The following is a 60,974-nucleotide window of genomic DNA, read 5'->3' as shown; positions in this document are numbered from 1 at the left end:
GGTCTCCCCCCGGCTGGGCAGGGGCTCCGCGCTGCCGGGGGGCGCGGCCGGGGGGTCGCCGCCGCCTGCCGTGGGTCCTTCTCCGCCTTCCCGAGACGGTGGAGGGGAGAGCGCTTCCCGTCCCATCCTCCCGCGGGACTCCGGGGTCCGGCACCCCCCGCCGCTTCTTTCACCTCTTCGGCCGCCCCTCCCCGTCAAGGGGCGGGAGCCGCCGCCGCTCCCCTCGCATGGTGGGCGTGTGCTGCGGAACGGGGGGCTGCCGCGGGGACCCCGGTTCTCTCCCCCGCGACCACCTCCTGCAGGGGAGGGGGTCGGGCAGCTCCCGGCGGGGAGCGGCGGGCGCGAGGGCGCCCCCTGCGGGCAGGGCGGGGCTCGGCCCGGCCCGGCCCGGCCGCTGGGGCGGGGCGCGAGGGAGCGGCGGGTGCAAGGCGCCTCAGGGTGCTCGGCATCCGGCGGGAGGCTGAGGTGAGAGAGGGTCGCGGTGGTACCCCGCGTCCGGCCGAGCCGGCAGGGCGGCATCACCCCCACGCAGCTTCCCCCCGAAGAGCCCTCGGCGCTCCCCCGTGGCCTGCGGCGTCGGTCGAAGGGAGTTACGACGAAAGGATCTCTCTCAGGGCCCCTCGGGTGGTCCCGACAGCAGGTTCCCCGCAGCGGGCGCGTAGGCACGCTGCCCGCCTTTCGCGGACACCTGGGCTAAAACACCCGCTCCGGACGGAAAATAAGACGGTAAGGCTGAGGGCTGTTCCCCTGTCGTCCCCTTCCCTGCAGCGGCATGAGCACAGCAGCTGGGAGCCCAAACAAAAACCAGCTGGAATCGAGCTCCCCCTGACAAAACGCGTAATGTCCCTGCCTGGCACGGGGGCCCTCTGTCCGCTGCCCGTCAGCCTTGTGTGGTGAACCAGTGTGGGGTTCCCTTCCCATCCTGGCTGGCTGGCTGGCTGGAAGGTTGTGCCGTGTGAGGGATTTCGTCGGATGCGTTAAGCGGTTAAGCGCTAAGTTGCTGCGATAGCGCGAGCTGCATCGTCTTTGTAACCCACATGTTTTGGCAAGATCAGCAGCTAGTTATATGAGGCAGCGTTCGCAGTTTCTTTATCTGCAGTTAGCAACTGGTTGCTCCGTTTACCTTTTTGTGTGGCTGTTGTTGAGACCCAGACATCCAAATACTGTGGTTGGGCTTTGGTGTCAAAATCGGCGTTGTTCTCATGAGAATTTGGACGATGCCTGACACAAACGTGGGCAGCAGAGAACATAAGGTGTGAGTTAAAGGGAGTAATATCTTGCAGTATGAATTATGAAATGCCCTTCAGCACATCGTGCATTTCACCTGTTAATTTGTGTATGCAAATATAATGTATGTCCTGTCTCAGTGGCAACTGCCTTTTTTGTGAGAAACAAATTACTTCAGAGCGTTTGTCTTCTTACTTGGGGAGAAAGTTGTCCCCACCCTCTAAATTTGAAATACATTTCCAATTTAGATTAGGTTGCCTAAAACAATGAACGAGACAAAGAAATAAAATATTTCTTTTATGCCAAATATGGACACAATTAAAATGTGCAGTAAAGCTCTTGCACTTCTTGGGATGTTTTGGATAACAAACATGCAATAATGAAGTGTAATTGAGACATCTTAAATGTTTGTTCTTGGGTCCCTTTCTTTTTTATCTCTTTAATCCTTTGAATAGTGCGGAGAGGCTCCTTAGGAGTTAAAATTTTGCTTGGGTTTTATTACACATCCCAGTCCCGGCATAATCTGTAGTTCGCAGTCAGAACGGCTGCCTTGTTCCCCACCTCCCCTTGCTGTACTTCCTGCTTGGAGGCACCTGGTGATACCAACAAGCGGCCCAGAGCCTGTCCCGGCTGCCAGCTTCTCTTCTCTCCCACGCACAGTAATGGCGGGGGCGCTGGGAACATCTTCAAGCTGCTCCTCTGAGAGGCAGCAGGAGAAGGGAATTTTGACTAGTCTCCTGGTATCTGGTAACTCGAGACCGCTGTCCTCTTACAAGCAGGTGACCTCTGTCACTTGCATTGTGCTTATCTGTCAGAAGACAAAGCTGAATGCCAGCCTTTATGCTGTACCTTTCCTTTCATGCCTGCCTTCTAAATGCTGATTCTTCCCCTTTTCTGGTTCTGAGTGACGGTTACCTCATCTAAAGCAGTACAGGGCTCATTGGCTTGAAAACAGTTTTTCCTGTTCTATCTATCTATCTTTACATCTAGGTTGGGATGTTTTCTTCCCCTTGTGTTTTCCACTCCTTTCTCTAGGAGTGTCCCTTGTCTAACTCAGAAATGCTTAGGTCTGAGATCAGTCGTTTTCCACTCTTCTGTGTTAGTGCCGGGACTCTGATGATTCATCGCCTACAACTTTGTTTCATTAGGATTTAATCCTGTTTTTCTTAAAGCATCTCGATTTATTGGAAGTTTCAAAATGAGGTTCTTGCACGTTGCCCAGGGGCACGGTCGGTTGGTCTGTCTGTCCCTTCTTTCCTTCTTTCCTTCTTTCCTTCTTTCCTTCTTTCCTTCTTTCCTTCTTTCCTTCTTTCCTTCTTTCCTTCTTTCCTTCTTTCCTTCTTTCCTTTTTTTTTTTTTTTAACTCTGTGGGAACCGGCGTTAGAAAGTAATAACTGTTGAATACTGCTTTGTGATGATGGAGGACCACCTAATACATCTTTCATTTTTAAATAAGTGGTAGGGAAGAAAAGATTTTTTCCTAGTTGAGTATTTCTTTAAATTAATGCAACACTTAATTGCTTTGAGTGGTTAATCTATTTCCACCACCTTGCACCTGCTTTTTTATGCCTCTCTGCTTCTATGATCATGAACTTAGGAGGAGAGGCATGAACATACAGAGCTGTGTAATAGCAACTGTGTATTAGTGCTGACTTAAATTTGAAACCCTCTATCCTGATCCACTTTCTTTGTTGCTCTTCCCCTTTTTACCCTGCCATTAAAATATTTTCCATCATTCCTATGACTGACATAAACTTCATACAGGTTTTTATATATGTTTTCTATTCTTGCTAATACCTTGGTAATGTAAGGTATAAGGTCAGAAAATCTGAAGCAGGAAAGAGGAGTTTGTTGCTACCTATGCAAGCTTTTGAGAAGAAAAGGTATAGTGGATCATTCGGTTTACATTGACTTCAGTGAAGCTGTGAGTGGCTGAGTCCTTGCAGACCAAGAAAGAATTTGCCCTAAGGCTTGTTTCTGTGACTTGGATCTGTTTGTTCCTGCACTAGAGTGATGGATCTCTGGCAAAAATAGCGAAGGTGTTTTCATCACTATTTTAAAATGTCAAATTGATCTGGGTTGCTATTAGCTCTGTGTGAACCCTGCTGAAGAGGCATACAGCTAAATCAGTGCCAATTTTGTGATTTGATATTGTTCTTGTGCCAGTGCGTTACTTCAGCTCTGTCTATTGAGCTTTCTTGTGACTGATTTTTGCTCAGGGACTGGCTGTCTTATGCATTTGTATTGTGTGGTATCTTTGGTAGTTTTTTTTGTAAATTCCTAAATTTTTTTTGAGATAAGTTACAAATTTCCATAAAATCATGGGATTCTTCATTGGTCTGTATTTGTAACGCCTTAATCTGTTTTCTCTGAGACTTACAATCTGTTTTAATAGATTTGGCTTGTCAAAATCGTGCTTTTTTGCAGAATTCATTCTCTTACTTGAAGATTTACTGTTGATATCAGTATCTTCGTTTAGTAGGTGACAGTATAAGAAAAATTGCTCAAAACTATTGTGGTTCTTGTTAAGCTGCTTCATGAGGTAATCTAGATGTAAAAGCTTTCCTAAATATTTAAAGCTTTGCATACGTGCAGTGCTTAGGATGCGTAGGTTACTGTTCCTATCAGCTCCTCTGTCCTTTCACTCTGTCTCTGCTTATTGAACTGGCTCCTTTAACCTATAAGTAAATTATAAGGGGCAGCTTAATCAAACTGCGGTCTTTCTTCTCTTAGTGTATTTTGGGGGGTAGTCGAACCAGACCAATAATGGTAAAATGCAAATACTGTATGATTATGCTCAGTGAACATAGAGAGTTTAGGGGCTGCACACTGTTTTTCCCTTATTGACAATTGTGTGAAAAATATGAAGACAAAAAACCAGTACATTATGCTAGACTTAAATCATTGACATACTGTTCATTATTTTAATGCAGCTTGGATTTAAGTCATGAATTAAAAGGATTCAAACAAGGTCTGTTTGATCCAGTTAATCCAGTACCATAATTAGTACTTATATTTTCTAACTCTGTGTAATCACCTTTAAAAATAATCTGAAATTAGGAGTGGAATAATACTTGTTTGTTTTAATAATTTGAGATAAATATATTCTCTTACAAAATTGCACTGAACTGAGATTAGTAGGTGAGTTCAGTATCAACTGTGGGCAATTTAAGAGGTATTCTTATTTTTATGTATGTTCTTGAAATCTAGGTACCCAAAGCTATTTGAAATCTTGGTGTGGATAAGTTTTATAGAATTGCCCTGGGAAAGACTTTTGATTCACTAGATTTCGCTTCTGGATTAAAAACTTGATAGCTGTTATACCTTAATTTTAGTGTCGCCTCAGTGCGAGGGACAATATCCGGTCTCTCTGATCTGTGTCTCCCTATTGTCCTTTGTTGTAGGTTGTGAAGATGGTACAGTCCCCTGTTGTGTTGCTACTGCTGTCAGACTAGAGTTTGAGAGAGCGTGATACTTGCTGCTGCTGCGCTCACTGTTCAATGTTTCAAACCGGTCCAAGGAAGTAACACTCTCCTCTTTGGAGAGGACATAAAATGCATGTTATGAATTGTCTCTCCTTGGTCAATGATAAAGAAAATGGGGCTATTCCAGTTGCAACGGGATTAATGAATGAGGATACAACAACAGCATCTCAACTTTCTCAGCCTGCAGCACCACCGCCCCCTCTGCCATGTCCCCTCACAGGGGCACCCCCAGCCCCTCCGCTCCCCCCAGGGATGCCGCCACCTCCCCCACCCCCTCCTCCACTGCCTGGGCCAAACATACCTCTGCCTCCACAGCTGATAAATGGGCATGACAACCATGGCAAAAAAAAACGAATGCGGAGCTTTTTCTGGAAAACTATTCCTGAAGAACAAGTCCGTGGTAAAAACAATATCTGGACAATTGCTGCAAGACCGCAGTATCAGATCGATACAAAGACAATCGAGGAACTTTTTGGGCAGCAGGAAGAAACCAAGCCCCAGGACCCCCGAAGTCGATCTTTAAAGTCTTCATTTAAAGAGACTAAAGAGGAGGTAAGAATTGAAGGAAAACCTCTCTTTTACATAATGCTGTAGGAATTGGTGTGAATTCTGACTCGCCTTTGTCTCTTTCTCTGTCATGTTTCATCCTTAAGTCAAATTTGTCTTGATTTGATGGAGAGGGGAACCATGGGGAGGATAAGCAATTTGTTCTTAGTGGTACACGTTTGTTTTTCAAAGAGCTAATAGTGTTTTATTATTTTTACCTGGTAAGTGCTGTGATTTGGTCACCTGTTAAAATAAATATAAATAAATGGAGGGAGCTGAAGGCATCTGTATTTACTCATGTTGGAGAGCCCTTGAGTTTTCAGTGTGAAACATAGGTGTATTGTACCTTTTTTCTTCAGCTCTTCCACTATGGCTGTTGTACAAACAAAATGTTCTACCTGCAAGCATGCACCAGGTGGGAGGGAAGAGAATCCTATTGTAAGGGTTAATGCTGTATACATCCTTGATGTCCTAGAGACTTCAGGAAGGGAAGTACCAGTATGACAGCGAGGAAATAAAACATAATATAGTGATTAAGGGAATTTGTTATCTAATTGAGATAATTTTAAAGTTTCAACTTTCATAAATGTTGCTTTCCTGCTAATGAAAACTTTATTTCATCTACCCTGCTTTTTCTGGACACTAAAATAACCTTCTAAGAAAGTCTGAAGATTGTTACTGATTTCAGTTCTGGTGGTGAGTATCTGCCAGTATATACCAAGCACTTTCAGGTTGAAATACTCTCCGGTGAACTGATAAGTAGCTTTTCTAGTTCTTAAATCCTGATGTATAGACAGCCTCTTTGTGAAGCCTGAATTGAGTTGTCTCAAGTGATCTTTCTGTGAAGTGATTGCAGGGTTGAAACGCAGATTTAATCAGCAGTGTGCGTCTACATACATGTTAGCTTGTAAACAAAATACAGAGGGCATGGGGTTAAGAGATGTAACAATGTATCAGTTTTTAGTGAGAAAATAGGGACTTGATGGTATCTTGCAGGATCCAGAGAATGTCAAAATAAGATCAGCAGGGACAAGGAGAGAAACCAATGTACTGATAGTGTGCATGTTGTACATAGACTAAAATAAAGGATTTAAAACAGACATGGTATTGCAGACTCTGAAACCCTGACATCGGGAAGGAGTAATTGGGGCCATCGTCAGAGGTAGTCATTAACCTCTGTGCTGTTTTCAGGCTATGTTCATCTTCGAATCCGGCTTGCAGTGAGTGGACTTCCTGTACTGCATGCAGACGTACACAACTCTGGCCCCGTGTGTGTTTTTTAGAAGCTCCCCCTTTCAGGACTGCCATATGGAGAAGATCTAGTTATAGCAAAAATGATGATAAGTAACTGAATGTGGTCCCTAGCGTACAGCAGCTGGGGCAGAGAAAACCCCGGCATGCTCCAAAACTCACGCGTTTTCATGTACAGCTTGAAACTCAGGGTATCCTGAGGAGGTTAAAGGCAGTGTTAGAGATTAAAATCACAGGCCTGCAAAACAAGGGTTTCTCCAAGATACAGTGCCTTGGAAACAAAAACATGCCTTGCTACAAGTTAATGATTTTGTGCATCCGTCTGGAGCTGATAAGGTAGTTCAATGCATCTCCCTCCACTGCCTGATGCTTGTCCAGCCTGGTTCAGGACTCCCATGGTGCCTTTGCACATGGCAGGTGGTTGAGGCAACAGTACTTGCCTCTGAGTTATGCTACTTAAGTGACAAAATGTTCAACTCGGTTGCTAAGCTTTGTCAAGCATGCCGCAGTAGTGTGTCAGACAGCAATGAGCAATTTCTTGTATGTTAATGGACTTTGCAGTACTAGCTGCTTAGCAAGGAGGGAAGGAGATAATCCTGAAGAGCTACGTGTTATTGGAAGTGCGGAAGCACAGATACGCAACAGCTCACATGCTTAACGTTACCACAGGCATCATTCAGCAAAAGTATGGAGGTTCAAGGCAAAGGCAATGTGCGTAATTTCCGTCATCAGTGCTGTCAGCTGCTGCTCACTTCCTTTAATGTATGACGGTTATCCTCAGTTCACTGTAGTAAAATCTATGGGGGTTGAAAGGAGTTGGGGGCAGGCCGAGGTACACAGCATCCATGTGACCTTGCAGAGAGCACGTTAGCGTGGGGCTGAGGAAGCTGTAGTTCTGTTCCTGGCTGCATCGCTGGCCTGGCAGCGGAAGATAGGCAAGACATTTTGTGTTTCAGTACCTCTATTCCTTTTGTATAAAACACAGTTGATTTTAGAAAGTGCTTTATGATCTAGCAGTGAAACATGTTCTTTGCAGTTTAAATAGTGGAATTAGTCTAGTTGGCATAGTATGTCAGCAACAAATTTTCAAGATAACTTCAAGTGCATAAATTCAAGTATCACTTAGATCCAAATCCGAAAAAAACAGCATGTGCCAAAAGTGCTGTACAAGAGTGCATGGCCGGAGAGTCTATTCTTTTGGCTCAGTGGGGTTCCTCTCAGTGCAGTGGCATAGCTTCAGTGGAAGTGGTGAAGAGTGACTCTTCAGCCAGTGTTGAGGGCACTCCCCCAGAGGCTGTGGTGGGGATAGGGGTTTCATACCTTTTCCAGAGATCGCTGTTGATTGTGGAATCATAAGCAGTTTTGGAAATACTGCATGTCCTTTTAATTCCTCACTCATCAGTGATTTATACAGGGAATTCAGATGCCCAACTCAGGTTATTGAATCCCAATTATGGAGGCTTGGCACTAAACATCATCATTATAACAGAATTCCCTTTTGAGATTAGAGTCAAACTCCTACAGCAAATGCTATCCTTTTTGTAAACAATCCCTCACCAAACCCTTAGGCGATTAATTAACATGTTGCCTTGACTAAAGGCTTAATTTGCCCTATGATTTCATGTAATTTGAGCCTCTGAAAAATAGGGGGTGTAGAGTTAAGTTTACACACCAATTTACTTTCCCCATCCTTTAGTGGTTTCGCAGTACAGCACAACATACACTCAGCTAGGCTATAGCTAGCCTGGCAGCGGAGTGGGCAAACCAGCTTGTTGCCAGCCAAGGTTGCTGCTCTTACTTTCTCCTTCGAACTGTCCCTCTGCTCCAGTCCCTCACCTCCCCCCATCTGTGCGCTGGCTCTGGCAGACATTGGACCCTCTGTAAACAGATTTAAGTAGCTCAGCAGAATGCTGTTGGCGTTTTTTGTTTTGTTTTCAACTGGAGTAGTTTTCTGCTATTTTAGTGAGTTTTGGTGGCTTGCGAAAGGGTGCAGTGAATTTCAGAGCCCGTGCAAGGGGCTAGTGAGAGAAGAAAGATGGAAGGGGCGAACAGGATGTCTCCTCCCTTGTCCTAGTCATGCCCTCTTTCTGTTTTCCCTATGCTGGCTCTGATGCTCATTCCACCTTCTTGAGAGCTGATTCAACCTGTTAATCCAGCAGAGGACTAACACAGCAAAAAACCAATGAGATGAGTACCAGTGCCTGCCTAAGGGAAAGAGCAGGCTAGGAATGTGACAAGGGAGGATGACATGGAGTGGGGCAGTGCTGTAGTAAGCTTCTAGGTTCACTCTGCCGCGCTGTGGAAGTGCACCTTTCCACAACCACTCCATGCACTGCGTGTGGCTCAGAGAATAGAGGCCAAAATATTAAACTCAACAGTGATGGTTAGTGTGTTGTAAGGTGAAGTGGAAGCTGAAGCAGGAAGTTGTTTATATCCTTCCTAACCTCCAGCACCAAGCCTGTGCCAGCAGGCTGTTCCACACTTGCTCTAATTTGTAAACTGTATCCCACCATGTGAAACCCCATTGTTCTTATCCAAAGAACACATGTGATGTTTTGCTTTCACTGATCTGTCATAAATCCACTTCGTCATGTTCCTGTTCCTTATTGACAGTCTCATGGCAAGAAACTCCTGTTGCATTTCTGCAGTCACTACGAAGTCAGTATTGATGTGGGGCTTTTTGTGTCTCCCGGAACAGTCTGAATCTCTTGTGTTGATTGCGAATTTGTGTCAGAGTTCAGAAGTAGCTTTCCTGTTACCATCATCACAACTTCACCATGGTACTCAAGCTAATGTTCCCCTTAATACATCTAAACCAGCAAATATTTCAGTGGTAGATTAACATTTGTCAAACTCATGCTGTTACTACCCCACATGATCTATGCCTGCTGCAGATTGCAGAAATACGCTGAGTTGAATACTATGGTGATGAGAAGCAGATTCATGAGTGAATCAACTGTCCTTGCTTCGAAGATTGCATTGTTTATGAAGGAGAGGTGGCAAGTGTGTGAGGCAGTGACACTTGCATTGGCTGGCAAAGTGCAGGTGTTAAGATGGTGCAAAGTATCTGAGAGAATTGTAGTATTTCTAGAGTAGGACAAAAAAAAAAATAGTTTTCTCTGGCAGGAGAGTTGAGGAAGATGACAATGGAGAAAACTCTCCTGAATTTATCTGAAGTAAACCATAAGAAACCATATGAGAGTTTTCTGTGGTAAGGAGAATCCCAGTGAGACTAGGAAAGTCTGTTTTCAATTCTTACTTACAGTCCAGTGCAACTTTTTGAGTCAAGAAGTCCAAGGGTATTACTGGTAGACAGCACTTTAAAATCTCTTTAGGTGGTGAACAGAGAATTGGAACATGCTGTGCTGGCACCAGTGCTGAAGGTGTGTATGAACAGAAGATAGGACCAGACTGAGCAGAATTTATAAAAAGCTGAGGTAATGTTTAAAGGGTAAAAAGCAACAGCTTGGTGGGAAGTCATATGCAGACAGCTTTTTGCAAGGACAAAGTAGAGTGAAAGCTTGGTAGGGAAGGAGAGTAGACATTACAAATATGTTAAGGCTAAGATTATGAATCTAATATTGCAACAATGTGAGATGGAAAATACCATACTTGTGTGCAAGGAGTAGGAACTTGTATTATGGAGTATCTGCCAGGTTCCCCTTTTCTCCTCCTCACGCTCCCAGCTGGAAACTCCTTGAAGGTAGTTAAGTAATGACAGCTTTTTCAAACACTTTTGATAATCTTGAAGTGGACACCAAGCAAAGAGTGACCAAAACCTGAGCCAAATGTTTTGATTGTGTTCTTGAACAAGAAATCAGAGAAAAAATAGACTATGGTCATATATAGAGCAAGAAGTGTGTCTAAGATCCTTGTACTTAAGAACAGCTATGACATTTTTATGTTGTGCTGATAAGGCAAATGCAGCTGTATACGTTGCCATCTGTTGTTTTTCTTCAAGGGAAGATGTTTAAAAAAATCTCTAGTTTTGTTTGAGGCTGTACGGTAAATCTGGGTTGTGCCATGGAAACCAGAGGTTTATGCAGTTGATAGTCAGTCTTACTGTAAGAGTTATCAACTGTGACTGAAAATAATATGTACAGAAGGTTAACTGTGAATATGCTTTAAAAAACCCCAACAAACCAAAAGCCAAATCATGATGGCAAAGCTTATAAGCTTAAACTAGTACAGAGAAATCAGAGAATTAGGAGTGACCAGAGTAATTGGAGACTGGAGCTGGAGTTTGAGAGGTCAGTGAGAGGTCCCTGCAGTAAAACATTTGAAAAAGATTAGATACTGCAGGGGGAGAGATAGTTGAACCTGTCCTATGTTAAAGGGCTTTCCTGTAATGATCTGCTGGGGGCCTCTCAACTCCTAACAGGAGAATAAAACACAATCTGTCCTCTTATCTTTGCATATGCTAAAACTGAAGGGCTTCAGGCTAGCAATCATCTAATTAAAACTAATAAGCTGATATTTCCTGTGTTTTCTAGTCTTTGCTGGTTTCAGAAGAGAGGAAATTCCAGAATTTCAGAAAACTTTTAAATCTGATTCACTCTTTTCAGCAGATGAGGAGGCTGTCTCCTGGGTGTATGTTGAGGATAGCACATTAATCATACCTATATTTTCACTGTCACCAGCTGACTGCAGGCTAATTCAATTTCGTGATGATGCCAACATTGCGTTTATATATGTATCTCTAATTCATGCACTGTCACAGAGGTCAAGACACCTTTACAGTTGTCAAAACCTCAAACATCATGTGAGTCCAACAGCAGTCTTGAACATCTGTGTGTACTGAGTTGTTTTATTGTAGCAATTAGGTGGCACTGTTAATGTGAAAGAATTCTCTTGTCCTTGTAAATCTCATGACTTTTGTAGCTGTTATCACCAAAATAGCTGTGGTAAAATTTTAACCGTAAGGACACGATTTGCTAAAATGGGGCAGACATCTCAGGTTTGAACTTGTATGCTGTTACAGGAAGAAAAACTAGCATAAAAAGAATTAACACTTTTATTTTAAAAAAAATTTTAAATTAATTAGGGAAAAAAAGTTGGTTTTTTTCTCTGCTTAATCTCTGGAATTGTACACATAACATGATACAGCAAATCAACTTTAAAATATAAAGCAGGGGGAGACTTATTGTATTATGGGTTTCTGTTTGCTTCTAGATAAAGCAAACAGATTTGAGCATTATCTGTCTCAGATTTTGATTCAAGATCAACTTATCTTTCTGTGGATCAGCATGGCTGTTAGTTTGCATGAATGAAATCAGTAGTGCATACTGACCTCTGCTTAGAAAGACCATCCTCACATTTGTTACAAAGTCTCTGATATATGTAGGTTTTGAAGTGTTGTGCTCATTAACCACGGGACCTTCAAATGCAATACAACGTATTACTTGATAAGCAACATTTTGCAGATGCAGCATTATGAAATGAGCAAGAAGAATGTTTTTACTTTGTAATGAAATAGAACTTACCTTGATTCCTTTCTTCTATAAATGTTGCTGTGGTTTTTTTGCTTCACTTGGAAAAAGGTGTTGTGGGTATGCTGTGTATTTCCCTGGTAAAAACTAGTTCTGTAATATCTGATCTTTGTTGATAAGACGTGACACTGTGTATTAATTTGGCCTGTGATTTGGTGGCAACTGCAAACAATTATGTGTAGCAATTTAAGAAATGATACCTGCATTATATACTATTTTCTTAGGTATTGGTAGATTAATCTCTCTTGCTCTCTCTCTCAGGTTTCCATTTTGGATGCAAAAAGAAGTATGAACATTGGGATATTTCTCAAACAATTCAAAAAGTAAGATTTGATTTTTCCATGCAGCTAGTGCAAGCTGCAGATACGTGAAATTCTTTGTAGCTCTCATCAAATGTATTGTATATTGTGCTCTGTTCCTTGTGGACGTTACAGTTCTATACAGATTTGTCATAAGTAACTACATTTCATAATTTGTTTTCTAATATGTTTAGTTTTGAGTGCCATTATGACTTAGCACCAAACATTTAGAGTTTGCTACTGTTAACCAGTTAAAGTGAGTTTTCATGTATAGTTAAGGGAAGCCCATATATCTCATGTAATACTGCATGAGAGCTGCTTTTTGCTGGCTTCCTTTCTTTATAAAGAATTAATAGGAAGAAGTGAGGTGAGGATTTTTTTTTAAGAGCAAGCTGTTTCAATGCTGGTTTTATTCACTGATAATGTTGCCCTTCAGTAAAGGCATCACTGAAAGTGGTGTTAGAACAATGCTGCTGTGGACACTGATACATAACCTCATTATAATTTCTTTGAGTAGCCTGGGCATGGCTTTTTTTTTAATTTGTTGCAACTATTCACCCTGCAAGTGTTAGAAATGTGTATGCTCAATTGTTTTTTCAAGGTCTGCTGAATCTATCATTGAAGATATTTATCATGGAAGAAGTGAGCCCTATGGTTCTGAACTGCTGCATGAATTTCTTAAATTATTACCAGAAGCAGAGGAGGTAAATAATGGTTTTATATGGAACTTATTTTTTTGTAGAGTTCTACTGCCTGGGATTCCAACATGAAGGTCTGTAAAAGAGGAATCCCAAGGCCTTCCTGAGGATGGGGATAGGAAACCACTGAGTGCAAAGGTTCAATCTTCATTTGACATGTGGTATTGAGGTTGCAGTGTAGTTGTTCCCTTCACATCAAGTAATTTCACCTACTTTTAAGGTGCTTCTTAATGGAAGTAGTGATAAGGTATTTTTGTTTCTCTGATGTCCCTTATGATGTCCCTTTTGTACCATGAACATTTAAGCAAGACCTGGAACCCTCCTGTGTGCAGATAATTCTGCTCTGGAGAGGGGTCAGAAAACTCAGACTCAAAGTATATCCTAATGCAAACAAACCAAGTTTCACTTCTTTGGCACCTGCCTTATGCTTTCCCATTGCAATGCCTGCGAGTTGAGTATTGGTAGCCCTATGCTACTGTCTCTTCTCCATTCTGGTTTGCTGCCTGCTTGGTGCATCTGGGATGCACCTGCTCTTGGACCTGGGTCACTGGGTTCCAACAGGGCAGAAAGGCTGCTTTGCTGTACAGCACCCATAGAATTTGCTAACATAACTTAGTGCTCCAAAGGAGACATGTTAGAAGGCACAGAATTACCAGCAGCACCTTCTGCAATGTCCCTGTGCTCACCATATGACCACATGCAAGTGCTGCTTTCTCCCCTCCCAGTCCCAACCTTCAAGTCCATTCACATGACTAAAGAGGTGAAGCTTCATCCACTGACCTGGGAGCCCTGCTTAATGATGCACAGTTCCTTGTCTGCTCATGTATTTCCACTGACTCATTTGTATGTACTTGAGAGAAATGTATACCACAAACTTGACAAAATTAGCATTAGAATTGCTTGAGTGCTTCACATCAAAGTGGTGTCTGAAACCTGGGAAATTGCTAGTTAACGTCCACATAGGCATCAGCCTCAAATCCCATGCTTTACCACTTCAAGGTCATACTGTCAAAGCACTCTGTTTCCTCGGTGCAGCAGCAAATCTCAGATCCAGTCAACAGCATAGCATGTTGTATTATTTTGCTGTCAAATATATAACCCTAAACTTGGCTGCTTTTGCAGGGAATCTTGTAAAAACTGTGTTCTATTATTATATTTCATTAATAATTTTTTAGAGTTCGGGGATATTAACAAGTTGAAATGTAATTAATCTGAAAGAAAGAGGTAACTAGTTCTGGGAGCTCAAAACTATTCCCCATTCCCTCTTTAGTCGACTTTCACTACATATTCCTGTATTTAAGTGGAATTTATCTCCTTCCTGAAAGAGTCAGACAGAGGAGAACAGTGAAGTACTAACTCAAAAGAAAGTGACTCCTAGTTAACTTTGTGTATATTCAGCAAATTAGACTGAAAGAAAAGTGTTTTTTCTTCTTTTCCTCTTTCTGGTTTAGATCTTGGTTGTTATTTTATGACAAGTAGAAAATCTTTCAAGTAACATACTCATATGTTACATAAATGTTGTAATTCAGATAGAATTGTAATGTAAGTTGTTGAATTTTATCAGAATTTTGTCTGCAATACTCAGCTAGATGCTTTAGATATCCGGTAGGTGCTGCTAAGAGTGAAAAGGTGTCTTTATTTCCTAGTAGATGATTTGACAACAGGCCTGCCCCTCAAGATAGTAGGGCCAGAGCACTTAAGAATTGCTTTTAAGGAGGTGCTTGAGAAATTAATAGAAGAGATTTTTATGGTGCAGAGGAGTATTAGAAATTAAGGGGTAATAGACATTAGATTTGTTGCTGTTCCCAAGAGAAGGCTGGAAAGAGGCTTTTTCCCAGTGTGCAGGTATTCGTATGTATTTAATTAGTTCCATGCTTCAGAGATCTCATTGCTCACTGTCAGGAAAAGGAAAGACTCCCCCCTTTCCCTTCGTTACTCCCCTGTAATTGTTTAACTTCTTGGGATTTTTCTCCATGAGAGCTCGGGGGCGGGGGGCAGGACAGGGAGAAGATCGCAAGTGTGAGGGACTGATGCTCCTGCTGGTATGGAAAAATGTTTCAGTGCCTTCATGTCCTCATGCTTCAAGTGTTCAAAGAATAAGCAGGTCTAATAACTCGTTTACTACTATGACGCCTAAAATTTTAGCGTAGTCAATTAAAAAATCTGTTCTCTTTAGGAGCCTCAGAGCTTTTGTTGTTTGTCTTTCTCAGCACTATTTTTTCCCCTAAATGTATGTTCATTGTTCTCCTTGTATGTCCCCTTCTTTTTTGTTAGTTTATTATCTGTGTCCTAGTCTGAATACCTGTCTCCTGGAATAGTGATTCACCATTTGCTAAGGGGAAGCCATCAGAGCTACGGGGAAGCCATCCAAACTGTATGGTCCCTCTCCACATACAGATAATCCAAAATCACTAGAGATATCAGATAAAGTGGTGTTATTTGTTCTGCTGTTCCCTGTTCTGCTTAATAGTCCCTAAGGTCTTTTTGATCTGGTTGTCATATCACATGAGAGAGCTTTGACAAGGTGTCATCACATTGGCCTGTTTCTGCAGAATGTTGCACCTGTCCTCAGCAAGGGTTCCCTGAGATTATGCTTAGATACTTCTTGTTCTCCTAAAGACCTGCTTTGGTGTTGTAGGGGTTGAGAATTACTCTGAGCAGAGAATTAAGCAGTCAGATCTGAAAAGGTTAATTGGTGGTTAACCATGGGTGGGCTTCTGCAGTTCCTCCATATACTCTTCTTTTCAGCAGCTCAGGTATTTACAGTCACATTTCCCAGTAGCACAGTTGTCTTGCAGGTTGCAATGAGAGCCAAGTACCCCCTGCCAGGCATGTGCTCCACCCTAATAACTGTGTTTGGAGATGTCTCCTACTTTTTCTTTTATATGATACCATAAATCCTTAGTCTGTAAAAGTGAAAGGAGGGAGAGAGGAACACTGTTCCTGGTCATAGCTGTAGAAAGGGCAACTCTGGACCGTCACGTTTCTTCTTTTTTACCAACAACCTTTACAGTTTTATCTAGTGTGAATAAACACTGGATTTATACTCCAATCTTATCTTATGTAGAAGTGCTCTGATATATAGTCACATTACCTGAACGTTCCCCTGGTCACCAGTTTGACGTATGTGACATATTTTACATAGTTGCAGTCTATATTATCTCAGGCACCTGATGGACGTTCCAGAGTTTTTGAAATGGAACAGCTTTTTAACAATGGAGGCTAAGTACTTGGGCTAACAAATACATTTAACATCTGTTGTCTTTAAAATTATTTTTTCTTTTTGCAGTGTTGTAATGTGGCAACTCTGTTTACATGCAAAAATAGGTATTGTAATTTTCTAGTAATTTTCTAGCTGTTTTCGATGAAGAATCCCAACAGCTATGAAAGCTGTTGGGATTTTTGTGTATAAATGACAAATACTGGCTCTTTGCTGGATGTTTTTGTCAAACTAAGACCATTATCGAAATATTAGCACTGCTGTGAAGTCTTTTGTCAAACTGAAAATGTTTGGGTATTTTCAAATGTTTAATTTGAAAAACTTGCTAAGTTCTTGAAGCTGGCAAACCTGGAGCTTGCTGCAAGGTTCCACTCAATGTTTTGTTTAGGGCTGTGGGTGTGGCACCAGCCTAGCCATCATACAGTGGTTAAAAAAAAAGACCAAGAAAAGGTATAAAAATTCTCAATACATTAACAAGTAAGATAAGATGACTGATTTTGTGTAAGCCTTGTTAGAAGTCCTGCTGTTTGTACCTTACTGTGGTTAGCAGTTTTGTAAAAGGAAGAAACGCTAATTTGGAATCTCTTTGCTTCATCCCTTTTGCAGCTCATGGTTTTTTCCAGGGAGCTTTTGTCTTGACTGAAGCAATGCCCTTCTCTGCTATATCACTTCTAAAAAGATTCCTAGCTGTTTCTTAACAATATACTGTTAAAATGGCTGACAGCTGTCATTTACCGGCATCCTGACCAAAACAGAGGAGAAGCTTTTAGCTGCTTTTATGTGCATATCATTGCACTCATCAGCAGGCCCAGACTGGTAAAAGTTGAGAGAGTCCAGTGTTTAATGAGCTAGAATAGCCAGAATTTGTACTTTAAATATATACAGAAGAGAGCATATCATACTGCTAATCAGCTCACCCACACACATGCACACCGAGGTTATCAACACAATGTCTTAACTTCCTTTATAATGTCTCAAGCCTGTCCTTTGCTCGTATATTCTGTTTTAAAACCCTCATCATCTGTCACCTGCTTTACTGGAATTGTTTCTGTCTGTCAGCTCTACCCTTTTCAAACTGTGTTTGTGTAGGTAACTGCCCCCTCCTTTCCTCAGCCAGTGCTGTTGTATGGTTGACCATCCTTCATAGCTTTCATCTACTGCTTCCTTTTTTGCCCCTTGTGATAGCTGCAGGTTTTTCTCTTTATCATTTGCTGATAGAGGTTTGCCACTGCCCTGGCATGTGCCCCATGGTGCCTAATAAACCTAATGCATTAGCTGCTTTCCCACATGCCCTTGTAGTTAGATCCCACTGTGATGGCTTTTGGGGTTTTGGTAATTTTTTAACTCTGTTTTTCTTTAGTGGCCTGAATGTTTGCAGCGGTATGGAAATATTAAAAAAAAAAATCCCAAGAAAATGTTTACTTCTCTGGACTATTGCACTCGGCTTTACTTGTTTGTAACATGGCAGATATTTGGCCTATTTGATCAGAATGCAGGGAAATACTTAGTTACAAGCATATATGAGGATGAGTGTTGTACTGATTTATATTCTTTTTCAAAGATCCTGCATAGGAGTGCAACATGCCTGTTTTATGCCATAAAGTAAAATCCCACTAGTTGTAAAGAAGTGCTACTGGTAGCTCAAAAATGATTGAAAACTTGAGTGGCAGGAATGCAGTAGCTTTCCTGCCTGCAGTAGCTTTCCCACCTGCGAAGAATAATGAGATACTTGCAATAGACATATCAACTCCAATTGTTCACAAATCAAATCAAAGATCAGGCTTTCTCTGTTTCATAACCGTTTTTAAAATGAAGCAAATTACATATGTGAGAACCTTCTGTATCTAAAATCTGATTTAGTGTGCATGGGCATGCATGGACAGGGCAAATGCATATTCCATATACAAATATAATGAAAAATTAAATTAGTAGCTCTGCACCCAATTTGAGTAATACAGAACCGAGCATACAATGTAAATATGCTCTCTTGCATGTATACATTACACTGCCATATCTTGGTATGTGGCTGCATACTGTTGTGGAAAAGATTTTGTTGTGCTTGAAGAGAGGAGGTCAAGGCCAGGACTGATAGAGTTATTCATTGTGATTCTAAAATAAACCACATTTTTTTAGCTCTTTCGTGTTTTCAGACTAATTATAAACCTACCTACTATATCTGTTAACGTGATTAATAGTGAATGTTGTTGTCAATCCCCATAGTTTCTTTGCAGTTCCTGGCTGCATTTGGTATTTGAATTTGAACCCTGAGAGTCTCAGTTCTCTTTGGGAAGACTTGGACAACATGGCTGCAGAGAGAAGAGACCAAATCCACGGGCTTTTGAGTAGCCTCCCTTGGAACGTGTAGGGGCAGCCATCCAAAATGTGTTTCAGTAATTTTTAGCTTTGGAGTTCAGAAGCTTTTCTTTTAGTTTATAGATAGTGTCAATTAAGTCAAATAACTTTTTTTTTTTTTTTCAGCTTCATGGTGATGTAACTGGTCTTTTTCAATTATGAAATTTGTAATACAGAGGGAACACAAAATAAATTGTGTGTCCCTCTGTAAACCCACCTTGCTTGGGTTTTGGGCTTGTCAGGTGAGCTTCTTTGCTGCTGCTTATAAAGGTAGTTTTGGACATCTAAGGCAAACACAGTGGGGGTTAAAATGACTGATGTGGGCTGGAAAAGGGTAACCAGGCGGTGAGCACATCTTTGTTTTAAGGCTGATTACACAGACTGTCTTTTGGGTTGACTAGTGCCCAGAGCTTTTTGCATTGTGACATTCGCATAGCATCCTACCCATCAGAAGGCAGCCTCATCGATGTCTTCTGTTGTGCATGTAGAGGAAAGTTCCTCCTCTGGATGAATTCTAGGATTTAGTACTCCCTTGTACCACTACAGGCATTTTTCCTAATATAAGAGGGTAGAAGAAAGAGGATTTTATCCAATGTCTGTAAAATTAACATTCCACATAGATAACATTGATTGGTACTTACTGTCAAAAGTATATTTAAATATAGTACAGGTAGCATGAATAAGTTAATATTCCTGTGAGTATCTCAGGATCTCTTGTTCACTTTTTGTGCATTTAAATCTTAAAATTCTACCTTCCTATAATTGCCTGTGGTTTATATGACCTTGATTTTGGTGATTTGGGGTGGTTTTTTTGGTGGGCTGCTTTTTTTTCCCCCCACCCCTCCCCCACTCCAATTCTGAATGCCTGTATCCTTTTCAGGCAAACTTTCATGTTTACAACATACTAAAATGAGGCTGGAGAATTTGAAATTTTTGTTGTTTAGGTTGCAGACCACTATTTTTTGGAAGCTAGGTTAAAGAACACTTGCAAAGACTGAGAAAGTAGGTGTCTCCCACTCCCCGCTTCATGATGTAGGAAAAAGTGTTTATTTTTAGTTTGTTTCTTGCTTGTTTAACACCTTAGAAATATCAGGAATGTCAGGTCTGGTCTTTCCTGTTTTTTTGTTGGCAGACTTCTTGAATGACTCTGTAAATTAGGAGTTTTCTCAGGCCTCAAAAAAATGAGTATGCCGGTTTTCTTTAGAAGGAGCTTTTGTCTGAGTGTCTTGAGTTAAATTGGGGGGGGGGGGGGTGGTGGTGGTGGTGTGTTAGCAAATGGAGTTAGGTAGCCTGAATAAGAATTGCTCTTTGATTAGAATTCTCTTTCTCCGTCATTTGTTTTTGCTGGGTTTTTTGTTTGTTTGTTTGTGTTTTTTTTAATTTGAAAAGGAAGTTTTTTCTGTTCTGGGTTTAATTTGTAGGTTTTGTTTTCTCTTTCTTAATGTGCTCTCAACATTTTAATTTTTTTATGATGTGGAGAAAGAATGGGAATAAAGCAGAACAAAGCTATTAAAAGAATCCTTTTCCTCTGCTAGTCCAGAATTTATTTTAAATCCCTGATTTAGCATAGTGTATGTTGTCTTCCACTACAAATCAGTTACTTTTTTTACTGTGGAAGCAGAAAAATAACTTATGTGATCAATTTGGAACCTGATGCTTTAAAAAAACTGTGGGTATCTTGCTAAATCATGGCAACCTGATAGCTGTTAATCTCCTGATGTAGTGTGCCACTCTCCAGGATAGCTTAATACGATTTCCAAAACTGAAGACCATCTGTGTAAATGTAGTTGTGAATGGGCTTTAAGTGTAGTGTTGAAAAAAGGAAGGATGATGGGCTGGTGTGTAAGTCAGTGGAAACATAAAACTGATACTGGGTGTGAACCTGTTGGTTGAATGAAGAAATAGTGTAATTGAAAGCGAGCTCTGCTTTTGGACACAGTTGCTGTGTTGGCAGATGTGGAAGCAATTCCAGTTATACTTAAAACTATATGCATGTATTTTCCAGTTCTTCTATATAAACAAATAGTAAGTATGTGAGCTGATCAGTGGCTTCCAGATCATGCAAATATGTGGATTTTGGTGGAGCTGGGAAGGAAGATCGACAAAATTAATGCAGTGATATTTCCTTTGCATGTAAATGGTGTTCTCAAAGTACTGGCAACAAATAACTTCAAATACAAGATTGCATTTATCTTTAAAATATTTTGTATGAATGAAAAAAAATACAAACTCAAGAGCATGAAGTTTACCCCTTAAGAGAGTTTTAGAGGAAATGGTTGAAGGAAATATCTGGAAAAAAACCATAACTTAAACCTTGGCTGCATTGTGCCAAAGAGATCTAGGCAGTCCTGTGCTGGAAATGCTGAACACAGTTAACTTTAAGCTATGCCCAAGCGTGTATCATCACAGTTGTTGAAGAGTCGAAGATCATTTTTCAGATCATCACTTAAGCAGCTATTGCGTGGGTGAACAGCTAGAGAACGGCAAATGGACCAGTCGGAAAGAAAAGAGCCAATTCTCCTGGGGAAAATGGGACAGCAATGACCTAAACAGAGTGATGAGAGCAATCATTGATCAGAAATCAGAACGATGAATTGGAAATCAGAAATCAGAATCACCAATCAGAACAATGGCGTCATATTTCTTCTGCTGGACTGCGTAGCTAGGTTTTTGGGAGAAGAGTGATGTTAGTGGTTTTACTTTTCTGTGATTGGGATGTGTGCAAATTCTGGGAGTTTGTACAGTGATGCCATTCAGTCAGTCACTGAGTGGACTCTCTAATGCCTCCTGTTAAATTTACTGCTTTTCAAGGTGTTTCCTTCCAAAGTCAAGTTAATCTTGATCTTTGATAAAATTCTTTGCTAGTGTTTTTTTCTCTTTTCTAGGTAAAGAAATTAAAAGCCTTTGATGGAGATGTATCAAAACTGTCTCAAGCTGATTCCTTCATGTATTTACTAATCCAGGTGCCAAAGTAAGGAGATAGTAGGTTTATTCTGTTCACGATAAATGTTCTCTTTTGGCTGTCAGTTTTAAACTTGTTTGTTTGTGTGCTCCAGCTACGCTCTTAGGATTGAAGCCATGGTGTTAGAGAGGGAGTTCTCACCCTCCTGTGCTTCTCTACAGGATGACATGAAAATTATAAGACGGGCAACAAAAGGTAATGAAGCATGTTGGGACATGCCTAATACTCTTGGTTTTGTTAGCGTGTTAATTAGTCTGCATTACGAAGAGTAGAGCTTGAATTTCAGGTACCTTTGCTATTAAAAGGAAGCTAACTCCCCTCTGACAAATGCCTACAAGGTGTGCCTAGCTAATTTTTGCTTCCAAAATAAAAAAATCTGGAGACTTTGGACACTAGCAGTGAGTTCATGACCAAAGCCTACAAGCAGTCTATCTGAAACTGACAGAAGTAAAGGCATCCATGGCCAAATTAGGATAAATCGTCTTTTGAGTACAGTTTGCTCATTCATGCATCACTGTGTCTCTGATAGAATATGGTTGTTACACCTCTTTGCTCACTTTCAGAGATCTACAGAGAAAATCACTGTATAGTTTCCAAATTTCTCTATATGCCATTGCCTTTTGAGGTAGCAATATTGATGGGCTAAAATCTTTATTGTAGAGACAATACTGTTGCTATTCCTCTGTTTTCTGGTTTTGTTCTCTATGTTTCTCTACATTTCTCGTTCATTCTCTATATTTCACAAGTTTTGAAATGCTGCAGCTGGTTATTTGTAAGGTAATCTTGTGTCTTCTACTCTGCAGGAAAATAGTTCATTTCCTGGTTTCAGTTAAACATTAATGCTGACCTTTTCAAATGCCTTGAGTGCCTATTTATCCTGTTCCTCAATATGGAATTCCTATTTCATGCTGGCAAATTTTCTGACAGGCTTCTAGAGCACTGTTTAGACTGCTTCTAGTGGTGTAAAAAGGCACAGTAGTAAAAATGCTCAACTATGAGCACTAGTGCTTAGGATAGTAGTTATTAGTGCAACGAAAGGGAGAAAAGCCTGGTGTGTTTTTCCCACCAGTGGGGATTGAACTAGTCCTTCTTGACTAAGAAAAATGTGCCTTAGCTTAGGCTGAGGTTTGAGTTTGGCCTTTTATTGGGATCTCTTTCAAATCATTGTTCTTTGTGTTTTGAGCAACAGACATATGTGAGGGAATATGTTATGTATAAAAGCAGCTGCGCCCTATTGTCCTTCATGTCCTTCATGCAGGACATCTGTGAACTGATGAATTCATTCCCTCCAGAGGCGATGCTTTGGTCTCCAGCTCCTGCATCAGGCCAGTCATGCAAATCAGACTGACTGAGCTTCCCTGTTTTCAGTCCACTTGTGTCATGTGCTCTTCTCCATTTGGTCTTTTCACTTCAGGGTTTGTTGATAGCCCAAAGTTGTTTAGGAATTATATCTACTTTTCTATTCCCATCTCCTATGTTTCTTTCCTTGTAATTAAGCTGAGAGAATATTTACTTAAATTCTAACGCTGATAACCACTAAGGTTTCGGATGGTTTAAATAGCCTGATGGGTTCTCATCTAGCCTGCTAATAGATGTATCTCATAGTGACACTGAGCAGGCACTTACTATGCAAAATCTTTAGAAGTTGCCTTCTCCTCTTGGCCTTATGAAATTTTATATTCTCTTTTGTATTCTCTCCTCTTTCTTCCTTCTTGCTTCCTCACCTATAGCATGTTAGATCAAAGGTTATTTAATTAGTTCTGTGGTTTTAGGCCGCTAATACTGAAATCCAGAAATACAAGGGCTGTCTGCTTCCAAAATGATATTAATGTATTGTGTTGAGCAGTTAAATGCAGGGTAAATTATAGAATGTGAGCTTCCAAGCAAAATAGTTTTTAAAAGTATTTACACTGCAATCAGAAGGATTCCACCTTTTATTATGTTCATCAGTGTAAAATATAGTACCTTACATTAAAACCAGTTCATGTTATTTTTCTTGCCATATGGGTACTTGCAAATTTGGAGTTATTTGGTTTGCTGTGCCACTTGTGTAATGCTAATTTATTAACACTTCACAGTTGTGAATGTCTGTATCTTATTTCTAAGGCAATCCCTCTGGTGACTTTTAAGACATGTATTGTTTTGTGTTCATATGTGGCTGGGTGAAAAGGTGTATGAATTCAGATAGAGCACTACTGTGCATTTTGCAAAAAATGGAAATATGTACAAAACAGGCTTCTGTGATGGAAAAACTTTAAAATGCAGTTTTATTCCATTTGACTCTGCATCACACTGAATATAACTTTGTACTAAATCATCTCTGATGTGACTGAAGTAAAATAAATGCTGCTCTGAGTTGGTGATCATACTGAAATAAAATGATGATTCATAGTGGGAGTGGGATAAGCAAGGAAAATTTAAACATTGCCTGTTATCTTTTCAGGCCTGATGGCTAAGTCTCCTAAAAAAAGAATAATTGTTCAAAAGCCCAATCCCAGCAGATGGCAAATGGATCCTGCAGGGTGCAGAATACTTGCCTCACATTGGAATTAGTAGGTGGTGAGGATACTTAACCACTTGCATGAGACACTTTGCACATGGCAGGATTAGGCCCCAAATGTTTTGTTAGCTACTGGGGTTGCCTTGGAAATACTACACTTGCTAAGCTAAAGTCTGAACATATACTTGAGATTTGTCAACTGTGCTTGTGAAATTGAATTATATAGTACCCTTTTTTTCCCCATGACCTTTTCAGTTTCTTGTAGTTTTCTGCTAAGATAAAAAATTTCACCTTTAAAAGCTTGAGATGAAGAGGAGTTTGGTAACTGACTGTGTGTATTTCTAAACAAACAATTGTTAGACAGCAATTTTCTTGTTCCTTACAGAGTTAATGACTTGTGAGGAACTGCATTCTATATTGCACTTGGTCCTTCAGGCTGGGAATATTATGAATGCGGTAAGTGACATCCAAAATGGAGATGGCTGATTGACCAAACTTCCTTGTTAGTATTGCAGTCCATTGATGTCATGCCTCAGCTGTTGCTCGTTTCTTTTTAGGGAGGTTACGCTGGCAATGCAGTTGGATTTAAACTGTCGTCACTACTCAAGCTGGCGGACACAAAAGCAAACAAACCTGGGATGAGTCTGCTGCATTTTGTTGCTCTGGTATAGAAAATCTATTTTGCTGGTATAAGCAACTGCTACAAATGTAGAGCCACAGATGACAGACAATAGAAGGGGCCACGTGCCTCAGAAAAAGCAGCTTTTTTACAGCTTTGATCCTAATTGTCACCTTTCTTCTCCTGCCACAAAATCCACCAGTTTACCTATGTCTGGTCATCCTATCCAGAAACCTATGGAAAACTTAAGTCTTTTATATCATGTAAAAGCTTGCCTTCATCTAACTTCTTCACTGTACCTTTTCTCTTATTGTCCTGAATTCTTACACTGTGGAAGTGGCTTATTTTGATAAATATTCTTTCAGTCTTCCTGTTGAATCTTTTGAGCAGCGTTTTTGGTAGAGGTGGGGTTTTTTCTCCCTCAGTGACTGACATGTATTTTTAAAGCTGCTGCAGACTTTTTTCAAGTTATTTTTCCTTCCTTTCAGACTTCTTGATTTTAAAAGGGAGAGAATTTAAATGCTTCTATATGTGACTTTGGTTATCTGTGTACAAACTGGCTTAACAGATTTCCAGTCAGCTAACAATAGGGTATTAATTGATATTTGTGCAGGAAACATCGTATCTGCTCAAACAGTGGGCATCAGTAAATTGTTCTTTCCCTGACATTCCCTATTAATACATGTGGCTTGTGTTCACTGGCAGAAGCAGCTATTGTTATTGTACACTGCAAAATGGAAGCTGTTGTTTAAAGTTTCCAGTTCTGATCCCTGCCTTTTGTTCAGGGGTGTCCTCCAGTCAATTGTGTTAGGATTGAATGGGAAGAAAAACAGTGCAGGAGAGAAACCTTTAAGTGCCCTCCCAGAGTCTTTAGAACTGCTGGACTTAGGGATTTTGGCATGGTGGTGGAATGTTAATGGATTGTGTGTGTTTTGGTTTTGTTCTGTTTGTTTCAGGAAGCCCAAAAGAAAGATGCTGCTCTTCTCAACTTCTCAGAAAAAATTAGGGATGTTCATGATGCTGCCAGGTATGTCAAAAGAAACGCGAGAACTTATGGTTAGACTATGACTTTGAATTTTCTTATTTGTGAAGCCATGAGGCTTATTCAGAGAAGTCTTGGCACAAAACCTGAGATCTTTACAAATGTTTATTATAGCTTTGAGGGCTTTATTTCCATTTGCTAGCAGAAGTATGCCTGCAATGTACCTTCGGGTATGAGGTTTTTCATGACATGATCTCCATAGGTTTTTGGTAGTTTTGTCTCTGTCAAATACATGTGCATGTATGTTATTTTTAAGAGATTGAACTAAAAGCATGTTACTGCTTTTCCTTAAACCAATTTTCATCTGCCTCTGAGCAGGCTATAATACTTTCCAAATCTGGTACCAGGTACAGGTACTGGCCCTGGCTTCTGTTAGATGCTTTTTGATATCTCATTTGCTTCTCCATTTCTGTCTTGGATGGAGAATCTGAAGAGTTTGGGGCTCTGTATTGTTTTCGTCTTAAAGTCTCTAGCTGCATAATTTTAAACTGAACCTGATTTGTACCTCGATAACTGTACTTGCTTTTGTGAGACAGTGTGATCTAAAACCCCAAACTGGAAGCTAGCAAAGCTGGAGTTCTATTGCCAGTTTTGCTGCTTCCTTACTCTTGAGCTTTGGGCAATCTATTTACATTCTTTTCCCAGCTGTAAAATGGATCCAGTCTCTTAGATCTGATGCAGGGTTAAGTAATGTCTGCAAAGGACTCTGAAATCTTCTGAGGAAAGGAGCGGCCATGGAGTTAATCAGAAAATTTTTGAGAGACCACCTGTGTGGCTCTCTGCCATCCAACCCACACACCTTTTTGGCAGTCTGCCATGTGGCCTGCTGGAGAATGTAGCTTCCCTCAGCATCCAAGCCCCCTGGCAAACAGCAGGGGAACAGGCAGAATCCCAAATCTGGTGATATTTTTTCTAACCACTTTGTTCTTTGATCACATTTGTTAATGCTGGAAATCTTCTGTTGTAACTTATGCTGAAATCTATTCAGGGAATGCATTCTGTACAGGAAAATGAAACAAAACAAAATACTTGTCTCACCATTGGGCTTGAGGAAGGTCTTTATTAAAGACAACTGTCATGTACAAGTTGCTCATAAATCCTCCCCATTAGAGCATGTTAAAACAGCTACCATTATGTTCGTTATTTTTTATTGTCTTGCCTTCTTTACTTGTAGGCCATCCTCTTCCTCCTTCACAGGCAGAAAAATACAGCCTGTATCTTCTACTGCTTTTCTTATTTGCAAAAACACCCATGATCTGTCCAGAACAGAGAACTAACCTTTGCAGATGAAGTAAGCAGAGAAAAAACAGCACACATTATATTCATTTGTGTGTGCACTGACAAACTTATGCATGCTGTCACCATCTGCTGCCATGTGAACTTCAGTCTGCCACAAATTCTTCAGCTTTACTGTTTTAAAGTCATGCTGCTGGTGAAATGACCTTAGTTAGGAGCATGTGTACAGTTGTTAATTTTTATCATTTTGGAAACTGTAGTGCCTCAATTCCTAGGCAAAACTCAGTTCTCTTGTGAAGGAAATGCCATAGATTTAGATACATTTACCCTCAAAGTGACTGAGAGATTTGGGTGAGAGCTCCTGTTGTATGGAATGTGGGTCTCCCAGGATAAAGCTTAGATTACACCAGATGAGAGCTTTTTCGTGTGGTCTTTGATTTCTGAGTTACCTCTCCACAGGAGCAGCTCTACTGCTGGTATGTGGTAGAAGGTTGAAACGTTATAACTGCTGGGTTATGACTGTGTAGGCTGCATTGCTGTGACTGCTTAGAAGAACATAACATGCAATTTCATGATGCCAGATGCTACTGCCAAAATGGGTAGTCCTGGCTGACAATCCCTTGTGACCTCCTTTTTGTGCCAGGTCCTGTACTTGAACAGTCATGTAATCAGCTGGACCAAGCAAATGATCCATCTGGAAGCCAATTGGTTTTTTGCTTTTCCTAGGTTAATTTTCAGTATACAGATATGGCTGGCCATCTAGAAAATGAGTGCTAGCACAGGCACCAGGGAGAGAAAAGGAACACCTGGTCAGAGGCAGGGTGGCATTACCCTTTCTCGTGGTAAGGTTGGGTAGGACTGGCTGGAGTTAATCGTGAAACCACACCCATGGGAATCTTTTCAGGTTGTAAATAAGAAGAAATGTGCTTATCTCTCTCCTAACTTTCAGTGTCTACTCTGGAAAGATTTCCTGAACAGGCAGGTCTTGTTTGATAGCCAGGTTGCACCTCATGTTAAACATCCATTTTTGAGGCATATTGTGGCTAACCTGTAGGCAACTCCTTCCCCTTTGGTAAATATTCTCTGTATATGCTATTTTTAGGTTATCCATTGATAATGTAGAAGCAGAGCTACAGTCGCTGTCTTTCAAGGCAAGATCTGTTAAAGACAGCATTCGGCGAGACCCAAAACTCTTTCACCAGATGGAAAGCTTTCTGCAGGTTTGTAGGGTATCTGTGTTAATGTGTTACTGTCACCTGAATACAGGAGCATTCCTCAGCTGAATGTAATTCATGTGGATGTGTTAGTAAACAGAAGCGTTGATTTAATATGTCTACCGTATCAGTTGTACAAAGGTGTTCCAACTGCATGCTGTTTATCAAGAGTGTTGGAAGGACTGTGTTTTTACAGGGAGGGATATTGAGCGTACATTGCCCAAGGCTTGTTAGGCACGCATGTTTAATGCCTGTGAAATGGCTGATGAAGATCAGTAGTTAAAATATAAGACAGTTTCGATTGGTCGCTGGTTTTGTACTTCGCAGCTGCCCAAAATATAGTATCTGCATGTTTTGCTATACTGGAGCATGTCAGTTTTAGCTGAGGCTGTGTTATGCCTATGAATCCTGGTTGTTGGGTGACTGAGGAGATATTGTTAGAAGCTGGAAGGTTAAGGGACTGTTTTCTCTACTAATTTACTCTTAGCACAGAGTGTATTATTCTGAGATGTACCTTTACTGCTGGGTGGGTTCTCCTTTTCTTTTTTAGTACTGCAGTGACTTTATAGACATGAATGTGTATTGCACTTAACTTTGATGCAGAGTTCTTGGTATTTTCTGAGTATGTGGTGCTGCCTGGAGAAATACATATTATACTTCAATTAAATTATTTTTCTGTTTCACACTATAGATAATTTTATTAAAAGTAAGAAAGCAGGTGTTGATCTGGAACTTAACCCACCCTGATTTTCAACTTGCAAATGTATTTAATAGTCCTTGCAGTTTTTCAGGTGATGAGAAGTTGATGAAGAAAGGGACAGGTTAAGATTGAAATACCTGTCCTCATTCACTCTGAATTGTTGGCTTTTATCCATTGCACCCAGACTCTTTAATGTTATGTTCTTACATGTTTGGGATTTTTTTTTAATTTAATAGCTGGTTTTATGTAACACTACAGCCTTGTTTAGGCTGCATTCCTAAAGAAATGTTGGGGGAAAAAATTGTTTTACAAATGCATACCTTACATAAACACTTCCGGTTTTTGTTTCTAAATTACAGTGATAACCAAGCTGATTTAAAAGTCAGCTTTCATAATCTCATCCTTGTGAATAAATTACTGAAAAATGTGGGAGGAACTAATTTTCTATGTGTGCTTTTATCAGTTGTGCTCTTTATCTTTAATCCAGCTTTTTATTGGGTGCTTTTTTTGAGGGTTTTGGTTTTTTGGTTTTGTTTTGTTGGTGGTTTTTTTTTATGAGACTAACAAGTAAGATTTGTTCCTACCCTACTGGCATAATTTGCCAAGTAGCTTTTTGACTGCAGGGTTGGCTTAAATGGTCACCAGTGCCTCCAGTTGTCTATTCCCATCCCAGTGCTGCAGTATCAAGAGTATTTAAGTGATCGTGAGTTACACAGTGTCAGAGAACAGATTTGTCTGAAAATTAACTTTTCTCCCCAGGTTACTTTAAGCCACATGTGATCTCAGATCTGGGATTGTGCAAGGATAGGAGTGTATGGTTGGTGATGCAGATAGGGGAGACAGAGGGGCAACTGCTGAAAGTGTTTTAAGCAGTTCTACTGCTCAAAGTCTAACCACAGCCTTATTCTCTTCTTTCTGAATCTTTTTCCACTAATCTACTCCAACCCTGTCTGTATAGCTCTACACTTATGATTCAAAGTGCTACTTTATAGGCACGTTTTCTGGATGTCTTAAAATAGACATATTTCCAGTGATTCTTTACCTTTCTAGAATGAAAATCTTTTTTATTGTGGTCTAGGGTCAACTTAGGAAGGTGTTGATTCTGTGATGTGTATCAGTGAATTTATCCACATGGGGGTTTTTGGGGAAAAGTGCGGAGGAGGAATTAATCCATTTATGCTGAGTCGAATGTTGCAGGAAAAATAAGGCATGTGGAGCTTTCAAGGGGCTCCCAGGTGGTCTGTCAGTGTCCTAGTACAGTCTTTGATTTTACTCATCTAAAAATTGAAGTTCTAAGTTTGTTCAAGGGCTTTTGAACTTTTGCCTGGTTTGTATCTTAGTCACTAGAATTTACATTTTGATTGATCCATTTTCCCTGACTTTCCTTACTTTGCTGAAATGACATGTTTCCTTTTGTTAGTAGGAGTTCTTCTTCAACATGTTAATGTCCTGGGCTCTGTAACAGCTCCTAGGTTGGAACATGAATTTCATGAGTTCCTAACCTATATATGACCTGCTGTGACTTCAGTTTTTCTGTCTGGTTCATGCCATGTATGTGTTTTGCTACAGTTTGCTGTAAGACATCTAAAGGAGCTTGAACACCAGAAGCGAGAATTACAAAAGGAGGGAAATGCTCTCATTGACTTTTTCTGTGAAGACAAAGAAACTATGAAGTTGGATGAATGTTTCCAGATATTTAGGGACTTCTGCATAAGATTCAACAAAGCTGTTAAGGTAAGAGCACTGAATGAGATTCTCACGCATTTGAAATAGATATTGGCTCACATGAATTAAGTTGTTTTTTCTGCTTAAGGAACATTTTTTATCTCGTGGTGTTTGATATATTTGCTCGAATGGCTACAGCAAACTGCCCTCCTGTAGGAATTCCTTGCCAGAAGCCAGGTGGGAAATGGTCGTTCTGCCCAGCCCTGTGTGCAGTCCCACTGCTCTGCATCTTCTGCTGCAGGTGGACTAGACCATCGAGATGATATGTCAGGATGGTCTATTGGCCAGCTTGTAAGTGGGCTCCTTCCTCCTCTTTTGGTGAGGAGGTTGGTGATTGCTAAGCTGAGTGGTGGGACAGATTGCACAGACTTCCTGACTAGTGCTCACTGTTCAGGCCTTGGACTGGTAATGTTAGATCACTGGAAAGGCCTTGAGATGTGGCAGCCCATTACATGGACATACCAGCCTGAATCAGCACTAGCTCAGGCTCTCCACTGCCCTCCTTTACATGACTAGACACACTTTGCCAAGTAAAGTAAGGACTGTGTATTCTACTTTGTTCTTTCAAATTTTTTTTGTGAGTGAAAATTGCAGTACCAAGATACCTCATCTCCAGTGTTACCATTCACTTGCGAAGTACCCTGAACTGGTCCCAAATAATTCAAGAAGTATATTGAGATGAAGGAGCAGTATTGGCATTGGTTACAGTTTTGGATCAGCAAAGTCTGCCTATTGTTACAAATATTTTTTAGGCCGCTATAAATAGCATGAATTAGGTGGATCCACACATTTCTTTATTTTTCTGCCTTACACAATCTGCGTTTGACAGCACTTTGTATAAGAGCTTTAGCTCAGAAAAGAGAGAACAATCTTGATTTGTAGCAAGCTGACAGGATGTTCAGCTAACATGTCTGTTGTACCATTAGCTTACCTAACCTTTACCACCCAAGACAGCGTGTAGTTATGCATGTGTGTGAATATTATACAAATATATAAGACCAAATGGTGGTAACTATTGCAGACATTTTAGTGAGAAGTGACTTTATGCATATATGTTCAATTATTTGGGATTGGGAATTTAATTCATAGTCACACATTACAAGTGGTTGTTGGATAGCTGTTACTTCAAGGTCCAATGGGGATCTTTCTTCCTCTCTCTGTAATAAGTAGTTGCACTCTAAAAATGACAAATTAGTCTCTTATTTGCAAATTTTGAGATTTGCTCACTAAGTATGTTGTGGTGATTAACCTCTGTCCCTACAAAATTAACAGAACAATTCAGAATAAAGATTGCAGTTCTGACAAATGAATGTGATGTGTGGACAGCACAGCCAGCAGTCTAAAAAGATGGTTCATACCACAATGGCCATGTGCACATACTTCAAACGTTTAAACATTTTTTGCAACTCTTTAACATGCCTATGTGTGCTTAAAATAGATTTTTCATTGAATAAAATCTCCTGAAGCATGTTTTGGGTGGGGTTAAAATGTTCTGTGTCTAATACGGAATATGATAATGATATCTACAACTATTTTTAACCATTTCTCTTTACAATGGGATATTTAAAGTTGAGCTTTAGCATTTGGCAAGAATTCATTCTGTAATTCCATACCTGTGAAAGAAAGCTCCCTGCCACAGACATTTTTCCTGAAGTGCAAGTTTTTTTCTTTTTCCTTTCTTAGCTGTTCAGGTTTTTAAGTCTCTAATACATCTTACCTTTCAGAGCCCAGTGTCGTCTCAAATCCACTTCAAGAGGTGTAGATTAAGCTGTTAATCAAAAAGAAATTCAAGCATTAGGCTTTTGTTTACTGAAAGCTTTCAGGTGACTTTTTCTAGTTGTGCAGCTCTTCTGTTGTCACAACAATGGGAAGATCAAACTAGACAGTGCTTCAGACAAATATAGGTGTGTTTTTTTTAAATAGTATGTCATTGCTCAGAACAGATTTAACAGTGCTGGAAAATTGTGTAATTTTTGAATCCTCTGTCAAGACTAGCCTCCCCCTTCTTTCTTTTGCTACACCTGTACTGGCTGTAGAAACCAAGGTCTTCATTTCAGAAAATAACCTGGGAAGTTCAACCGAAGGTTCAGCTAGATTAAATATGAAGCCTAGAGGTTAAAATGTTGATATTCGCAGTAATCCACTGCTAATGATTTTAGTAAAAAGGTGTTGTTACTGTGTTGTCTTTCAAACACAAACTACCTCTCTATGGCTTCCTGAACCAAAACCCCTCAGCCTAGCTGCCAAAATCTCCAGACTGCCCTGGGCAACTTCTGTGCAATAGTTGCCAGTTTTCGAAGCCAACAGTGAATAGTAGATCCGAAACTGGAATGAGGCATTGATTAATGGTCCTTGAGTGGTGTCAGTTGATGTCTAATGATTGTGAGGCATTGTGTAAACTTTTCCATTTGCTTTCATATACAATTAAGTAATGTCTTTTCACAAAATTTCTAATCATTAATGTTCAAGTGAGAGGTAAGTAGCACCCTGTAGAAACTGCACTTGCTGAGGAACAATTGCAGTTGTGATAAGGGAGGATGGAAGGAACACGTTGGCTGTGTGCTTATCAGACAAGTTTGTGTTAAAATATGAATGTAATGATCAGGTAGAGGTTTGCTCACCTGATAAAACTGCCAGCTTTCAACTTAGTGGGGACTTGAAGCTCTCCATCTTGCAGCAGGAACTCTTTGGCTGGACTTGACATCTACTTGGGTTTGATAGGTCACGTTCTTGGTCTCTGCAGGGACTTGTGCATTTTTTTTCTTATGCTGACCAGACTGATCTGTCGCCACCATTAGTTATGCAGGGAACTGCTCTCCATACAGTTAATGGTTGCAGGCTGTGGTTGCCATGGTGATTTCATGTGTGTATGTATTGGGGGTAGAGAGAGGGTGATAGCAGTAGGAGCTAACTTCGAGGGGAAGAAATAAAGGGAAGGATAAAGGAGCGTGACTTGTTCTCATGCATAGGACATTGTCCTCTGAGACGTGTATTTATGCTTTTCCTCATCAGGAAAATAGGGAACGAGAGATCCAGGAACTTCATAGTCTGCAAAGGCGAAAAGAGCTGGAGGAGAAGCGGCGATCCTGGGCAGCTGGAGAGCTTGGGAGCTTTGGGCGGAGCAGCAGTGAAAATGATGTGGAGATGTTGGCCAAAAAAGGACTTGAAGAATTTCTTCCCTTCTTGCAGCAGAGACCTCAAAGCCCTTCGTACAGAAACCCCAATTCTAGACGCTCTCGACTTTCTTTGGGGATTACTGCAGACAGAGAGTTGCAGAGTTTCCTGGAAATCTCCAAAGATGAGGATCCAAACAAGTTTAACAGCCTTCCCCGTGCAAACACCCGACAAGCAAGACCAAACGTAGCCTGGACTGAATCCAAAGAAACGAGAGATCTCAACTTAAATACCTTGCACTTAGACCAACAGTCTGAAACCAAAGTGAAAAGTGGTAGCCTACTGCAGGTGCCTCCAGCTCAGCCCAGTCACTTCAGTGGCTCAACCAGTCCTGGTGCCCGTTACTCACAGAGAAGCACTGACTACAACATGCACATTTCCAATGTGTCCTGCGAGGAGTCCACAGATATAAATGCTCTGGCCCTTGCAATTGAGGAGCGTGAACTTGTTAAAGGATTACGTAAGTTTGATATTCATGGAGCCAAACCTGCAGAGGATACACCTTTAATATATTTAGAGGATGCTGGTGGAACAGACTTGGAGACTTTAGATGATCTAAGCTTTCATTCCCTTAGCACTGCCGATGACGACCTGCCTCCAGCTTGCAGAAGTTCCAGAGAGGCCCATGACCATAAGGCTAAGGCAGTGGGTTGCAAGAGTGAAGCTTCAGAGCCCAGCAGCAGCAGCCCCATGTCTATGGATACAAGTGTTTCAGGAAGTAGGGAAGATGGGCCAATGTTCTATGTGTCAGATACGACAACTGATTGTTCTTTGACACTAGACTCTGAAGAGGGAAATGATTTTAAGTCAGCAGGCAATGAAATAAGAAGTGAAGCTGGCAAAGCACGCTCTTCTGGGCATGATGCTCAATACAGGGCTAGAACATTCTTCTCAAACCTGAATTCTGCTTCTGCCAAGGATATGTCTCTTCACGCTTCTGCAAATGATAAGGATGATGCCAATAGCAAGCACACCCTTCCTAAAGAAAAGCTCATAAAAAATAAAGACCTAGCAGGACCAAAGAGAAACTCTCTAAAAGATAGATCTCCAAGCTCCTCAAAATCCAGTGGCACTCGCCCTAGCCACACAGCTCCTTCCAGACCTGTAAGAACGTTGAATGCCTCTGAGAACGAAAGTATGAGGAAAGTGGTGCCTATTTCTCGGTCAAACAGAGCACCGAGCAGTGTGAAAAAGCCAGAAGCCAAGCCGGCACTTCGTGAAACTAGTACAGTGGAAAGTCGGCTGTCTCGTCGCAGCTCTGTCCGAGGCACAACAGACACGCTGCCAAGAAGTCCTTACAGGCATAGCATGTCAGTAGAAGAGCCAAAGTTACAAAGGGGCACTGTCACCTCAAGCAGTGCTCATTTTGAGAGGGACAGAGTCTCTCTCAAGAAGCCAAGCTCTAAACCTGTTAGAAGTAACATAAAATCAAAGATAGATGAAACGAAGATGTGTCGCTCCAGTGTAAAAGCCCAGACCCCTACAGATGACACCAAGGTTACCACAGTCATTGTTCCCAAAACACCATCCACTGTCCCAAACTTTGCAAGGAATACAGTGGCTTCTTCTTCTAAGCGTGCAAAAGTGGATCTATCCAGCTCGTCCAAACCTCCAACCATCACAAGGTCTGTGTCCCAGAGGCTGCCTAAAGCGAAACCAGCAGCGACCTCTGATGATCCGAGTCCAAAGGAGAACAGTGTGAGTACCTTAAAGAGAGCAAGTAGTGCCAGAGTGGTTGGAAGAAGCATCCTGCAGGGAGAAGCTGTCAGCGCTAAAGTAGAGCCTGCGCCAAAGGAGCAGGGAACAGTGGAAAAGGCCTCTCTCAAACTGAAAGATGCAAACCGGACCACAATTGGTAAAATACTGAAGCCGTTACTGAAATAAGGGAAAGGTTTTTTTGAATCTTGGAATGTGAACACTTGTTCATGCACTGCATGAACTGGATGGTTTCATGGATGTCTGTGTCATGAAATTCCTTAAAACAGTAACATTGCCAATAAGCAACATCATACGCTCATTAAAGTACGGCACACTGTTGGAAAAGGGCAAGTAGTTGTTTTCTGGTCTAAATCCTTTTTTACAAATTTGAATGTATTTGAAGCTACTGTGATGGAACGCGAGCATAACAGCAAATCTTTGCGTATTTGTGATACGGAAGGTCACAAAAAGCCAAAAAGTTTTAAGAAGTTAAACTACAAGATGAAATGCTTTGTGACAGAAAACATGGATAAAGGCCAGTTTTTGTGTACGTAAGATTATTGCTAAGACTCAAGGCTTTGTGCTGTTTGGTTCCTTATTCGATGTCAAAGTGAATCCTGTGGAACAGTACTGAAAACAAACTTAGGTGATTGTGCTTTCCGTTGCTTTCAATTCCTTGGATTCAGGAACTCTTTTTGCCTGTTGTGAAGTCCATTGCTGGCAATTGGACAGACTGGGACCTGCTGGCCAAAAAATGGTAAAACAAGACATTTGCTGTTTCTGATTGTCTTTAACCTCACTGAAGAATTGATAGCATGTGTTATGAATGTGTATGTGTGTCTGGAGAAGGCTCTCTGCTGGGCAGAAGGCTTATTCTCCAAGAATGCGGCAGCATTGTCTTGCATGCACAAGTAGACATGGCTGGTGCTGCATGGAGTAGTGCGGCTGGAGGCTGTGCCTGTTGGAAGGGCCATCAGTAACCATTGGGATGATGACTACTCCTGACTCGTTTTGGTCACAAGCAAACTTGCCAGCTTTTGGTCATACAGAAGTGCCATATATTTATGATACATATCAAGGACGTTTGCAGTTCAACTCTTGAAGGCTGCGATGTAGTGCCGAGCACTTTCTTACCATTCCATGTTTCCACTGGTTTATCTACTACCAAATTACTTGAATGTTGCAATGGCTCTGATTGAGCCATTAGTTTCCCTGCCACCGCCGCCTCCTCCTCCTCTCCCTCTCCTTGTCAACATGAATATTTAGCATGAAACACAGAGCTTACGCATGACAATGTTTTTGTAGACTTCCTTGGTTGCTTCAGATGTGGTTTTTAATGTTTAAAGACTCTAAAGAATGAATTAAACTAGTATTTGATAAGCTTTTTACAAAATAAAAGCACCACTTTTTTCCTGCAGATACAAATTTTAATTCCTGTCAGACTAAGGTATGGAGAATGAGGGAAAACTTGTTCAGCATGCTGTGCATCTTCCCAAGAGAAATGTAGGTAGGTAGGGAAACTGATCGCTGTTCTCCTAAGCATCTTATTTGAAGAGTTGCCTTTTTATTCACTTATGAGTGAAGCCTCATTTAAAAATAAAATAAAAAATAAAAGGAAAATCTCTTCGGACAAGTGGCATTGACTTACTAGTGGTAGTTCTGTTTGTCTGCTCTATCACTTAGTGCTGGGAGAGCGTAATTCAATGAGAGTGAGCCATTTAATTGCTCACATGCTTCTCATAGGCTAGTATCAGGGACAGCTAGCTTTGTGTTTTGAATTTGGCAAGGGACCTTTAGCTCTTCCCATGTACCAGCAAATCTTGATGCAGACATCATACCCAAACACCATAAAGTATTGCACAGGGCCTCTTGTTTGAGTCTGTCCCACAGGGAGAATTTATATAGCCTGCTTTTTGGCAAGGGCAAATTTTTGCTTGAAACCCTATAAGCTTTTTGGATACTGCCTCCTTTGTGGGTTAGATACAAAAGCATCTCCCTTCTTATTTGTATCTGTGTGTGTGTATGCACATCTGCAAGAGCAGATGATGGACTTTTTTCCTTTTTTAAAAAAAACAAAAACAAAAAAATTTTATTGGTAGCAAGCTTGAAAAATAATTTAAATGTGTTTGGAATATGTAAATAAATTTCTATAAATCTGTGTAAAAGAAAACTGAATGTATTTAATGGAACATTTATACATTTCGGAGTAACTCGGTAGTTTAATAAAGTTCCCATTTACTGGGTATGAGGGTTGTACTTTCTCCTTCCTGTTACGCTCTTGGCTTTGGTCCTGGAGATCTCAAACAACTGGAGTCTGGGTGTAGGTGACTCTGGGAGAGTCCTAAAAGGAAGGACTTTAGAGCAGAAATCCTGGCCTTTAATGTGCTAGGTTTGTTTTTATACTACGACATGCAATTTAACTTCAGTTTCTGAACATTTCTGAGGCGGGACTTTCTGCACAGGTTTGGGTATAACATGGAAGGCATTAGAAGGTAGATGCAGCACTTTGTGTACACATTGTATGTTGTGGCCAAGACAAATGTTCGTGGCACTAACAAGTCTGGATCTGTCGCTATCTTCATGCCTTTTAGCTTAGCACACTTTATTGAGAAATCCTGGGTTACAACTCCCAGGACTTTGGAAATAAAGAATAGCCTGTTTTGCAGGAGCAGGTGGTAACTTTTACCCTGCAATTCTGAATTTTTACATTTCGTCCCATTCTCCCTTTATTTTTCCTTCTTTACTGCATACAAAAGAACATCTATTCAGCAGAAAAAAAGCAAAAGCCAGCCAGCCTCCTTGTCCTCAGGGAGCACTTCCTTCCTCTGCTATGGAAATGATTTTTGGACTGGAATTGTTGCTATTTGCAAACTTGTTTAGCCCCTGACTTTTCTTGTTTGGTGAGTGTGTCTCTCCCCGTACGGAGTGGCAAGCACCTGCTGTTTGCCAGTGCTGAGTGATGGCTGCTGGTGGAATCTACGTGGGAAAGCCCTTCACCATCAAAAGGTGTGTCTCAAAAGTTTATGTTTTTTTAAACTTCATTTTTATTTCAAAAGGGTTTATAATTACCAATTCATTATTTAAACTACCAGCTGTCAGAGACAGTGATGCCCTGTAGGTTTAATTTCCCATGTCATGCAATTTTCTCAAACGCTAACAGGCCACGGGGCTAGCCAGGTTGCAGTCGGTTTTCAAGAAGGAACCGAGACCTTTTCTCTAGCTTTGTTCTACCTCATGGCCAATGCTTTTGACTGTGACCAGAGGCACATCTCTCTCCTTTGGTGGCTGTCGAGGTGGCAATGAAGTGGGGGAGCCCAGGGGACCATGGGGGGGGATCTGGAGCTGTGGAGCTGGTGGAGATTGAGAGATAGGGGAAAGAGCTGTGGGAGTATGAGGTGCTGATTCATACTTAGAGGAATTTCATATTCACATCTCATGTGGGAACTGCATACAAATGAGGGGCTTAGTGCATCCCTCATTACAACAGCTCATTAAATTATCAAGAAAGACAGAGTTCCCATCACACCTCCCACAGTGTACAAGCCCGGACTATGTCATTCAAAATAACCCAGCGGTATCTTTCTAATCTTAGGGTATGTCTGCGTGGACGGATGCAGACAGCCACACATTGGCTCCGACCTAACCAGACCTGAGCCAGCTCCAGGCTGGAGGCATATGGCACATTAGCTCGGCACTGACCCCAAGCTCGCATACCACGGCTGTAATTGCATACCCTCAGCCAGGCTCGCTGCCTCCAGCTCCGTGCATGCTGCCAGGGCCACTCTGCTTCGGCAGCACTGCTCATTGCTGCTGCTACGTGTGAGAACGTAATCCCTGTGAGAGAGGCCCAGCTAAACACAGCTCCTTTCAGATTTGGCCGCTTGGTGTTTTCCATTAACTTGATACATGCTGTTTACATCCTACTGCCGCCAGGGCCAGAGATAACTGCCTTGGGAACAGCTCCCTACAGGTATTGTTAACAGCTGCTGAAAACAAAGGAGCTTGTTTTAGCCACGTCGCTATCTAAATAGCCAGAAATACATTACTTCGCTATTACTCGTAAGCCAATATTAAAAAATCTCTCTTGTTCTCCTGGCTGAAAGATGCATTCTGGAAATCTTGCATGGTGTTAAAGCTGGCGGCCGAGCAAATACCTTTGCAACTGTAAAAGAAAGTGACACTGAGGCGAAGGACACGTGAAGGTTCTTGTTGCAAGAAAGCGTCTTTCTCTTCCCAATGTGTGATCACCACCACCAGCATCAACTACTTGCACTTAGAGAAAATTGTTTACAGCCAGCGGTTGTTTCTTGCCATATAGTTGGTTTCTGTGTCTTTTCAGGCTGAAGGCTGGGGTTGCAGGATATGCACTGCCTCAGCTAGCAACTTGCTCTGATTTAAAAAAAAGAAAGAAAAATCCTCATTAACCTCCAGCTGCTGATGTCCTTCCTTTTAGCACTGAACCGCTGGGGAGCATGGAGAGGACATTAGCATGTTGACTTTAGTGGTGTTGTTTAGCATGATGTTTGCGGTGGCCGAGCAAATGCTCAGCAAGGGTGGCCATGTCTGCATGTAGGGGAGAGAGTTACATGCATTTCTGAGACCATTCACCCCATCTGAAGCAGAGGCTCTGGACAGACTCCCTTTGAACACAGATGTGTCTCTTCTGCTTTTGATCAGATCTGAACAATAGCTCCTTTTTTATCCTACTCCATCCTTATTTATTGGGAAGAGGAGAAAAAAAAAGGCAAAATACTTTGATGCTTCCTCTTGGGTCAAGTGGAGGAAAGATATGAACTCTACCTACTTTTTTTTTTTTTTTTTTTTTTAAACAATAGGACTTTGATAAATAGAGATGGTAGCTTCAACTGACGCTGCTGCACAGGGGCACCAGATATTTCCTGTGGTTGCCGTGGTCCAGTGCCAAAATAGGCATAAAAGCAAGAGCTCTGTTTTGCTCTAGAGCACATCCAAGTGACTGTTTCCTCTTTACTCTGAAATATAAATCCTCTGCAATCCCTAACACAGACCATGTTCATTCAGGCACCCAAAATGAGCTGGCTACAAAATACTTGATTCCACTTCGAAGTAATTGTTTACAATGAATTTTATTTCCCATTACTCTCCCATTTCATCGTCATTAAAAGTAAAAAAGCTACCTTCAACAGAGAGCAGTAAAGCAGGGCTGACGGGTGCAAACCCACCACCCACAGCTACATCGTTTCCCTGGTGCTTACTCCTAACTGTCCTTTTCTGTAGGGTTAGGGAAACAAATGAATTGACTGTCTATGTGCACTTTTGTTTGGTTTTTCGGAAGAGTAAGATTTTATGTCTTTCTGGTGGGCTAGCACAAGTTCTGGGAAGGAACTGAATATATTTCTAAGGTGGATACATGCACAATAGCTGTTACGAATTACTGAAGCCCAGTAACTAATGGGCTGCCTGTGGAAATTAGAGAAGTGCACATAAGGGAAAATGTGATGACGACAAATGGATAGGCACAACTGAAGACAAGTTTTCAAAAACCATATGGGTCCTTTTCTCTCTATCATTAGCATCCTCCTGCTTCCCTGTGTGTCTGCAGTTTCTGGCAAGTCCAGGTTTAAAAACAGAGTCTCCCAGACAAATCGGGACTCCCCTGTGCCTGACTCCACTGAATCACTCATTGCAGGGAGGATTTGATTGAGAACTGCTGGAGTCGCTTGAGTTCTGGGGCTGAAAATATGACACGTTGCTAGCTTCTTGTTTTGGTTTCTGGTATTTCTCATGCAGCATTTTAAACCGATTCAGACGTATTCCCTGTGCAAATCTTTAATCTCCTTTTTTAGGATGAAAAATGGGTGTAAATGTGGTTTTGATTTTTCCCCACCCTTTTACAGCTGTATTTGCCCCTTTACGTCCCACAACCGCTTCCTCCCACTCCTATTTCCTCTATTATCATTTTCCATCCTCCTCTATTAAATTTTCCAACCTCTGCTAATAGCTCATCCCTCTTTTTTATCTTCTTTTCACATGGCAGGCTTTCTGTACTCTTCCATTCACTTCATCCTGCTTTCTCTCTGTTTCTTAACTCCAGTGGCCGTTTTGCTCTGTCGCTTGCTTTCTTCTTTCTGCCAATGTGAGTCTTTCCCCAAATGTCTGTCTGTAGAATCTGCAAGCTGAGACTTTTCGCTGCCAGCTTCAGTAAGATGTGGGAATAGAGCAACAAAACGGACTAAACTTTTAAGGTTTACATGTCTGTATTTTGCAGCTTTGCCTTATCACCATGAGCAAGTAGCTGGAGGAGGCTATTACCGAGCAGAAGTGCATCTTTGCATCTTTTCTATATGAACGTAGCTCATGCCCTACGTCGAGGAGCCTACGGGGGGGGGGGGGGGGCAGGAGGGGGGAGCTGAGGAGCTGAGTGCATGGGGTGATTTTGCAGAGGTGGGTGAGGAAAGGCTGTTCAAATAAAGGTGTGGGTAATTTAGCTTTGTGGTTCGAGTCTAAATAGCCCTAATGAAAGACTGTTGATGACAGCTTAAAAAGCCGTTTGGCGAAGTGATTCCTAACCCCACCCATAATCTTGGTACCACAAGCAAATGGATTTGTGCAGTCAGTTCCATCCTGTTTCCCTGTGCATCAGAGCAAAATAATTGTATTATTGTTTCTTAAATTAGCATATAGCTTTTCATGGTATGGGTTAAGGCTCCAGCAGATTTGGTTTTCTCTCGTAGGGTAAAGGACCAAGATGTTTTTACAACAAAGATAGCACTCAGAAGCCCAAAGATGGATCTTGGAGAATATGCACTCAATTTTCCTTCAGCTGGAAGTGACTAATCACTGCATAAAATGGAGAACACTTGGAACGCATGCATAGTGTATTTATATAGGGTATGCACTGTTTATTGCTGCGAGTACTTCGTATTCACACATGTGCTTTCTAAAAAGAACTAAATCCTGTTTAAGATGGTCTTTCCTCCCAGGAGGTTCTAGCCTAAGACATTGAATGTTTGAGCTGAGAAGGCACCTCTGGAGGTCACCCAGCCCAGCCTCCTGCTCCAGGAAAGACTAACTTCACATGTAGGTCACTTTGCTGAGGGCCATAGGGTGTTGTTCTCAGCACAAAGTGGTTATAAGGGGGAGGCATATGATTTTGCTATTGAAATAAGGGTGCTGAAGATGGAAAAACACTAAGGAAAACGTTGGTCTTCTGTAGGCTATGGCTTAAAAAATGTTTGCCACCTAGTCCAAGGAATATATTGCAATTTTTAATGTTAGTCTGCCTTAGGTGGCTGGTGGTGATGTGAAGTCAGTAAAGCAAGTAAAGGCAGGAGACAGGAAAGAAATTTGAGGGAAACCTCAAAAACAGGAGGGAACCTACTGGGTGCAAGAAAGAAAGAAGTTTGTGGCTTAAGAGAAATCAGAGCCAAAAAAGCCACTGAAAGTTGCAGAGGCTTGTGAGAAGGGGTGGACATTTGCAGTTTGGATGAAGAGTGAGGAGGAGAGGTGAGATATGTTCAGTAGCCAGGCTGTGAATCGGTCCGGCACTGTTAGCCTGAGCACAGATGAATGTGGGTGGCTGCTGGCAGCACCATCACTGATCCATGGGAAACCAAGGAATGACCCTTGTGAGTTCAACAGCTTAACCCGTCCTAACGGATGTTTGCTTACCCTCTTCTTAAAGGAATTAAGGGCCAAATAAAATAGTAAGTTACAGTTAGTATTCCTCATTACTAGCTTGTGTCCTGCAGGATGGGATGTCTGTTTATGCATATACGGCTAAGCAGCAAGTCTCCAGAAAAATGTGATACTTCTGTTGCATGTCTTTTCTTGATATGTGGCTTTACTACTGAAATCAGCACCCCCACACTTACAGTAGAGCCACTGTGGTCATCCCAAGTAACACAAATGCTCATATTGAGTGTGTAAAGCAGCAGTTAACTGGTAAGCCTAGAAATCTAGCAAATATTTTTTCATGGCAGCAAAACACTGCCTGGGTTGCTCTGAAGGATTCAATGCAATCTGTAACCAGAGAGTTGTAACTCGACTGGGTGGAGCATGGGCTGGATCACGTGGCAGCTTCTGCTGGTGCTTTTAGTGGCCTCTGCAATACGTGAGACTGGTTCATACCCCAGTGGAGATGGTCCCAGAGCAGAGCTCATGCTCTAAAGGACCTCATATTGAGTAAGGCAGCATGGAGATGGCTATAGGGAAAATCTGAACGCTCAAGCCAAATCTTAACTGCTGCCCTCCCCGTGTGTACCTTGCAATGGGAATGTAACCAATTCTCACTGACCACTTGGACCCACTAAATAAAATAACAAGCCAAAACCAGACCCCTGCAAGACAATTTACAGATGAGTTTCCAGCTGAAGATACAGCACAGAGGCAGGGATGAGTGGCTGGGAGTGGGGCATTAGCAGGGGGAGCTCTTTAAACTGTTGGGAGAAATATCTCTGAAATCATCGGCTGCTCTTCATCTGCGCAGCGAGCAGAGGAGTGAGGCCACCGGGCACAGCCCTGCGCCCCCGGGGTCAGCGGCTGTGGTGTCCCCAACCTGCACAAAGACTGTATCTGAAATAATGTGAAATGTGGCACAAGCGACCCGTGGGAGAAGGGCATGTGGAAATACAGCAGGAGACATTTTGTAATTGTAGAAGCAACCAACAGTATTATAAAAGACTATAAAGCAGAGATTTGTGAGAATGTGTAGCTTGAAAATTCAGCATGAATTGGCAAAGTGAGTCCATGACTAATCACAGAGGTCCATTGTACGATCGAGTCTAACCTCTTGTTTAATGAGAATACTCCTCTGAATAAGTCTCATTTAAACTACAGTAAATATGGCTGAATAAAATGTCCAGCCTTAGTATACAACATTTTAAATGACAGAGAAGTCACCCCAACCTTTGGTAAATAGTTTGAACACATACTAGGCTCTCTGTTTAAAACTGTCATAGTATTTCTAGCACAAATTAATCGGGGTGGAGTGTCTAATTGCTGGTAACTGGATCTGTTACAATGCTGTGTGCCAAACTGGCAAGCTCTTATTATCTGATTTCTGCTTCTCAGATTAAGCCTTTGCAGGAAAGGAGCTGTGATTTCCCCTGGTGAAGACCTGCAGTGGCTCTGGGGCCAGCCCGCACTCCAGGGGCAGCATGGGGTACCGAAATACGTGGGAGAGGGTGTCCCAATGTGCTCCCACTGCTAGGCTGAGACAGGGGAGACCTTGTTCTCAGTGGGGCATGGTGGCTTTTGTCATCAGGGGCAGTTTTCCTGCTCACAGGCACTGGCTTTTGGCCTCTGGCTGGTGCCCCCCCGCCCCCCGCCGTGGCTACACGTGGCCGGAGGCTGCTGCCTACCCACTGGCCTTGGGAAAGACCTACAGGAACTATTGAGAAACCTGTTAAGCAGCATTTATTTTGACACGGGGTGGAAGCTCTGGAAGGTTGGACCTGTGTTTGCTGCAGTGGTTTCCCAAAACCACTCTTGGTAACCCTGGTTTAGTCTCTGTCACACTAAAAACGTGACTAACAAAAGGGAGTTGTTTCAGAACTACATGATGGCTGTGTTTAAACGTTTATTTTTAACTAGGCGTCCACTATCTGGCCAATTACAGAGCCCAAATGCTGCTGGAAATCACTAGGGCTGTCTTTGGTCAGACCTGTCCTGCTCACTGTTCTTTTCTCCGTGATGGGGACAATGTGGATGGTGATAAACCCCATCAACTTGCCCCTTTGTTGTCTTCTGCAGCTGGCCTGCAGCTCTTTGGCCTTGTCCTGCTGTCCCTTAAGCTAGGAATATGCATTTTTTAGTAAACCTCTCTGCCTCCGGCCTTGGGACTGTGTTGAGCATTCTGTAATTAAGGAGACAGTGATAACATCTAATGATTCATTTCCTGACATCCTTTAAAAAAGGAGCTCTGACTTTGTCCCCTCTTCTCCTGGGTTTCCTTCCCTCCTCCCCTTACACTAAGGCTGACTGGAGCTGTTCTGCAGATTAAATGGTGGCTATGCCACCTGCTTCTCAGCTGACCATTTTTTTACTGTGTTGACCATTTTCTCTATTTTAAGGCTGCCTTTTAGAAAGAGGGGACTCTTTTTTATTTCTTTTCCTTTTTTCCCCCAATCTTTTTCCTTTTTCAAGCCTACATGAGCCATGCTGCTCCCCGATCACTCCTGTTTGCCATGCCACAGAAGTGAAACATCTCTCAGAAGAGTGCAACACCTTTGCAGCAGTGCCTCGAGGGGACTATAAAACAGATGGCCTCATCCCGGGTCATTTTTCTTTATTGATGTTATTGTGGAGCCCCGTGCTATGACAACCGAAGGAGTTGTACTCTTTGGAGCTGGAGGAGGGCGGAGGGAGGAAGGACTCTGAAGTTGCTGTTTGGGACCAGCCCTGCTCCAGCAGCCGCAGCTCGGCCGGTGCCAGCGCCCTGCCAGCTCCCTGTGGCGTGGGTGTTTATCCAGCGCGGCGGTGAGTCACGGGTGCCATGCTCCACCAAAGCCACCTCCAGCACCTTCCCCGTGAATCACTGCAGCCTGAGAAGACTTGCAGCAATTCCTGGGCCACCAGAAGGATGATCTCATTGCCTGCTGAGGGGAGTAAGGATAAAGTCACGTGGAGCTCTGTTCTTGGAGCCGGGGAAAACGGCATCCCAGGGAAGAGCTTGCAGATGACCTAACCAGGCATGTGATTCAGTGTTGTGGGACCAAACAGGGAAAAGATCCTTGCAGGGAAGGAAGGAAGAGACTGCAAGATACATACAAATAATTTGAGATGGCTTTCATAACAAGACCTGTAAGGCAAGAAGGGACGATATGGCACCAGGTCCGCAAAGGACTTGGTTTTAAGTATTTCTTTGCATTGCCTGTTTTCATTTGTTTTTATGGTTCTCCAAGTGGTATTGCCTATCCTGGGTGATCACGACGTGAAGTCTGATGATGTAATCTTTGCATACTGTGTTCTGCCCATGGAGCTGAGTTACCGTGATACCAGTTCAAACTCACTCGCCAAACACAGCTGAAGGATTTACTCAGGTTTAACTCCAGCTGAAATCAAGTGGTTTTGCCTCTTCTAAAAAAATTGTTCATGGCAGTTTTCCATTTCCATTGGATTTGTCATTATTTCAAAGAGGTTGCTGATTTCTGAGCAGGCATCAAGTGATCTTTTCTGATTTCAAATATAAAAAGTAATAACCCTGTGTTCCTTCTCCTAAGACAAATCTTGAAACGCTATGGAAAGGCTAGTTATTTATTTAAAACGTGTGGTCTTGTAAAATCAAGCCCAGTGCAGAAAATTGGTAGGGTTTTTTTTATTGCCTTGAAATTGTAAAAGGCTGCAAATTTTACAGAAATTAAAAATCAACTCATGTTTTGTCAAGAAAGGCTGGTGGGGTGGATTTGATGAAGCTGGAATTTGCATCTGTGACAGTGAAGCAGCTCAAAGCTGCTCCTTGCCTCTGCTGCTGGCAGCCGGAGCTCAGACCTTGGGAGAAAGAGGAAGTAACTTCATCCCAGAGATCCCTGGGGTTTCAGGGTGCTGTATCAGCGGGCTCCAAAGCGTGTGCTCGGGCTGCAGGAAACCAGTGGGCTGCAGCGAGGAGCAGTTGGCGGGGACCAACTCCTGCATGTGCTCGCTCCTTGAGCTGTGAGGGTGATGGCCATCATCCCTCTTCCTGGGCAAGGCATCCCCACGCATCGGTGCTGATTGGATAGTGCTGACAATCCCCAAAGCAATATTTTGTCAGCTGCTTTCCGTCTCTTGACTCTGTTAGGCGTATGTTGGTGGCTAACCATATTTAACAGCATGGGTTACATAATGAAATCATTGGGCTAAGCGCTGATAGGACTGAAGAAACCGATCCCAGATGGGACTTGTCACCGTAGACCATCAGACTGTACCACCAAGCCCACTCCTGCTCACGTCCTTTAATTTTCCCTTCCCCAGGCCTGATGCTGTCATGCATCATGGAAAAGCCTCGTGAAAATCTCAACTGAGGATCAATGTCATGGTCCTCAGCGACGCAGTTGTCCAAAGGTATCAAGCCCCACATTTGAAGCACTTGTGAGAATTGGCCTGGTATGTTTTCCTCCTTCCCTTCAGCTTCCAAGTCTGGTTTTAACATTTGTCCATCTTAGAGCAGCCTATTTGCTTCCCTGGTAAAAGGGACGGGCTGCTAAACTGGGGCAAAGGATCCCTCTGCACCTGCAAGATGCACTGTGTGACCTGGGAAGCTCTCTAATGATTTTGCAGGTAAGATGGAAACTATCAGATAAAAGGCTCTTTGCTGTTTCCAGAGCAGCTACTTTGTTAGTGCAAGTGTGCGTCTGAGCATGGCCCAAGCCAGAGCTGGAGCACCAAGGGCACTATTTGCACGGCCTCCGTGAATACCAGCTCTGTTCTGGCTTGCAGAGTTTTAAGGAAGCGAGCTGCAATCATGATGACATCAGGCAGCTAACTCTGAATTCAGGCTCGGTGAACTCTGAATGCGCCCGCTCCTTGGAGGTGCATCTGGAGCCTTTTGAAAGAACTTTCCTTCGCCGCTGTGCTCGCTCTTTTGAGTCATAACCACAGCGTGCATGGCAGTGCCCAAGTGCAGCAAATGACACAAGGCTTGCTCTCTGAGAGAGGTGTCTCAACAGCTTTCGGTGCGGCGTGTTGTGTAATCTTGGAAATACTGATATTTTCCTATTGAGCAGGTTTTAAAAAGTCAGAGTGTGCATGCAAGGGAAGGGGAGCGGGGCAGTCGCTACTCTCCACCTCTCACTCCTATGGGAGCTGGAAGTGCGGCACCTGCAGCTGGTTCCCCGAGGTGGCCCCTGCTCTCCGAAAGCTTTAGAGACAAGGAGGTGGGCAAAGGAGCTAAAATCTTTGAGTCATGGCTATAAATGGCAGAGGGGTTTTGAGATGTTCTCCAGTGAAGTGGCTGAAAAGCAAAAGCGTTTGGAAAGGTTCTGAGCGCAGAGGAAACAAGTTGTTTATTATCCCGCAGCTCTCTCAGGCCTGCTTTATGCACAAATATGGCCAAAAATTATTTTTTAAGAGCTACATAGTGATGGGGAAGGACAAAGAAGCAAGGAGATCTGTTGGTCGGTTGCCCTGCTCGCCGGAGGGGAAAAGGAACTCCGGGGGCCTCATGCCAGGGAGGGGATGCTTTGGGGAGGGGATATTCCCAGGGGGGACTGGAGGCAGCCAAAGCACAGCTCATGCATCCCTAATATTCACCATAATACAGCCAAAGGAGCCTGCTCTTAGTCCTTCACCAATGCCTGAATTTCACCTATAGCCTCTATGCCGCCTGTTGTGCCGCCGAGCGTTGGTGTGTTGGCAGCAACCAAGCCGAGGCCGCGGTCCTGCCAGGCGCAGGAGTCAGCATAGCTCATGCCGCCAATTTCTGCAGAGGGGATCACGTGGGTGAGTGTGGTGGGGGCCTCGGCTGCCCCAGGAAACTTGACCCCCTGTGCCCCCAAATCAGTGCTCAGACCTGCGAGCTAGGTGCGGGCACCTTGTTTTCATGAATGGGAAAGCTCAGTGTGCCCCAATATTTTTTTTTCTCTCCAGTTTATTGGTCACAATAGGATTATGTTAATGTTCATCTTGGCCCGATCCCAGGGGTGCTTTGTATCCGCTAGGAACAACCAACAGCCACAGCCAAGCCTTCATGTTTCAGGACAGATATCTGGGGCTGTGCAAATCGCACACCCTAAAATTAACTGTGTGCCTACAGGACTCCTCACTGTCAGCGTGATATCTTAATCACTGCGACTTCAGCATAGCCCAGCATCTGAACCGAGGGCTTCCTTTTGGTATGTGCCTGAGTTTAACTAGTGAAATGTACCATGAGGCATCCAAAATATGAATTAGAGGTCCACACAAGCGCTTTACAAGGCACTTTGGATGAAGGAAGTGTGCTGTATGGTTATGGTAGTAGAAAATATTCTAAAAACTCCCTCCTTTCTTTAGAGTGTTTTACATCATCTGCTGTACACAAAGCTGTGCTGCTCCTCTGGCAATTTTTGATGTGAGCTTTTGAGAAGTAGGATGCTGATGCTTTCTAGTGAGGAATCTGGCTTTACTGCCATACATTGAAAACAAAGCTTTGTTATATATCTATTTATTTTTTTTAAAGAAAGAAAGAAGGAGGAACCCTGGGGGAAGAGCATGGGGCATGAGATGAGTGAGACAAGCAGAGCCAAAAGCATTGACGGGTAGTGACCAAGAGGTGCGAAATGTCAGCAGGTAGGAGCAGGTGCCCAGCATGATTCCTTGCAGAAGAAGCTGCTCCAGGAGCAGTCGGGTCGAGGCATGCACCGTGTAAGTGGTGAGCTGTTCGTCATTACTCAGGGGAGCAAGACAAATGAGAAATCAATTGAACATCAAACCATTGTTGCTGATTGCCTATGTTGAAAATAAATGATTCATCGAGTGCTTTAATTGATTCATATACGTGGCAAGGAGTTCCAGTCTTGATTTACGGACCTCTCCACCAGTCAGGCAGGAAAGTCTTGCTCCCACTCACTTTATTTGTGCAACAAACATCCTTTTCTCTTGGCATGGACTAAGCCAAGCCACTTACAACCTTTTCTTTCTCTCTCCGATTGTTTACTTTGCCTTTAAGTGATTGGTAATTCCACTCACTTACACAGTGCTTTTTTTTTTATTTTTATTTTATAGCGGAGGAGCCTGGAAGGGATGGGGGTGGCTGTGTGCAAAGCGTTGGGCTCCGTGCCCAGCAGGGCAAGCAGATGACCCGGTCCCGAGACAGCTGCTGTCTACAGTGTACCATGGATTTACAGTGTCCACTGACGAATCAGCGGGAAAAGGGACGTTTGGTGACTTAAAAGCCTTTTGGAACTCCTCGTGCGATATACTGTAGCATACTTTGTGCCTGGAATTCTTTATGCCCTCTGGAGATAGAAGCGGTCTCTTGCAGGGGTTGAAGGAGTCTGTGCCTCCTCCCTGCGCTGTGTCTCTGTTTACCCTCCAGCCTGAGGAGGAGGTGTTGGAGATCTGCCTCTGCTTTTCCACAGCAGTTCGATAGGGTCGTCAAAACAGAAGGGAAACAAGGGGGTGTTTGCTGTAGGTGAGGGGAAGGGATGGGGAGGGATGTGTATCCCTGCTTGCATAACCAGCGGGTGGTACCGCAGTGGGGAAGGCGTGAGGAGAGCTGCAAGAACAGGGAGGTCCATCCCACCCGGCTGCCAGCTGATTCGGGAGGGCAGGTCTCTGGCAATGCTGGCTGGGAGGAACACAGGCAGAAAAAGGAGGGAAAAAGAAATTTGACAGTTATCAGGCTGCTAAGTCAGAGGTGGCCTCTCGCTAGCCCTGTGTGCCCCCGGCTGTGAGAAGGGGGAGCAACCTGCCAGCCCCTTCACCACCCGAGCTGTATCGTGGCTGCCGTTGCCGTTGGGTTGCGTGGTTTTGCCTAGGTTTCTCCGCATGTCCTGAGGCCAGGCTGCAGGGAAGCAGTGTGAGTTATCTGGGGAAAGCCTTCTCCAGTCGACAATACCATAATGCCACCAAACTCCTTGATCTGCCAGCAACCATGAGACAGAGGGCGACCAGCAAACTGGGGCTGAAACAGCAGGAGAAAAAAACCAACAACAACAACAAAGCAACAGCAATCTCTTGCAGTTATTTGCCACCAAGGAGAAGAGTCATAACTCAGTTGCCCAGGGGGTGATTAAGGATGGAGCTTGACTAGCTTTTAACTTGATACAGCCCACAGGTGCTGCTATAGGATGAACTGGATTGCAGAATTTATCTGGCTAAGAAATAATGCTCTCCACCAGGTTGTTTTTCAGTTGGATCATTTTTTTTCACCCAGCTCTTTGCACCAGTGCTGGGGCTGTCGGGGCATGAGAGGCAGAGCAGGAGATGGGAGCAGCAGGGGCGGGCAGGAGCTGGTTTTTTTCTGTAACAGTTCTGCTTCACTCCACACCATCGCTGCTGGGGCTTAGGCTGGCAGTAACTACACCAGCCTGGCGTAAAGGGTCTTCATCCTCTGTATGCACAGGACTCCTTTATGATTTGATCAACTGATGTTTTTGACTTGGTCTGTTTGGCAGTGAAACAGCTAACAGTGCCGCCACGTACATTTGTCTTTTTTGGGGTGATATATTTTTGCGTTGTACTGGAAAGAGTTCATGGCTTGTGTCAGTCTGCTCAAGGGAGACCTCACAAATGAGAAGAATAAAACTAGAAACACCTTCTGCTCTGCACCCAGGCTTCCTCCAGTGCTTGTGAGCCTGACCCTCTCACTGCCTAACAGCATAGCACAAGCGGGTTATCTGCCTTTCTGTTTCCCTAGTCAAATCCTGGGTTCTGCGCCAAAAGGGTTTGAAAGCCTGTATGGGATGGGTCCGAGCCCTTTGCCCCCTGTCCAGAAAAGCTGTGCAGGCAGGCGCTGGTGGGGTGGCCCCTGTGCTGCACCTTGGTGCGCGCTGGCTCTCCCGCCGCAGGAGCAGAGGCGACAGCGAGCTCTGTTGAAGCCGGGTTTAGTTGTTCCTCTCTTTGGTGTGCAACTTTATTTGCTCAGCAATGTTTCAGTGAAGACAGCATGGATTGAGTACGGTGAGGAAGAGCAGGATTAAGGATTGGGAACTTTGACTTCAAAATAGGGTTTTTTCTGAGGAGCAGAGGTAGCTTGGGAGTTCAGAAGCAGCAGCCTGTGCTGAAAAGAAAGAAGAAGTAGAAAAGAAAGAGATGCTGAGGATGGTGCTGGGCAGATAGATGTTGTGATCAGGTAGTCATGGACAGGGACCAAAACCTGGAAGGATGCTGGCTGTGCTTGTGCTGCTTGTTATTTCTTTTTTTGTTACTGGTTAAAAGTCAGCGACGTAAATCTGGGGAGGATTCAGCATTCCCCATCCAAAGGACATATGTTAGCAGAGAAGCGCCTCTGTAAGCATTGCTTCAGCGCTGGTTCTGCAAAGAGGTTGCAGGAACTCATTATTCATGATTTTATCTTGCTACCTGAAATACATAAATAGCCTGAAGGTTCCTCTGATGGACTTCTTCCAGCTCTTTGATGTGCCAAAGATAATTTCTGTACATACTCCCTCAACCTGTCCCCACTCCCTACCTAAGGTTTAATGTTTCTACTTGTTATGTTTACCTGTCTGTACTAGACTGTAAGCTCTCCAAGGCAGGGACCTTGCCATCTTCCATGCTGAAATACCTTGAAGGAGTTGTAACATCAACAGCTACAAAATGTGATATAAATTATCAAAGCGACATCAACTAACACAGCTCAACTCTTTAGCCTCTTCTGTACCAGGCGAGCCTTCCGCGGGGCTGCCGGCTGCTCTTGACACCGACTTGGCATGATCTGTGCCAGCAGTGCCGGCAGCCCAGTCCCAACGGGCAGCTGCTGTTGTGAGAGCACGTGGTGCCCTGCAAGCGAGTCCTGGGGCTGTTATGATGAGCAGGCTGATATAGCCTGCACCCACTTGTAGCTGGGCTCCTTAGGAGGTGCCAGCAGCGTTGAGGCCTTTTGGAAAGCCTCCACCCGAGAGAAATCACATTGCCAGCGGCAGGATCCCATGCCCCCATTGGTTCAAAAACTCAGGACTATACCACAGAGCTTTTAATAACCCAAGAGCCTCACTGCGCTCTGGATTTAAGTTCCCTTGTGTGAGTCTGTAACAGTGGAAGCAAACGGATGCATTCCTGCCTACAGGAGCTAATGCTAGAAATAGGCAGAGCCAAGCAATTCACTGTCCCCTGCCCAGCTCCTGCATGGCTTTGGCACATCCCTAGGGCCGGAGCTACTGTCCCGCAGCGTTTCTGGGAGCCTGCCGCTCGGACCCACAGTCCATAGTGCACTTGCAGCAGGTCTCTCTCACCTTCCCTTCTTTGGAGCCTGTTTCTTTGTGCAGCCTGGGATGTGTCAGGGAGAGACCTTGTTTTTATAACCTCCTGTTATGGCTGGAGGTGATGGCTCTGCGGTGACGGCTGGGCAGCAGGCTTTGATCTGGTGCATCGATGCCTCCTCTGGGAATTCAGGCCTCTGAGTCTTATTTGCCCTGGGCAAGAGTCAAGAGGATTTCCACTAAGTAAAGAGCCATCAAACCTTATCAGCTGTCTTGCTATTCCTGTGTCACCACCCCTTGAAGGCAGCATCTGCCACGGAGAGCTCAGGCAGAGGAATCTCTGGGTAAAAGCCCAGTGTGCAGCCCAAAGCGACGCAGAACTGGGGGGGACACGTCCTGGGATTGGCCCAGCCCTGTGGCACCCCCAGCAGCTGAGGGGCTAGCAGCCATCAGGCCAAGAACCCAAGTCCCAGCTAACTCCTTGCCGAGCACGTGGCCTCTCTGTCCTCCCTTTAGTTTGCGGCATATGTGGGCAGGGTGCCGTCAGCAGGGTCTCACCAGCATCAGGAGGATCCCACACACCTAGGAAATAAACCCTCGCAGAGCCTGCTGAGCCCTGGCCAGCGGGCGAGGGGGCAAGCTGGGCTGAGGCTGCAGGCGGGGAGGTGTTCGGTCCTGCACGTGGTCCCCAGCGCCCACCGGTAACAACCCGAGGCCGGGCTGTGCTGCTGTGGCTGTGGCATGAGCAGGGCTTGCTTTTGGATTTTGCAGCTCTCATCACTGCAGCATCCCAGAAATCAGAAGAACGGGGGCTGGTGGAGGAGCAGGGTCAGGATTAGGGATGGGAAATTGGGACATCCAAGTTCTGCTTCTGGCTTTACTGCGCACCCTTACTTTTACTACCTGTAAAAGTGCTGTTAGTGCGTTTGTGTTTTTCATGCCAGTTTGGTTTCTGAAGGGTTGACCATGACATTTGGACGTAAACTAAGCTGAGCTATAGTTCTATTGCACATACAGGTCGATTTTCTTCTTCAGTGAAGCTTATTTCCAAAGACAGGGGAGTGGCGTGCTGCTAAAGGCCCCATAAACTGGTTCACGTGGAGAGCTGCAGACCCTACACCCAGCCAGACTGCCTTGCTCGAAGCTGGCTCTACATTAGACCTCAGAAGTGCCTGCAGTTTTGTTACTTCTTTTGCACATCTGCTCCTGCAGACTGCTTGAGGGTCTTCCATATTTCTTTCAGACAGAACTGTTATTTCACTCACCCAGGCCTGCTATTCACTGATGAATTGGATGCTGTTCATTGCAGCTTGAAATACTATTTTGCTACTCTTAATGCTTCCCATTCATTTTCTGTGGCAATTGGATTCATAACAGCAGATATGCAGCTTTCATTGATACTTGATGCAGCAGCAATACCCTCAGCAAAGGCTTTTTTGTACATAGGGGTCCAAATCTTTCAACCACGCTATCATAGAAAACCATAATGTCCCTTTTCTGCAATGCCCCAAGCCACCTGCAGCCCCTGAAAGAGCACATTGTTTCCCCAATTAAAGAAACAACACGGGCAGTGTCTGCACTGGTTGCAAGGGAGGGCTCTGGGTAATTTCTTTTTGCCCTGCCCCCATCCTTCACCCCTCCCCCCAGTCCTGTTTGAGGCTGAATTTTGGCCCATCAGCCATTTAAATCTAAATGGGAGTATATTTGCAGGGTAGGTTATTTTAGCTGCTAGATGAGCCTCCTGATGTGATGCAACCAGGTGGGGCTGACTGTCCTGGGGTAGCAAACCTGCTAGGAGCGAGTCCTCGGTGCCCGGGTTTTACATAAGCAGCCAGAGTTTTCTTCTTCTTGCTCTCTCTGGAAAACCATATGCCTCTAAGTGACCAGTTGGAGGGTGGGGGTGTTTTTTCTTTTTCCTTTTCTTTTTTATTTTCCAAAAAAAGCACTTGTGTGGGGAGAAGATGCTGTACTACCTTTTGCTCAGAGAAAAGGAGTCCGACAGCTTAGCACTGCTTGGAGACAGGAAAATTACGTTGTCTAGTGAATAATCTAAAAAGATGAAATAACAGGGCATGATCAAAATCCTCTGTTTAAAAGAAGAGCTGTCTCACTCCTGCTAAGCCAACAGTTTCATTGTTTTGCTCATCTTTTGCAGAATAACCTTCGAGAAGGAACAGTGGAAATGCCTGTAAACACTTTTTGCTAAAGAAAAGGAAGATTCAGGCTGTAATCCATATTGGCAATCAGAGGAAAAATCTCTGCCCCAACAGCTAAGTGGCTGTTTATTATGGGCATATCCTTGCTGGCACTTGCCTGTTTCACCTACTGGAAAAAGGAGCTGTCACCCACAGCTCGGCGCTGTTAAGCGCCACCCAGCAGCAGCGTGGCTGCCATTTGGCGTAGTGTGATACCAAACCTTGCTTGTTTTCAATAAACAGAGCTATGTTTTGAAGGGAATGGCAATGTTGTTTAAGAAAAACAAAGTACTTAAAGACAGATGGATTATACGCTGAGCTAGAAAAGCGCCAGAGATGGCAAAGATAATCTCCAACCTGGCACGCTGCAGTCTCCCGGGTTTTGCGGCGCTGGGAGAAGTGGCTGGTGGGTTGTTATCTCGGACCCAAGGGATATGGGCAGGTGGACACAGTGCTTCGAATCACGGCTTTTTCTCTGCCCCACCTTCTGTCTTTCCTCCTTGTGGCTATCTCGGAGGGGTTGGAAAGCTGGAATCTCAGGAGCAAGAGAAAGTCACTTTATGTGCCCAGCCCTTGTAAATATTCCCCTCCTCCTTTCAAAACCTGTGCCTATGTTTTTGTCCTGCTCTGTTTCAAAGCAACTGCTGACATAGAGCAGGCACCAGCCTTCGTGGTGTGCAGGGCTTGGGTTGAGGGGCTCTGGGGAAAGCGGGCAGGCAGGGAGGAGGCCACGCCCTGGGCTCCCAGACACAGCTCCTGCTAAAGCCCTGCAGAAAGAACCTGGCATGGGAATAGCACTCAGGGATTCCCCTCTCCTGCTATTCCCCTCGAGGGCTGAGCCACTTGTTTATCTTGTGGGAGAAGTCTGCGGCCACAGTCAGCTTTGCATATTTGATCCTGTCTGAGGTAATTTCTTTTCCTATCTGCAATATTTCTATTGCAAGCGCCTATAATCTTTTCATTGAGGTAACACAATTGCTCAATGAACATATTACCTCTATTGTCCCCGTGATCTCAAATACAAACGTTGTGGCAGTCACCTATTGTTTGCGGGCTTAATGACAGAGGTGCCAATAAACAAGTGCCAGAGCTAGCCACGGGTGGCACTTTGGAGCCAATGCCTGCAGAAGCCCTGGGAGCCAGGCGTGATGCTACCACCCCTCCACCAAAGGCAGCGTGAGCACCGAACACCTCCAGGACGTCAGCTGAGATGGCTGGCTGCAGTCAGTTTTGGTGCACAACCTACAGCAGCAAATTTGATTTTTTAAAGGACACGGTACCCAATGTGTTCAGTTCCTACTGAGCAACCCTGGCGTTGTGGGTGTGCAGCACTCCTGAAATTCAGGCTGTACTTGAATGGGAAGAGGCAGAGAGACATATGACGGGAATGATCAGAGATGCGCAATGCTGTCTGTATGAGATGAGACTGAATCAATCAACTTCAGCCTAGAAAAGAGAGGACTCTGAGCTAAGGCAGAGGTCTACAATGTGATGAATAGCAGGAGGAATGGCAGCAGTTGTTCATAAGACAACAGCCGAGGGATGTTAAATGAAATCATCAGGCAAATATTTTTTAAGGCATAGAGGAGGAAGTCTCTTTTTCACACAACCATAATTAATTGGTGGAACTCATTGCCATGGGACGCGTCAGGTGCCAAAACTATACATCTGTTCAAAAAGCAATTAGGCAAATTAATAGGACAGCAGTCCATGGAGGCCTGCTAGAGCTGCTGCTGCAGATGCAGCCTGTGGCTTGGGAAGTCCCTGGGCTGCCAAGCGCTGGGGTTTGCAGGGTTGTGCCAGGCTTGCCTCACACTTCCCCCCGTAACCCCTATGGGCCAGAGCCGCAGAATGGCTGTAGTGTGTCTTCTCTTCCCAAGGCTCGCCATGGCAGACTGGAAATATCCCCTGTGTAAGGATTTTTCTCAAACATAAAAAATCAAAGGACTTCTGGATATCAGAGTGAGGGAGGGAGGAGACCTTGGCAGCTCTCACTTCTCTGCGGTGCAGTACTGTGGGAGCAGAAATTGGCCCCATTTGGAGAGTTGTGTTTTTACCTTCCTCCCCCTCCCTGCCTTCATGCTGGCAGTGGTGCTGCCTGACCAAGGGCAAGCCGAGCCACCAGGAAAGCCAATGGTGTGGGTGCTGACACAGGGCGTCTGAGGCTGTGGGGGCAGCAGAGTGAAGAGGGGAGACAGCATCATGTTAGCTGCCCTAGCTGCACCCTCAGCCTCACATCCGTACACCTGGACACCTCGTGCTTCACTCCAGCACGCTCTGTTTAATTGTGGGATGTGAAAGTGCCACTAGATGAAGGTGTAACGTCAAGAAATTGCGAGGAAATGGCTCCCATGTATATACAGAAGGGGAGAGGGGTAGTCTGCAGGCTGTGATTAAAACTCGGTGCGTTTACATTTTAAATGCTTCAGTACTCAGTCGGTTTAGATAGCTTAATCTTTGAGAATTAGATAGCTTAATCAGACAGAAATAGAAGCTGCACAAAGAAGGCTCTGTAAAACCCCAGGGCTCTGGGTATGGGAGCCCCAAGCTCGACTTCATTTTTGTTTAATGCAGCAGTTTGCTAGGCACTTTTTAGACAAGCATAAAGACAAAGTGCCGGAAAGAGATTTCATGTGCAGAGATATGTAAAACAAGACCTGTGATTTGTTTATTATATTAAAGAGCACAGCCAGAGCTTTAGGATAAAAGGGTATAAAATAAATGGCATGGGAACCCAAACGACAGCATTTTTTGCTTGGTGAAGAGAGAGGTAGGACGTGGATTTTGTCAGATCACCTCTTCTGCACCTGCCTGGGGTTAAAGCAATGCTAACGTTGGCCCTAGGTCTGCCCTACCCGAAGGTCTCCTGGTGCTTTGCAAGGAGTCGCAGTTTTAGGGTGGGCTTTTGTATGTGGCCATCCAGACCCGCTGTGCTATGTGTAGGACATGGGAAAACCTGATGGGGTGTTCGCTGTGGCTGCGGCAGGCATCCCTCGGAGGCTATAGGCTTGGGGTTATAAGGACACCAACTGTCCTGATAAGGGGACAGGCAGTGGATGTGACATACAGAGAATAAATCCAGAGTGACTCCAAGGCTGTTTATTGCAAATCAAAAATTACCTTTGGAAATTGGTCTTGGAAAATAACAGAGGTGACAGTAGTTCTTACCTGTGACACAGCATTCTTGGGCTTCCATGGAAATTCATGAGCCCTGCTGTATAACCTGGTCTCTTACTCCTGGTTATCATCTCTCAATCACTTAGAAAAACTGTATGCACCCAAGAAAAATGTGCTCGCCCCAAGGCGTGCAAGCATGGGATTATTTACTGGTGCTCCGGAAGGGCACAGCAGCTCCGTGCCATGCAGGGAAACCTTGCGCAGGCTGTGGGGCAGCCATGCTCAGCCTTTCCACCACTGGACAACAGGCACTTATTTCGCAGAACTGAGAGAAGTTGTAAGGAAATACTGGAAGGATCTGCAAGGTGCAGAGGCATCTCCTATGCCCTTCATTCATGTCTTGTTTTTTTTGGTTTAAACTCTCCATCCAGTTAACATCATACTTCTTCCTTCATTGTTTCTTTCCTCTGCTTATTCTCTTTTTTCTCTCTTTCTCCTCTAGTGATGCTTGAGAAACACCAGAGAAACACTCATTTCAGACAGTCTCTTCCCCCTTGTCCTTTCTTGCTCACTCCAAGCACACTCAGCTAGGCTCCCTCTCCTTCCCCTCTGCCTGTTTTCTGCTTTGAGGGTGGCCCTGGGGTTTGTCTCTGCAAAAGAGCCACCCTTGGCAGGGCGATGGGAGCTCCTTGGGAGGCATCATCACCCCCCTGCCCTCTCCCTGAAGCTGAAGCTGTGCTTTAAGGCCTGAAGCGAAGTGAAAATCTCTGCAGTTTCCATCCCTGGCCAGGTAGCACAAGGTGGCAGGGAGGGAGAGGCTAATCTATTCAGGTCATTAAGATGTGGGCAGAACTCAGCCTGTCCTAACGATCCCCTTTGAAATCCTATATGTATATAATTCATCTTGTGCTCTGGTGGATCCTGCCTGAAACTGGTATTGCAATTCCAAGCATCTGCTTTTGTATTCAGTACTTTGAGGTAGTTTACATAAATGGGTGGCTTTAATTTGTGTTCCCATTGTAACTGCCTCACGGCTATGTGGGGCTAGGCAGCCTCCACCCAATTTTTGACAGGGCCAGACTTACTGAGGGCATAAGGGGCCATGGCTCTTGCCCGGAACCCTGCAGGAGGTACCAGCAGATACATGGTCTGCAGCAGGGGATGGGGCAGCCCCGTGGTGCCGCCTGCCCCCCCCCCCCAACCCTCCCTGCTGCTCGGAGGGGTCTGTGCCACCCTCACCGTGCAGAGTGGGGCCACAAAGGCAATGACACTCTGCCTCAGCCCACGAGGGACACTGAGAGCTGGCTGGAATAGCTTTCAAAGCTAACTGGGTCTATTTGTACAAGGGTTTATTTGGTTTCCTTTATGAGTGATTCTGAAGAATCAAATTGTTCCCAGAACATGCCTTCCAGGCTGATCGGATTGCTATTAGCCATGACCTTCCCCACAGCCAGTTGTTGGCTCCCCTGGCCTGTTCCACATCAGGGTAGAAATTGATTGTGGCAGGGTGTGGGGCTTCCTGCACCCGCATATCATACTAGAGGATCTACCACAGCCCTGCTGCGATCTTGATGTGGGGTCCTTGGATGTGACCACAACAGACACCTTGGGAGAGGCAAGGCGGGCCACTTCTAGGCATGAGCATTTCTGCTGTCAAGAGGCACCAGCTTTATTTTGGCAAAGCAAATCCGGCTTTCGCATGAGAAGGCAGGGCAGCAAGAGGCTTCCCTGACAGTTGTTCTTTCATCGTTACCCAGCAAAAGGGTCCTAGGAAAAAGACATTATCCTGCTGCCTGCAGGGTGTTTCACACTGCTCTAACCAGCTTTAATTTTAGCAGCTTGGCATAACTGGGTGTGTGTTTGTGTGTGTCTTTCATGTCTCCCTTTGCAGTCCAGCTCTGGAGGCTTTGCTGGAGCTTGTGGCCTGGAGCCCGAGCGCGCGAACAAATGACAGGAAGATTTGTGATAATTGAACACTTTCTCCAACACTTAGAGCAACTGCATTGATCTCAGCTCAAAGCTGAAGCTTTTGCTGTAAAAAATAAATAACAGATGCTGGACTTACTTAAACCCAATCTCTTGTCTGTCCTGAGAGGACACACAACTCCTTTGTAAATGCAGGAGCCAGTCCCGGGATTTACAAAACAGAGAAGAAGAGGAGGAAGGGAGGAAAAACAGCACCACCATGTTTAGTGCTGAACCTGTGGTGAACAGTGTCAATGGGCATATACGCACAGAGAAATGACACCTCACCTCATATCTTTCCTGGCTAGATGTTAAAATCGCTGCTAGAGCTGGCTGAAAAATTTATTTCGGAGTTTGGCAGCCAAAGAGAAAACCCGAGACACAAAATGTTGTTTCTGGCAGACCCAGAAAGGAAGGGGCATCTGTCTCCAGGTTGCTCAGCAATCCTTAGTGTCACCTGTA

At 43.6% G+C, this 60,974-nt stretch overlaps 1 protein-coding gene across 4 annotated transcripts; it reads left to right on the top strand.

Moving 5' to 3' along the window:
• The first annotated feature begins 580 nt into the window (after window positions 1–580).
• On the top strand, window positions 581–37,665 carry FHDC1 (FH2 domain containing 1). 4 transcript variants are annotated; one of them, XM_075029648.1, is made up of 12 exons: window positions 581–726; window positions 4,632–5,264; window positions 12,260–12,321; window positions 12,899–13,001; window positions 21,453–21,538; window positions 21,624–21,724; window positions 24,415–24,485; window positions 24,587–24,694; window positions 25,605–25,675; window positions 28,029–28,146; window positions 30,410–30,574; window positions 33,578–37,665. In XM_075029648.1, exons 2-12 carry the CDS (start codon window positions 4,782–4,784, stop codon window positions 35,621–35,623), a joined length of 3,414 nt encoding a protein of 1,137 aa, XP_074885749.1. In that variant the 5' UTR covers window positions 581–726; window positions 4,632–4,781; the 3' UTR covers window positions 35,624–37,665. The 4 variants fall into 4 exon arrangements, with proteins under 4 accessions (XP_074885749.1, XP_074885740.1, XP_074885769.1 ...); XM_075029639.1 differs by lacking the exon at window positions 581–726 and adding an exon at window positions 1,832–1,974; XM_075029668.1 differs by lacking the exon at window positions 581–726 and adding an exon at window positions 1,909–1,967.
• The last annotated feature ends 23,309 nt before the right edge of the window (window positions 37,666–60,974 follow it).

Source organism: Buteo buteo, chromosome 1 (genome assembly GCF_964188355.1).
Source record: "Buteo buteo chromosome 1, bButBut1.hap1.1, whole genome shotgun sequence".
In the NCBI taxonomy this organism is placed as follows: domain Eukaryota; kingdom Metazoa; phylum Chordata; class Aves; order Accipitriformes; family Accipitridae; genus Buteo; species Buteo buteo.
This window is presented reverse-complemented; position numbering and strand designations above follow the sequence as displayed.

Excerpts from the sequence above, each read along its gene's own strand:
- FHDC1 (XM_075029648.1), top strand. The coding sequence starts at position 4,782 with ATGCATGTTATGAATTGTCTCTCCTTGGTCAATGATAAAGAAAATGGG. Across the intron at positions 5,265-12,259 it reads TTAAAGAGACTAAAGAGGAG|GTTTCCATTTTGGATGCAAA; the intron begins GTAAGAATTGAA and ends TCTCTCTCTCAG. Across the intron at positions 24,695-25,604 it reads TGCTGCATTTTGTTGCTCTG|GAAGCCCAAAAGAAAGATGC; the intron begins GTATAGAAAATC and ends TGTTTGTTTCAG.